The sequence below is a fragment of the Protomyctophum bolini genome (genome assembly GCF_963924005.1).
Source record: "Protomyctophum bolini genome assembly, chromosome: 20".
NCBI classification, from domain to species: domain Eukaryota; kingdom Metazoa; phylum Chordata; class Actinopteri; order Myctophiformes; family Myctophidae; genus Protomyctophum; species Protomyctophum bolini.
In genome coordinates this window covers 39,347,747-39,419,835 of record NC_137881.1, presented here as the reverse complement: position 1 = coordinate 39,419,835, position 72,089 = coordinate 39,347,747, and the positions used below count along the sequence as shown (strand labels likewise).

The following is a 72,089-nucleotide window of genomic DNA, read 5'->3' as shown; positions in this document are numbered from 1 at the left end:
GCCCAGTCAATTATTATGTTTTTTTATTTTCATTGTTCCGTTGACATTCTGTTCCATTTCGGCCCATAGTAAAAAGTAAGTTTTCCCCTGAGGATATGATATAGTCACATGTCACATGACCTTTCACTCACCAATGGGATGTAGTTGATGGATATTTTGGTTTGGTGAGTAAAGCGATCATGTCCATGTTTCATCATCATACTCCCGTCCAAAAGGGGCCGCTGTAACTCACTGTTTGATAACCTCTGAACTCACTTCACATTCCTCATGTGAAGTGACACGTCAACTTAGTGGTCCTCCCCTGCCATAGGGGTCGCCAATATTCCATTTTATTAGCCTATGAACCCCAGACGAATCGTTTCCTAGGTCCGAAATATTGTTTTGTTTCATGTCGTATATAATGTATCCCGGACTTCGGTCCGGGGGAGACTTTTCAAGATGCTGTTTCTGTAAATCCATTCCTCTCCCCGGAAAATATCAATGGCGAATATATCCCTTTGAAAAGCATTCGCTGACTGGCTGTGTCTCTCTCTGTTCATTGTGTTACGTCATTCTTCTTGTAAGTAATTATACTCTTTTCCTCAAGTATTGCCTTTACCCTAAAGTATTTATCTGTAAAAGGTTCATTTATATAAGATTATAGTTTATCAGTTCAACCTTACTACATTAAATATAAAGTTTAAATATCCAATGGTGCGTAAAGGATTTACAACCCTTTACCACATATCTATAGTAATTAGACTTCAGTACTTTTACCCGAGTACATTACCGGCATCTCCTCCACTGGAGTCTAAAGATTTATTACCACCTAGTTCGGAGTTTATCTGGCTGTAGGTTGTAATTCAGAACCCGGTATGCCGTATGCTTCCCAAAGCAGCCTAGTCAGCCTGCTCCTCCGAACATTAAAAACAGCCCATAAGGCTATTGGACATTAATTAGTTACAATGTCTATTTTGGGGGACAAACCCCCAAAATTAGTTATCAATCATGATGAGAAGCAGCTTTTTGGTGCCATAATAAAAAAATCTGACTTTTCGGTTTCAAATGGGGCAATGGAGGGAATTGCAACCAAGTAAGTTAGAGGTTGGATACAGCCATGGCATGAACATGCCAAACCAGCCAATAAATGAGCCCATGCTACCAACACATTGTCTTTGGTTTGTGTATGAAATATGCATAAGTGCCAGGGCGTACTATACGCCATAGTGAGATATGGATCAAGTGAAAACATTAATAATCATCACTCATCAGTGTGCTTTAGGCACATTTGTCACAATTCTCACATCTTTGGAGGAATATGAGGCACACAGAATAATGACGCAATTGAGGTGCTGAGGCAGTCTGTCAGCAGACATGACATGAGAATCCAACTTCTCTAGTTTTAAGTACTGTATGCTCTTGCTCTGCGCTCCATTATTTGCGCTATGAGACTGCATAATGCCTGGGCCAGATCCACTACAAGAGCATAGGTCCATAACTCCATGACCATGTAGGAACACATTCGCCTAGTTTCCCCTACTTATAGGCTATATAACAATTAAACAGATTTATTTTTAAGCATCTGAGACACAACTTTAGCACTAATTTTTAGGCATACGTTTTCGGGACCCGATAAAAGTGTAGCACGATATAGCACAACTGTCAGCCAACATTACAGAGGACATCGCCACATTAAAGATTCTATTAACTAATCGTGGAATAATGGCCACACAAAGAACAAGCCATGCAAATTAAGCTTATAAAGAGATGATGATAGAGATCACTCCATAATTACCAAAGATCAACGCCCGTTTGTTCAGCTGGGGGAAAGCTAGACACGTCCAAAACGTAAACACAGCAGACAGCACACATAGCTCTTCCAAACAGAATGCAGATATGAAACGTTAAATTGACCGACAAACTTTAAAGTCAACCTTCACCGGGATTCTGCATTAAAGCCTGCTAAATGTGTCCTGATATATCAGCAGCACAACGTTATGAAACGTAACTGGGAACTAACCAGTTTAGAATGATGTACATTGTACAATGTAGCCTACCGGTAATCTGTGTTTTCAAGTTAACCGTGGTGTAGTAACGGCTCACCTGTCTGAGTTGTCGCCCTTCCTGATGATGATGTGACGTCGCTGCGCGTTCACGGTACAAACGTTGACTTTCTAATCTAAATGATGAAGGGTCGGGTGCGCGCGTGTGCGTGCGTCCGTATACTTGCAGTTTTGTGTATTAACGCGAAAAACACGTCAACCAATATATTATATTAATCATATTAATTAGCAAAATGCTCATTTAAACCCGCATAATTGGGGGGAAATTAAAACAAATAATCATCATAGGCTATTTTAATAGTCCCTTTGTATTCCAATGCTCTGCATTTAGTTATAGTTATGTTAACTTTTATGAACTAAATACAAATACATTGGACTTAAAAAAAAGAGGCAATTGTAATACTAGTAATTAGCTGAAATCAATAATATATCAGTATTCTGATATTACCTGCGGGTCGCATTAAGACCCCCTTTCCACCGGGTGGTTCAGTTCTTTTTTGTTCTTAGTCCATGAGCCAGAGCTCCACAATTGGTGGGAAAAACTAGACCTATATTAAATTGTTTATAGGATCAATACAAGTACATTCATACATGATAACCCTTCCACAGTAGTAGCTTTTTCATATTTTCTATTATTTTTCATAGTTTCCTACATAATGCCTCATTTGCATTCCCATTGGGAACCAACCAGTGGAAAAGGGGCCTAAGTGCTGACCATGATCTATTCATTCTACTGTATAGATGCCTCACACTTACACTAAACACTTCACTTCAGCCCTATACATTTACCAGCCATTTGAAAATAGCAGATCTACAAGCTCACAATGACTCAAAGGTGCTATAATATAAGTGGATGCCTGAAGAATATGGTGCATGTGGTGCATATGTAATGCATGTGATGACAGCAGGAGGTATTTCCTCTTCATTTTGTGGAAAAGTCAAATCTAAGAATTGTGTAGGCCTACAGTCAATTGTGTATTGTTGTTTTGTTTGGTTCTCTGTCTGTCTGTCGGTTGTTCATTGTTTTTTATGTAAATCATCCCATTGTCCTTTTAATATTGCGCCTTTGTTGTTTGTTGTTCATACAAATTATAATAGTATGAAACACTCGCAGGGTGTCGCTGTCTCATGTCAAGACACCACCACTAGAGGGAGCCCAAACACAGCGGATATATTTACAAACCTCCAAACTTACAAACCTCCAAACTAAACCACTGTTGTGTTCACAGCAGCTGCCTGCCACAGAGTATGACAGTCCATGCATACTGTAATACTGATAAAAGTGAACAAAAGAGAAGAACAGTAAAAAAAAAAAAGTAAAACATAAAACTAATAATAATCTAACTATAAATTAACCAAGTATCTGTGTAAATTAACCAAGACACACGCGTTCCACACCCCCACAGGGAGTGCAGTGCCCGGTGGCAAGTCGGTCGGGCCTACGGTTGGTTAGAAGTAGAACCGACTCTCTGACAGGGCCCCTGCCCAGGGCTCCATATATGGAGCTGGCCTGTTCTGACATCATTCTGACGTCTGCATAGACTCCATATTTGGGCATGCCTGACAAAGAACTCCATATGGGCATAAAAGGGACACAGACATAATATCTGGGTGGGTCATGCATTTCCAACTTGCATCATTCCAAGTAGGCCAGTGCCCAACGGACACCACTGTAGAGCAGAGGCGGAAAGTTCTTATAACGGCAGGGGGTTCAAGCAGCCACGCCCCCCCCCCCCCCCCCCCCCCCAGCGGTGGAAAAAAAACGAGTTTTGTTTTTTCGAACAAAAGCCACCTTATTAGCATTTGAATGCGGCATGCGCGGCGGCCCAACACCTATCTTGTAGGTATGTGACTACGTGCATGACAACATGACCACTGGGGAGGGGAAATTTCAGTGGACAGTCAGTGGGTGCATCATTTACTGCAGTGCATATAGATATATTTTGCCAAAATGCAGTGGGTTCAGTCGCGCCTTTGCCAAAATGCCAGGGGGTTCAATCGCGCCTCTGAACCCACGGAGTTTCCGCCACTGCTGTAGAGTCTCCAGCACCACTCTTATAACGAGTAAGACGCGCGAACGCGGGAAGCGAACGCAGATCGTAAATAACAATAACAATTAGAATAAATTACGAATTAGTGAGAACTGTGTAGTACTTAATTAGTGAAAACAGGGAGCAGCCATCACACTCATGTCACCATGACTCATGCGTTCGTGTGTCTGTGCCCTTTGTGCCCATATATGGAGCTGAGTGATTTTTGATGCAACACACTCCATATTTGGACGTAGCTCCATTATGGGCACAAAGGGGACACACACGCACGCACACACAGACACACAGACATGATCTGCTAGGTCTCATAGTAAGTGCTCACTCCATTCGCAATAAGAGTAGGGCCTAGTGCCTATTCTATGTGGTGCCTTCCTATTGCACAATGTGCCAATAGGAAGAAAAAATAGCCTAATCCAAACTATAAATCTATTTTATTTCAACAACAGCGGGGATTAGAATGTTTTAAACAATCTTGGTTGTTCAAAAAGATGAACCCAAAGAAAAAAAAGCACATCCAACACTTAAATTAGTATATTTATATAAGCCATATATAATATAAGCCATTGACTGTTAGCAATGAAAACAGATGATTAAACCCCAATAACAATACAAATCAACAGTACTTGTCCCATTACTTTACATGTGTCTTTAATTCACTGCAAGTTTAGGATTCCCTCTGTTATTTCGGCACAATTTGTGCTCCCGTGGGCACAGCCAGTCACCAGCCACCAGTCAGCCACCTCGCTCACAGGATTGCAATCCTCCATCCTGTCACAATTCTGGTTTTCTAGTAGGCTACCAGTAAGACGCGCAAACGCGGGAAGCGAACGCAGCTGAGACCCTGCAGATCATGTCTGTCTGTCTGTCTGTCTGTCTGTCTGTCTGTCTGTCTGTCTGTCTGTCCCGCTGTTACTGTATATGTGGACCTGGCCCCTTTTGTGCCCATATATGGAGCTGAGTGGACCTGGCCCCTTTTGTGCTCATATATGGAGCTGAGTGATTGCTGATGCAACACACTCCATATTTGGATAAATGTGGACCTGGCCCCTTTTGTGCCCATATATGGAGCTGAGTGATTGCTGATGCAACACACTCCATATTTGGATAGCGGGACAGACACACACACACACAGACAGACAGACAGACAGATATGATCTGCTAGGTCTCATAATAAGTGCTCACTGCGTTCGCAACATAAGACTGTAAAAAATATGGACAAAGCGTTCCGCGGGTCTAACGTGAACGTAAAATGAAGCCCGTCAGTCCTTGCAATGGAAGTCGCCATCTTTCTAGATCCGTTTTGGCCCAGCTCAGGCCAGCTGGCCCATTGGCTGGCCCAGACAACGAGGCGGGACTTCCCCTTTCTTCTTCGTTGGTTTTTATTTTGACTCGAGTGGGTGGGGGATCCCGTTCATAGACTGTAACGGTAGCCACGCCCCTCAGAACATGCGTGGCTTTATGGTCATTGTTTTTATAAATGGGACCATAATTTTCCAAAAAGAATATTATGACATTAAACTAGTGACTGGAAGCAAAAAGTATTCATGACCATGTTTATTAAGGTAATACAGTCTAGGTGAAGTTGGGCCAAAATACATCAGACTTCTATGGGGCTATGGGTTTTTCTGGGTCCAGTGACAGCGCCACAACAGGCCATTATATGAACTTTCATTTCCTTAGTGGCTTCACAAAATATCTCTCTGACTGCCCCCCTGGTTCGCAATCACCGCGTTGCTCAGCAGTGTGTCCTCCCTCTAGGTTATTTTAATTAGTCTAAACAATATAGACAATATGGTAGAGCATAAACCTGTATTTGGGATACATATTGACTCTCATATGATATGACAAAATATAATACGGTATCAAAGGCTACATTTGTGCATAAACAAGAAGGTTATACTGGCCTACTGGTTGCAGTAGGGCGCTTACAATTTACATAGCTAAATGTATGATCTTTAATATTTAATCAATGTTTTTTCATTGTGGAGGTGGATCAATGTGAAACATGATCACACTAGTCTAGTCTAGACTCAGGATCGTTCAGCTAAACTACAAACATGTGTAATTACTTTCGTATAGATTAAAGATTAGTCAACATGTTCTTTCTTGGTGGGTTTTGGGTGCAATTGAACTTTCTGTTCTGATCCCTGTGTTGATGCATTGATGCACCCTGGCCAGTGGCCACGGCCTAGTCCGCACGCGTAGGTCTGGAAATAGACGATCTACAAGCCCACAGCGCCTCGAGGAAAGTGACGCGCTGCGGGCTTGTAGATTTTCTGTTTCCCGACCGTTAGGTTAAACATAAGATCCACAACATACAATCCCATAGTTCCAGAGAAGGAAGCTGCCGTGATTGGCTAAGTTGGGTTGTCCGCCTTGCCTCCGATTGGCTAAGAGCTTGTTGCCTTGACAACTAACCCAACTCTATGCAAGTAACTCATAGCTCATATGACGCCAGTCTACTGGCTACTGTTGAAAGTTGTCATAAGTAGGAATTGTAAGTAACGGCCTACAGAAATAATAAGACCCATCATCATCCACTACCATAGCATAGGTGAGTTCAGTCAATGTTTATTGTTCTCATTTGAAACAAAAGCATACATGTTATTCCTCCTTGTACACAGTTGTTTTTCTTTTTTCCCTCAATAATGCATTTTATTTGTATTTCACTTTTCATTCACAAGGAATCCCAGAGTGATGGTAAAAACACTTAATCAATCATAGAAGATTAGCTCAATAAAGTCTCATACAACAAGCATGCATGATGCATCAATCGGTTGTGCACGCGTGAGTCAGGCCTAAGATGATTCATTGAATGATTTGACTTATTTGCAAAAAGGGTCCCAAATGAAGCTAGTTTTTACCAGTGGGGGTCAATCAATCTGTATCTGTAGGACTGCAGGGCTGCAGCCTGGCTATCAGAAATGACTTTGAACAAACTTTAGTTAAACTTGCAGAGTGACAGATTACTTTACCTGGGTTACATTTTCTGATAGTGCTGACTGCAGACATGACATAATAATCCCATCTAGTGTTTCATTAGCGCGACGGAACAGAGTTTGTTGTGCTGATCACAGGCAGCGTGCCATGAACACACACTGAAGCAAGGTGGCAAAGATAACCAGGAGGTGACAGTGATGTCACTGTTATGCAACACGGAAGTATTATGGACTTGAAGCTGTTTATAAACCAGCCAGTCAGTGACATCACTGTCTAATCCTTGGTGTTACTCTTCCTGCGACCGATAGCCCCTGAAACCAGGCTTTCACCGCCGTCTGTCGTCTTCTTGTTTAGAGGCAAATCAGGCAAGGAATATCTACAAAAGCTTGGGTAAGTATAATTTACTGAACGATAGTTGCAGGGCATCAAACAACGTGTGTTACAAGTAGGCACCTCCGGGCACTTGAGTATGACATTATCATTAATGTGTTCACCAGACCAATGACATTACACCACAGTCTCGTCCTGACTCTTTTTACCAGCTGCTTGGAAAGCAGTCTGGTCAATTAGCTTGTAAAACTTGCGACCTGAGATCATTTTCTGCTCTGCTGTTGCCAAGCCTGCATATTTCCAGTCTAACGTGGATTCATTCACATGCAGTTGCTTTGCTTGCCTGGTTTGGTTTTTGTATTTACTTTACACTTTATTTAGATTACACAGGGGAGGCAACAGATAGGTCTCCTCCCCGTCTCCTCTCCTCCTCCTGCAGCAGGAGCAGGTGTAGAAGTGGCACAATGGGTAAGAGATTGACTGCGTGTAAACCAGGTTCAGAAAAGGAGCTCAATGTGTGTATGAAAACCAATGAAATAAGGGAGGCAGAAACTGGAGTGAAAAGGTAACTGAAATATTATTATTATTATCAAAAACAACTTTGAACATTTATAGAAAATAAACCAAAAAATGGGGGTCCAGGTTTAGTTCCTAGCTAGGGGAAATTCAGTCTTTCTCCAGGGGGGGGGGGGGGGGAGAATTGAGTTACCACATTTGTGGAGGGAGGGGGGCGTCGAGGTCCGGGTCGGCTCGCCAGGTCCAGGTACCAGAACCATCCAAATGGGTTTCCTTTTAAGGACACAAAAAACCTGACCTGCAAGGCCAGGTGTCTACATCAGTCTTTTGTTCAGAAAAGTCATTGTTGTACAACTTTAAATAACTATAAAATTTGTAACGAGTTCGATGTGATCAGTATCAAATTTTTAATCATTTATCTAATAAGTCTATATCTTTACATGCATGTTTAGAAAATAAAATTCAAAGTTTTTTATAATATATATAATTATATAACATGATATATATATATATATATATATATATATATATATATATATAATAATATAATAAATCAAAATTCAAGGTGTTTTATAATATATATAAATATATAACATAACATATATATATTATAATAGAATACACCAATATTAATTATTAAACAAAAAGTTCAAACATAACTCGAATGCTTTCAAAATAAACAAACAGTTAACCAGTTGATCCAAGTTAAAGTTAATGACACCAAGCCTATATGACTCACCGAAGAGTATCCAAAGATTTGTCACAGTGAACCTGCTGCTTCTGTCAAACATTTCGGCCATCTTGCATAGGTGGGAGTGTAAGACCTGATGTCACTTTTATACTGCCTTGATTGACAGTTGACATGGGTTGCCATTCGCGGGTTGCCATGTTGGCTGGGTTACACAGGCACCACACCAGGTGCAGTCAGTGTTAGTGTGTGTGTGTGTGTGTGTGTGTGTGTGTGTGTGTGTGTGTGTGTGTGTGTGTGTGTCCCAATAAAATATTTCCGTTTTCTCATGCCCCCCATTTAAAGCAATATTGAGTATTCATATAGGCTACCAGGCGTTCTCAACCTGTGGTTCCCCACACTTTTATAATACCTCAAAGGCTCTAAAAGAAAACATACCATTACTGCATCTAAAGTAATCGGCAAAACCAAAACTGGTCAATCATTGTCCAGATTACTAAATGATAAAGATAGAGGCAACAATTGTGAAAATAGCCGATCTACAAGTTCACAACGAGCTTGCAGATTGGCTATTTTCACTATGTATCTGTGGAACCATTATGTTGCTTGTCTGGGTGTGCAGGTCCCCAGTTCAAATATGATTACTTTGGGGGGTCACAGCCTGAAAAGTTTGAGAACCACTGATATAGACTAACTGAATATTCCCACCTTGATAGAAAAGATGTTGGAACTTGCGTAACCTTATGTAACTATTCATTGATTCACTCGTATACCAAAATCCATTTGGGGAAAAAAAAATCACACCTGTGTGAAGTGAGGATCGCACCGTCGCTCACTTCACATCTAACGTTTGGATAGTTGGTGTCAAGGTGACGTAATGTTTGCTCAGTAGTTGCTGATGTCTGCTCAGGATGTTTGAGTTTGCTCAGACCGAAAAAAAAATGGAGGGAACATTGCCCACAACCTCTACCCGCGGACCCCCACGCAGGCTACCGCGGGACTTCATTAGACCTGCCAAGCCTGTCAAAACTACCAACACCCTGCGTGCGGAGCGATGCCAATCATGCGATATTTGATGGTTTGTAGAATGGGCGACCTGAGCGTGTACAAATACAACCAAATGGACCCATAGGTCCTCATTTATCAACCGTGCGTACGCCAAAATATGGGTGCACGCCGAAATTACCGACATTTTCGGCATTTACCATTTCCGCCAAAGCTTGAAATTGAACTTGAGTAGGACAAAAAGTCACGTCTGGTCGGACTCGGGAGCTGTCGTACGCTTTGTCCTCCTGTTTTTCTGTCGTAGAACAGCGAAGCAGCATTGTTTGACCAGCTGAGAGGCTGTCACAGGCATCTAAACATATATTTTCACTCCTAAAATCTATAAAACTAATAATACATGTGAAAAAAATATATTTTGTAAAGGCATGTCATATGAAATTGGTAGGATATTTCCAAGTGGGCAAAAAAAACAATGTTGCAAGTCATATAAGCCATTTAAACAGTGTTTTGCATGGGCGCATACCGGTAGCCCCCCCCCCCCCCCCCCACTACAATAGTTAACTTCCATGACATGGATCGAGAGGCATTTGCATAGCTGCAGCTATAGCTCTTTTCGCAGATAAGTAAGCCTAGTGGGACCGAGGCTATGCAGCTATAGTCAAGTCTACCAACCAACACCAACGGGTATGGCTACTGCAATCTACAGCCATGTCTTTCTTGCGCTACGTCTCGTCCTTTTAATTAAGGATAAACCCGACGCGTCGCTCGAATGCCAATTGTGCCGTGCCGGCGTGCCAGCCAGCGCAAGTGCAGGGGAGTCGAGGGGACCGCATCGGAGAAAGGCTAACCCAGCCAGCCCACCAGTGCCAGTGCCATGTACATGAGGCTGCAGGTTTAGGCAGCACATTCATATAATTGACACTGCCCAGCCACTCGCGAGGCAATCTAAATAGATCGTCATAAACGTGCATGGTCACGGTTTAGAGACAGACAGGACAGGAGGGAGGAGATGCACCTAAAACAGCAGCGTGTGTGCGCACCTATTTAATTATTTAATTCATATGGTTCACAGGTTCAGGTTTTCGTTCACTAATATATTTTGTTGTATATTAAATGAATGAAGACTTTAATAATTTAGGCTACAACAGTAGCCTACAACTAACAACACACAGCAGTCGCGTAGCGTGGATCAAATGATTGACTGGGCAAATTAGCATGGGGGGGGGGTTCTTTATATATTTAAGATACAATAACGCACCAGTTGGGCTTGCAAGTTGCGTGTGCGTGAATTTATGCAAATCAATTAATTACCAGCTGCTGTTTTATATCTCCAGAATTGTGCTATTGTATGACATGTATATACAGTATCTGTATCTGTTTGTGTGTGTGTGTGTGTGTGTGTGTGTGTGTGTGTGTGTGTGTGTGTGTGTGTAAACAACAACAGGATCTGTCCAGGTGACTATGTAAATGTAGCCTAGTACAAAATGGAACCAAAGGACCCTAGAACAAACTATGAGACTGTCCAAATGGACTGTTATAGGCTCATTTGGTTGTCCTTATTGGCTTCTAGGAGAAAAACAAGACACTTCACTAATGTCATGTCCTTTCAAAAACTACACAATTACTGCTGCAAACTACTACCTCTGTCGATAACTGCACTGGGTACATATATATGCCCATATGATGACCACAGACATGGTCTAAAAGTGTGCAAAATTATATTTTTCTGAAAAACCCACGTTTCTCTGTCAGTGGTTTTATTTAATGTCAACACATTAAATACACACACACACACACACACACACACACACATAAACAGACACAGATATATACATGTCATATAATATCTCTTGATTTGCATCAATTCTTGATTTCTCTTCTTCTTCCCCCTTCATGGGCCCCTTGGGGGCGCTGGGCCCCGGTGCATCGCACCGGTTGCACCGTCGGTTATGCCACTGTTTTTTACAGTTAGACCCACTCTGTTGAACCATCATAACTACAGTTAGACCCACTCTGTTGAACCATCAATGCTAGTAATTTACGATTTTGTAACCCATTTTTCACCCCTGTGTCGATCATCTAATGTGATCCTGGGCTCTACACACCCTCCACCAACCTAGTCCCCATATATGGGGGACAAGGGGAGAGCAACAGACTTGAACTCATGCTTCCTTCATGCCTGAGTGTCCATGTTGCTCCTTTACACCTGACGGGGGAGTTTCCCTGGTTGGACGTAGCGCGTGGAAGGAACACGTTATTCCAACCAGTTCCTTTCCCCTCCATCAGGCGCCCCGGCTGGCCAGGGGGAGGCAGTCAATGCTAGTTTTGAATTGGAATACTACAGTAGCCTATTGTTTTGCTAGTTTTGAATTTGAATCCTGAAAAGAAAAAGTTTGATTAAATTTTCATTTCTGTTTTTTCTTTTCCTGTGGGCCACTGCCACATTAAGTCATGGTGGGGGCCACATGGGGCCCCAGGGCCGCATTAAGTGATGTTGGGGGCCGCATGGGCCGCATTCAGTTGCCCATGGCTACATAGTAAAATGTTCTCGTGTTTGTCACAGTCAGATATTGCATAATTAAATATAAAGTGTCCGTCTCCTTTCAGGTCTACTCGGAACTCCCCAGACCTGTGGTCCTCTGCACTCCTGTCCAGACCTGTGGCCCTCTGCTCTCCTGCCCACTCCTGTCCAGACCTGTGGCCCTCTGCTCTCCTGCCCACTCCTGTCCAGACCTGTGGCCCTCTGCTCTCCTGCCCACTCCTGTCCAGACCTGTGGCCCTCTGCTCTCCTGCCCACTCCTGTCCAGACCTGTGGCCCTCTGCTCTCCTGCCCAGAGCTGTGGTCCATCATGGCCTCGGTCAGTGACGTCCCGTCCTATTCCTTCCACTGCTCCATCTGTCTGGCCTTTACCGTGATTAAAAGCGCGATTAAAACCGTGACAATTCCATGTGGGCACAGTTTCTGTGAGGTGTGCATCGCCTCGAAGGTGAGATGCCCCGTGTGTCGAAGCCTCTGCGATCCACCAGACAGACCACTGGATGATCTCTGCGCCAACAACAACGCCGCCACCATGTTCTCTGGGACGGCCGCCGTGCGCAGGAGATCGTCCGACAGACGGAGCAGACCATCCTCGGTCAGTGACGGTTCGCATGGAGACGCGGTCCGCCCGTTGAAGGAGGAGGAGGTTCCCCGTGACGTCTGTCCTCCTGAACGCACAGCGACCGCAAGTTGCAACAACCGGAAGCGCAAGGACCGGAAGTGCAAGGCAGGGGTGCATGGAGACGCAGTCCGCCCGTTGAAGGAGGAGGAGGTTCCCCGTGACGTCTGTCCTCCTGAACGCACAGCGACCGCAAGTTGCAACAACCGGAAGCGCAAGGACCGGAAGCGCAAAGCAGGGGTGCATGGAGACGCGGTCCGCCCGTTGAAGGAGGAGGAGGTTCCCCGTGACGTCTGTCCTCCTGAACGCACAGCGACCGCAAGTTGCAACAACCGGAAGCGCAAGGACCGGAAGCGCAAAGCAGGGGTGCATGGAGACGCGGTCCGCCCGTTGAAGGAGGAGGAGGTTCCCCGTGACGTCTGTCCTCCTGAACGCACAGCGACCGCAAGTTGCAACAACCGGAAGCGCAAGGTACGGGTGCATGGAGACGCGGTCCGCCCGTTGAAGGAGGAGGAGGTTCCCCGTGAAGTCTGTCCTCCTGAACGCACAGAGACCGCAAGTTGCAACAACCGGAAGCGCAAGGCAGGGGTGCATGGAGACGCGGTCCGCCCGTTGAAGGAGGAGGAGGTTCCCTGTGACGTCTGTCCTCCTGAACGCACAGCGACCGCAAGTTGCAACAACCGGAAGCGCAAGGCAGGGGTGCATGGAGACGCGGTCCGCCCGTTGAAGGAGGAGGAGGTTCCCTGTGACGTCTGTCCTCCTGAACGCACAGCGACCGCAAGTTGCAACAACCGGAAGCGCAAGGCAGGGGTGCATGGAGACGCGGTCCGCCCGTTGAAGGAGGAGGAGGTTCCCCGTGACGTCTGTCCTCCTGAACGCACAGCGACCGCAAGTTGCAACAACCGGAAGCGCAAGGTAGGGGTGTGGGCGACTGATTTTGAAAAATCTGTGGCAGGTCATCCTCGGTCTAGTGTAAATGCGTGTATCATTTCACGGAAATTGCACACTGTTTGTGATTTGAGGCATTTTGTTCGAAACGGACAAATTCTGTGAGTTTTGGAAGCCAATCTTAGCCAATCAGGATGGAAGATGGCAAATGGTGCAGATCTGTGTTGATCACATGACTATGGAGATAGTGTATACCGATAGTGTATACCGAATTGAGTTATTTACAGAAATGTGTTTTGCCTAAATCGGCCTATATGATGATATGATGTGATGATATGATATGATGGCGCTATAACAGGCCGTTGAGGAATATTTGGGGCAGAGGTTTGTCATTGGCATCCAGGGAGTGTGTGTGTAACGTTTGGCATGGATCGGGCCAATGGTGCCGGAGATTAGCTGATAACGGAAGGACGGACGGACACACGCACGCACTCACAGACTGAGTGCAAAACATACTCTCTCCCCATGCATTTGGCCTGGTGGAGACAATAATGAGTATTTTGTTGTAAATTGTCTCTTACTCCTTTTTCTTGTAGTTTTTGTTTGCAGGTGGCTGTACTGTCAAGTAACTTGAAATTTAACAATAAAAACCGCATGAAAACATATTGTGATAATGTCATGCATCGTGATTAACCTGACTCCGCCAGATTGCGGCAGTACTGAGTTCACAAGTTCCCTCCTCCTGCCTGGATCTGGGATCTCTCAGGCAGAAACGATGAACCCAGAAGCAGCGGGACAAAAATCTGATATCTCCATAATAATTTTGAGTTGTAGTCTTGTTAGGTTGTGTTTACATTGCGCTGTGGCACAGCTTCAATGTCATACTGTAAGTCTCGCGTTGATCCCGCCTCTAGCGGCCCCATACAGCCGCGTATCGCTCCGGCCAGAATTCTACCGGTCCGGAGTGCATCGTTCTGTCTGAGAGATCCCAGACTCACCCAGCTGGCAGAATGCAAATGTTGTCCTGCTGGACAAATTATTGTGATATTATATCGCTCAACTCTATCTGTCTTGAGTGTCTGAAGCACAAGGTAATGTGTTTTTAACACAGCCCTTTCATTCTTTCAAAATGGCGACCCAGGGTGCCCACTTTTAGACCCACTTTTTGGAGAAAAAAAATTACACTACATTCGGTAACTCCTAGGACGTCTTCAGCTTTAAGTAAGGCCACCTACTACACAAGCTGAATCGCTCCTATGCCACCAAAATGTGGAACGCCCTACCAACAGTCATTAAGACATGCGCATCCCTTGACTCCTTCAAAACCGCTCTCAAAGGGTACCTAGGACGGTTGCAATTCGAAACTGGCCCCCGTAAAATCTGAATCCCACCCCTTTTCCCCCTCCCCATATGTTTTTTTCCCCTTTTTTACCTCTATGATGATTTCCTGTTTATGGCTATATAGAAGTGTTTATTTTGTACGTCTCTAAATGTTATGATGAATTGAACATGGTGGACCCTATTTTAAACAAGTGTAATGCTTGTCAGTGGTTCTCAAACATTTTCATGTAAAGGACCCCCAAAAATATATGTAATTGGCTGCCGACCCCCATCTGAAAATATGTTGTTCCAGGGACCCCCCAGAAGCAAAGATTTGAGTTAAAAACGTTCACTCTGAAAGATTATATTCAAACATTTTCATGATTTTTCAAAAATAGCAGACCTACAAGCTATGAGCTTGTAGATCTGCTATTTGGTATAGCTAAAGTACAACATAATGCTTAAAACACCAAAAGAGGTTCCCGCCCCAAAATGGGTTAATACATTCTTCAATCAATCAATCAGACGCTTTGACACCAAACTAAACTTGAACAACAACAATTCTTTCTCGTCTTTCTCCCTTTCTCCCCAAATCCTGGCGGCATGCAGGGCCACGGTGCCCTGATGGTGATGATCGCGGAGCGTCAGAACCGAGTCCGTCGGCTCCTAAGGTTCGTGCACCAGACCAACGGCTACGCTGCGAAGGACAAGGAGAGTGCCGTCAGAGTGTTCGACGCCCTGGCGGCGGCCGCCCGGAGCCACCGCGACGCGCTCGTCGAGGAGATCGAAGAGAGGCGGCGAGCGGCCCAGGAGCAAGCCCAGCGATCCACGCACTGGCTGGTGGCCGACATCGCCGTGCTCCAGGTAGTAAGAGAAACCTATGCAAATCTGGCAACTAAATCGTTACCAAGAAATGTCTTCACCGATGTGTTTCTAAAGGTGTCTAATAACATGTACTAAAAGTTTGAAATTCAACTCCCTTCAAAAGTCAAAATTTCATCATTCTTGTTAATGGACCACTTCACCACTTTTCAACCTATCTTCATATAATAGGTCCTCACTAATAATCATGAAAAAATGGCACGATGTTTTTCTACTCAGTCTGTGTCTCATAGGAGGGCTGTGGGCAGTTTAGAAACCGTCTTCCAGTGACATCATCATTAGGCAGATTTATTTTTAAACAAGATTATTTTATAAAAAGGTTTAGATTTTCATTATCGTGAGAACGATGGCTTCCATTTTCGCATTGCAACTTTTCAGGACTAGAAAGCCTGCAGTTTCTATTAGCTTGTATTCCCTATCGATGATGTCACTGGAAGACGGTTTCTGAACTGCCCACAGCCCTTCTATGAGACACAGACCGAGTAGAAAATAATTGCGTCATTTTTTTCATGATTATTAGTGAGGACCTATTATATGAAGATAGGTTGAAAAGTGGTGAAGTGGTCCTTTAAGTAGCATGTGAAACTAGGGGGTTTTCATGATTCTGAATCCATTCCAAGCATTCGTTTTGCACAAAAATACTCATTGGTCTAAATTCGGCAATATCCACTTGACCAAATGAGCTGACCTCTTCACATTTGTGATGGATGTTTTCCATCACAGTGTGGAGTGTTTTTTTTGTGCAAAACTAATGCTTGGAATGGATTCAGAATCATGAAAACCCCCTAGTTTCATATGGCACATGGTACTTTAAGAATGATGACTTTTTTGCTTTATATAGGATGTTAACGGTATGGTCACATATGCTAATAACTGAAATTTCCTACGGGAGTTGAATTTCAATCTTTTAGTACATTTAGAAACAGTTCCCAGATTGGTCAAATACCTGATGATAAAATGCCCTTAATACTAAGGAGAGAATCGACGAGATGGAGCAGTCGCTGGACACCAAGGAGCAGGGGCGCTGGAAGGTATTTATACCAGGGGGGGCTGAAGGGTGGGAGGGAAATCACGGCCGAGCGTAGCGAGGCCGTGCGAAAAATGTCGGGTCTTATTCGGGTATAATTGGCCTAATAATGACTTTTTTAAGACCTAGTTAACAGAGTTAATCATAATAACAGTATGTGACTCTTATTGTGTTGTTGTTTGGGTTAGATTTCTTTAAACCTGGTGCAGGTGAAAGTAAAACTACAATAAGGTTTTTGCTGTCTTGTCATGTTGTGTCTATCTGTCAACTCACTCGCTGTGCATTCTGCATTCAGCACGCTCTGATAGCCATGTCAAAAACTTCTCCTCTCCACCAGCAGGGGGTGCTGGAGCACCCTCCGCACCCCCCTTCCAGCGCTGATGAGGAGTACCACCGGCTCCTCCAGACGTTCATGGAGCTGAGGAGGACCCCGGCGGCGCCTAAGCGCCTGGGGATAGTTCTGACGGCTGTCGCCGGGCTGGAGGAGACGCTGCATTGCAAGATGGAGGCGGTTCCCCCGAGCAAAGCCAACCTTGGCGCCAGCTTGGCAGCTTGGCAGAAAAAGCGCCGAGAAAAGCGTGCTCGGGCAAAGCGTGCTCGGCGGGAATGGGAATGGAGTGCGGGCCTGGTGCGGGAGAAGTGTGAAGCCTGAAACTATGCCGACGACCTGTACACTTGGTTGCATGCTGAAAATAGCTGATCTACAAGCTCACAACGTGTCGCAGCGTGACGTGTTGTGAGCTTGTAGATCGGCTATTTTCAGTGGCCACCACCACGACCCCTCTCTTCCCGAGCACGAGGCCCGAGAGGTTCGGGGTGTTGGTGGACTATCTGCGACGCGAGGTCTGTTTCTATGACGTCGGCGCCATGGCTCTGCTGCAGTGTTTCACGCAGTGCGAATTCGTGGAGCCGCTCTACCCCATGCTGTGGAGCAACTGTGACGACGTTCCTCTCGTTATTGTCTCGCCCTGGGCCGTCACGATTGCACGTTTCGGTTGACTGATTTGATTGTTGTCGCACATAATTGCGACCGGCGGCGTGCACAGACATTTAGAGGGGCAGGTGCTCAAGTGAAAAAGGGCACCTTGTACAATAATATATTAGAAGCTACAATATTAATAATAATATAGCTACTATATTAGAACATATTGGAACAAGCTGATATGCATATGTTTAATTTTTCTGGATTTTTTTTTTAAGACCCCGAGACATTGAGGTAAGGCAAAATGAGAGTGCTTAGTTAAACTTAATAAATGCTTTATATGTTGATCCTGGAGATCCACTGCTTGCTATTTGTGCTCATCTGTGCTGGCCAGAAGTCACTGGAGACAGAGTTGAGAGAGAGTGATAATGGAGAGGTTGGGGCAGTGCTTAATATCAAGATCAGCATTGTTTACTGAGGTGTTGATTGTACTGCCATGTCAAAGTCAACAGGCCAATATTCACCTTATTTTGATTTGGACGGTTGCATTTGACCCCCATTTCCATCAGTACCTTAGCCTTTATCCATACACTTCTTTGCCGATCAAATGGTAAAAACAAAAAGGATAGGTTTAGGGATAAGACGAAGATGGTGCCCCTAGACTCTTAATAGCGGTTGTTCCTTGTTCTAGAAAGAGATTGGGTGTATACAGTAGTTTGACTGTAGTGATTGGGGGAGACTGTTTCGTTGTGCTAAGTAGTGTTGCAGGTTTGGCCGTGGTTGGACGGTAGAGAAATGAACGGAAAGCAGGTTTAAACTACAGGAGCCCTGTAGTGGGCATCATGTCATTATGAACATCCGGGCGAACATTCCGCGATTATGGATCTTTCGGATACTTCTATTGTCACTGTTGATGTACAGCAAAGCACACAGAGATGTAGTGGTTAAATGTTTGTGAGAGATGGCAGGAGGTTTGAGAAGGAAAAGTGTACAGAAAGTGTAAGAAGAAAATGGGTGATGTGTCCAGTGCTGGATGTTGAGTGTTAATCCTAATCTATTTAGTTATTCAAATGCCGCACGATACTTGAGCAGCACACGCCACAACACGTTCCCGGGTGTCTGCCATTGTCTGATACCTTGTGAGGGAGAGGGTTTAGTGCACAGTTTGTGTGCATGGTATTAATGCGCGGGTTGACCCCGCAATTCGTGGATAAGTCAGACATTTTCTTTCTTTTTATTTTTGTCGCGACAGGTTGGGGACAGTCAAATTCATTCATTACCACCCCTCCCCAAGTTTAGCATCACTAGTGCACTGGAGTTTTACCCATCGTTTTCTCCGGTATCAATCTAACCATTGATTATAAGAAGAGAAAGAAAAGTGGTTGTTTGCGGGGGAAGGTGCTCGGATCAATCTAAATGCACCTTTAAACACTCCTTAAGAATAGAAAGGGGATGGTAGTTGAGGAGATTCAGGTGGGGTGTTAGGGTTATGTTATGTTTTTGGTTTTCTCTTAAGTTATTATTTCTTTTTTGTTCTGTGTGCTGGATTCCCAATTGGGGTGATATTGTATTGTAAGCTATCATGGGCAAACCTACAAAGCCAAGTCACGTATAGACTTAAGGCAAATTAATATTTTGTCATAAGACCATGGCGCTATAGACAAAAATCACACTTTTTCTTTTGGGTGTGGAGGGGGCGGTCAAAAACGCTTGTTGAAAGCGTTGCGTGAAGAAGTATAAATTAAGCTTTATTTTTTTATTGCATTCATTCATTTAACCTTACTTGAATTTTTGGTTTGCCTAATCCATAGCCAACCTTTGTGATGATTCTTTTAAAGAATTACATTCTGTGTCCTAAATATTACTTTCTCGTTCTTGTTTTGCTTGTTTATGTAAGATGTTCTCCAAACTGAATAAAAAAATAAAAAAGCAATGCCTCAATTCCATTATCTAGTCATGGGCAGGGGTTGAAAACTTCTCTTCAATATATAACCAAATTTACCATGAGAGAATACTCGGTTTGACATTTATGACAGAAATGTTCTTTATTATTATTTTCAGATTTTTCTCGCATGTTTAGTGGTGCAAAAAGCCAAAAACATTTTGTATTAGAAAAAAACTCGCCTGCTTTAAACATTAACATTGTTGATGCTTTTAAAGGTTTGTTTTTGTGAATAATTTGAAAGATATAATTCCAAAGTGTTTATATTATAGACATCTTCCTCTTGTTGCTATTAAGCTTTTCTTTTTCTAGTCTTCCACAAAGATTACGTTGCCTTATTGTGATTCACTTGAGTGTGCTGCTATATTATGACATTTTGAAAATGTAACGTTCTCCTTGCTTTTCTGCCTTGTGCGTACTGGAGGGCAAGTAAGAGGTTTGGTCTGGGACTGGAAGCACTTGTGTTTGCAGACCTTTTTTGAATAGCATGTTTATTCTCAATTCTTGTCTGTTATATTCCTATTATCTGATATTCTTGCTGCTTCCTGTGTTGTTTGTGTACCTCGGGTTCCTTGGACAGAAAGAGCGAGATTCCATCTTGCATTACCTCATCATAACTGGGCAGTTTTTGTTTTTTTCTTCTGGGGGGCGGGGGGGTGGGGTTCATCTCTTGACTCTGAATTTGTTGGACGGGTTACGTTAATTTCCTGGACGAGAGGCATGATGGCACCTCTTTGAATCCACTAAACGGATTCAAGTGATCACTCACATTGGTGACTACCGGTATTCTACAAATTATTTTTTCCCCCATGTCTCATTTGGTGCTAAATCAGAGAAGGTGACAGTGTATATAGTTTGTATTTCAAAGACAGAAAACATCTATATTATTGGTTTTCTTTTCCTATAGAATTTCCCCCTTCTTTCTTTTGAATTTGACATGTTTAAGATGAGTGCCTTGGACTAAGTGAACTATTTGTCCCCCTTTCTTTTACCTTAGTGTTCAATACATTGGCTAAAGATCTTTGTGTGGCATTTTCCTTCTCTACAGTAAATAACCTTAAAACCAATTTAGACCTGAGGACGATTCTTAAAAAATGTCTACTAAATCCTAAAAGTTTTCTGAAAAACCTATGTTTTTATGTCCGTGGTACTCAACCTTTTTCATGTCAAGGACCCCCAGAATTATCTGAATTTGGCCGCAGACCCCCATCTGAAAATATGTAGTTCCATGGACCCTCCCATGAAGCAAATATTTGAGTTAAAAACGGTCGCTATGAAAGAATATATATTCAAAGATTTGCGCCACATTTTCATGATTTTTCAAAAAATAGCAGACCTACAAGTTCATAGTGTGGCACTCGGTGCCCTGCTATGAGCTTGTAGATCTGCTATTTTTCAACAGCTAAAGCCTAACATAATGCTTAATACACCAAAAGGGGTTCCCCCCCCAAAAAAATGGGTTAATAATGACCACCGCTAGCTGTGTGTGTCCAGGCACAGCGGCTTGCCTGCATGCCAGGCATGGTGAGCCTCGCAGAACAAATTTCAACATCACATTTTATGCGACCTGTGACTAGTAGTTTGTGTTAAAGTAACACAAAAGCTCTATAATCACCTTTTAAAACGTGGTGTTATATTGACTATCGAAGTCAAACATTCTAGTATCATGACATCTTTGACATTATGGTTTTATGCAAATCCATGTTATTCCTGCAGTAGTATACTACATGTCTGGAAATAAAACACTGCACTGCAGCTGACCTGAGCTTTGTTCAATGTTCTCCCTGAAATAAACACTAGTAATAAAGGAAGATTAGCAACATGTCTGGCCAATCGGTTGGTCTATTCACACAAATTCTATTAAACTGAATGAAATGGTTTTACATGACTTACTCCAAGATTTTCTTAGTGATGTAGTGTTCTCTGTATTATATATGTGGAACTTATGACTAATTAATAGCAGTGTGATGATGGTGTAAGTAGCCAGAGACTGCAGCTATACTACTTGATGTGTGAATCACTGCATTGCCACATTTTCTTTGAGATTATATGGAATCTCCCACAGGGAAATTCACAATGTATTGGTGGCAAAGAAAGAAGTCAATTTGCAGCACGTGTCCACCAGGGGGAGACAAGCGAACATCACATATTACACCCAATTTAAACACTCCCTCTCTCTGCTTAATTTATATTGCCATGATAGCTTTTAAAGCCATTTACATTACAATAAAACAATAGTTTATGTGTATAATGTAATTCTTGAGGACTTTATATTTAGAAACCATCAGTATTGATATTCTCCATTTCAGTGTATTCTCATTGACTTTTCTGTGTCCTGTAAACATGCTGTATTGCATTTGAGTGGAGGTTTGTGTATGAGAACATTAGCACTTCTAATGAAGTGTAATTGAAATGGACAAAACCACCTACAAGCACTCACATTAAGGCTAGAATTGAAACGCAGTTTACAGGTAGAAGTCACACCATCAACGATATTGCAAATACAGTAGAAGGGGCGGCCTATATTTTAGCTGCATATTGTTATAAACAAAATCATAGGCCTATAATAATGCCAAGTTGACTTGGAGTTGACAAAACACAAGCACTGTCTGGTGTGAAAACGAAATCTTAGAATAAAGCTTAACAGAATACCTCTTAATTCCCTCAGTTACTTAAAATCAGAAAGCTTAAAGGGATACAATGCAGTGTTTTCAAATGTGCATTCCTGATTAAGCAAGTAATCACTGAAGTATCATCAGATCATACACTTCACAATATCCAAAATGCAGTCTCATATGTTGGCACCGTGCAGAAAGTAGAAATCTCTGTACTGGTCCTGAGTGGTGTACTTCACCCCATGTATGATATATTTTCTCTATTATTAAGGTTATTTTTGCAGTCAGTTTGGTGGTGGGGAAGGGCCGAGGCAGGGTCGCGAGACATGGCCAAAGCATTTCCGGGGGTCCCCAGCCAAAAATGTTGAGAACCCCTGCTGTACCGTACCGTACCATACTGTACTGTACCATATTTTACTGTACGATACTGTACTGTGCCATACTGTAGTGTTCCATACTGTACTGTTTTTAATTAGTGCACTAGAACAGACTATATTCACATCAATATGTCTGGGTCCCCCTATACTCACTCAGGGTTGACGTGTCAACGGTGTCACACAGTGACGGGAGGGGCACCAAAATGTGGTGTTTTGATTGGTTAATGGGGGCAAACTTTTCACTTTTGTGTATGTTCACATGACCTGATGAAGATCAAATGGATCGAAACGTCAGTATTTCAATAAAGAACATCTTTCTTATACCTGTGGTGTGTGGGCTCCATCCAATACCACACTGTACCATACCATACTCTACCGTACTGCACCATAGTGTACTGTATAGCATACTGTACCGTACTGCGCTGTACGGTACTGTGCCATATATTGTATGATAGCCTACTGTAGCATGTAGGCTATCATACTGTAATGTGCTAAATTAAATGAAGCCTAAGGTCGTGTATAATAAGCAGACATATGGCAACACTGCTAGAGACACTGAGAATGGACCAATTGTTCCAAAAATGTGTACCCTCTAGTTTGCACTTTGCACACACACACACACACACACACACACACACACACGCGCACACGCACACACACAGGCCTCCATCACCTCACTCTTCGGCCGGGTCCTCAAAATGGACTCCACAAAGAAGATTGTGAAAAAGCTGGCAGGCCGGGCTACAGGTACAGCATCTTGGGCCACTGACGTTGGCAATAACAACGGGCATGTCATCATGTCTGTGCTCACAGCAAAAGAAGGCTGGGGTTTGATGATGATGGCAGAGGGTCTTGTGGGGCGGTATAAGGATGCTGGGATGCCACCCCCAGAGATCCTATGTGGACCGTGACTGCTGTGGCAACTCTCACCTCTTCAAGCTCTTTAAGAACTGGCCAGGCATGAAGATCCGGTTGGATGTATGGCACTTCATGCGGAGGATTTCCAGTTTCCACTGCATGCTTCACAGAGTCCCATCCTCTCTACAGGAGCTTCATGGCCCGGCTCAGCCACTGCGTCTTTGAGTGGGATGCGACTGACTTGGACCGACTCAGGAAAGCCAAACGTGCAGAGCTTGAAGCAGCCAACTAGCGATTTAGCTTTTTTTTTCCAAGACTATTTAAATATAGGCTATAGTATACAAAAACTCAGATTTAAGATGTGTTTAAAGATAGATAGCAGCTCTGTTTACATGTGCAGTAAGTAGTTACAGACAGTAGCCTGCACGCACGCACGCTCGCACACACGCATGCACACACAAGCACACACACACACACACACACACACACACACACACACACACCCACACACACACACACACACACACACACACGTACACACAGCCTCTCTCTCTCTTCCCAAATAGTCGTTATTTATTGGCATACATCATTCGCCACGGTAAAAGTTGAAACTGCAATAAAAAAAAAAAATAATGGTATACAATTGAAAGGGAATAAAGACTTGTGTAAAAAGTTGTAAAGTTGTAACTATATAGAGAAATCGATCTTACAAAAATTATAGGAATTGTGCATTTGGGGGAGGGGGGGGGGGGTTGGCTGCTGAGATCAGAGCTGGCCTGCTGAGAACCGCCCACCGTCAGAAAGGACAGCGATTTGGACGAAACCCTATGTACCTCAACCTCACTAATCTTGGCTACTTTGCACTCTGTTGTGCACGCACGCACGCACAAACACACACACACACACACACACACACACACACACACACACGCAGAGTTACTTCTTACTTGTGTTTTTGAGTGGTGCAGCCACTCCAATGTCCGTATCGATGTCCCTTTATGTATAGTATGTTTAGGTTTACCAACAGTGGCGTTTTCGAGCTTCACACTGTGCATAGGTGCATGATGGGAAGCTGAGTTTTAGTGTAACAGTACAGAACAGACTACCAGACGCAATAGCATTTGTAAGAGCCAAAGTGGTTAAAATGTGCAATTCATATTTTTCTTGTTTTCATCTTGTTATGATTATTGTTTTCATTATTGTTTTCAATGCTTATATAACTGTTTCGCAGTTATAGTAAAGAGCGCCCCCTAAAGTTTGATTTAATGCTTTATGATGCGCAGCTGAGGAGGGGAATTTAGTTTGTTATGCAAGATGAGGAAAAGAGGGATTTGGAGATGCTAGTTTGACTCGTGGAACTCGACAGTTTTGACCGCAATTATCGGGTGTTTTTCTCTTGTAATTTGGAACCTGTATCGTCAGACAACATTACAAAAGACATTTCTGTGTTTGTGCAAGCAAAGGACTACTTTTTATTTCGTTTTTGTGTGCATTTCCTGTAGGCTACTGCAATTTCTTTCACTAAACTCCACTGCCAACATAATCGCTGCCTCGGAGTCTGTGTCTGTGAGTAGCCTACTGTGGTCCACTTTCTGCCCTTGGATATACTAATACAGTGTGCCCCACCTGTGCATTACGTGTCATCTCAAAACCTGTGTCAAACTGGCGAATGTGGCTATTAGAAATCTTGGAACATTATTGTTTGGAAACAAATGCCACTTCAGCATTTGTTCACCACCAAGGGTCCCTGTTGCACCACTCACTTCAGAGTGTGTGTGTGTGTGTGTGTGTGCGTGCACTGTGCAGCTGCCGCAGCAGACAGGATGAAGATGGCTCTGTGGCTGGTTGGGACCTCCCTGCTGCTTTTCTCTGCACCTCTCTGTGCTCTCCACACAACTGGTAAACAAAAAATCACACTGATGTGAAGTGAGCGGTGTCTTTGAGTTTGGGGGTGGGGGGGGATGCCACATGACGTTACAGGGTGGGTTAGACATAGACAACTCCACACTTTGGAGCGGATAGCACCGCTCAAAAACTAATATTGTAGATGGTTATTATCGTTCTCTTCTCATCGAAGTGATATTACTTCATAACTGTTCATGCTATTGTCTGTGTACAGAGTCTGATGATGTCAGGTTGGTGGGAGGCGCCAGCCGCTGTACTGGTTTAGTGGAGGTGAGACATGTCAACAACACGACACAGAGAGAATGGAGACCAGTGGTTCCTTTCTCTGACTGGACCCACGCGTCGTCTTCTGTCGTGTGTAGACAACTGGGCTGTGGCTCTGCCGTTTACACAGAAGAGAGACGTGGGTCTGCAGGTGAATCTGCATGGTGGATCACGTCTCTCTGTGTCGGATCTGAATCTTCACTGAGGGAGTGTGGACCAATACGGCCTTACTGGAGTTCTCCTACCTCCCTCAGACTGGGGCTGATCTGTTCAGGTAACAATCGATGACTTCAACAATGATAACACTAATTCTAATCTATAGTGTCTGTCTGTCTGTCTGTCTGTCTGTCTGTCTGTCTGTCTGTCACTCCCGCGTGAGTGTGTGGTGATTCTATCTTTTCTTTGCTTTTCTGTCTTGTGTTTTTGACCAGTTTGTTGATTACTTTTGATGAAGCAATAGATTATTTTGTATTAAGAGGTCTAAAAGTCCGTACATGTTCTCTCTCTCTCTCTCTCTCTCTCTCTCTCTCTCCCTTCCTCCCTCCCCAGAGTCATTGAGGTTGGTGAATGGGCGTGGTTTGTGTTCAGGCAGAGTGGAGGTAAAGTCTGATCAGTCGTGGGTCTCGGTGTGTGACGGTAATTTTGACTAACAGGATGCAGAAGTAGTCTGTAGGGAGCTTGGCTGTGGGGCTTCAGTCCTCCCGGAGGCGTTCTATGGTGAAGTGAAGGCTCCAATGTGGACCAAAGAGTTCCAGTGTGAAGGCAACGAGTCTGCTCTCCAGGACTGTAGAACCTCAGACTCAACCAGAAACATCACCTGCTCACCTGACAAGACTGTTGGACTCACCTGCTCAGGTAAAAGACAACCTACACTATAGGTTTGATTATCAGTTTACAGTCAAAGTGATTTGACCTTTTTAAGCAACTTAAATTAAGGATTTAAGCAGTTAAGTTAAATCCTATATTTAGTTCACTGTATTCCCAAGGGTTCTATACTGTAAGGAACACTACAGTTCTTAATGCTTACTCTATTGTCTGTGTACAGAGCCTGGTGATGTCAGGTTGGTGGGGGGAGCCAGCCAATGTACTGGTAGACTGGAGATGAAACACCAGAGAGAATGGAGACCAGTGAATCCTTTTTCTACCTGGAACCACGAGGCATCATCTGTCGCGTGCAGACAACTAGACTGTGGCTCTGCTGTTTCTACAAAAACGAATAGACGTGGTCCTACGGATCGACCGACATGGTTTATTAAATCTAACTGCGTTGGATCTGAATCTTTACTGAAGGAGTGTGGACCAATGTGGACTGTTACTTCCTCCTACAGTATGGCGCTGATCTGTTCAGGTAACGCACACTGTCTGTCTGTCTGTCTCTGTCTGTCTCAATGCACATTGAATGAATGAACATTCGATACATGAATGTGAATTCAATCACCTGAACATGGTCTCATGTAAACACGCAGGATTTAGCTAGAAGCTCATTTCCATCCGTTTCCCCAACACACAAAAAACACCACAATAACAACATGACGAAAACACAGAGACCATAAAAGTGTTCTAGTTTAAAACTAAAAACCTGCGTACCTTCCAATTAAAGTTTAATACCTAAACGAGTATACCCTACCTAGTTTAAACCCAACTGAAACCTTATGTAACCGGTGTAATCTGTCTCTCTCTGCGTTGTGTTGAATCATGGACAGACGGACCCAGAACTCTTTGGAAACCAGCTTTATTCTGACAATGAATAATGACAAACACGTCTCCACGTTAGTTCTTAGTGCAACAACAACTCCTCTCTCTCGTTCCAAGACGGAAGTACAGAAGCCTGCTTAGCTAGCGCGACAGTAACAAACAACAACAACAAATAATAGAACGTAACATACCTGACAATGAATAATGACAAACACGTCTCCACGTTAGTTCTTAGTGCAACAACAACTCCTCTCTCTAAACAGGGTTAAACAAACACTGTATAAATCAATTTGCAAGTACAATGCTTATCATGTTATACAGAGCATTCAACAAAGACACCCACCTCGTTCCAAGACGGAAGTACAGAAGGAAGAGGTGGAGGTGTCGCAGGACAATTATACAGGGGGCAAAAGGAGGAGACTTAAAGGAGCTGTGACCTTTAATGCACTATGTATTCCTATACACATGAACCATGGAGAATTAAGTCAGGTAGAAGCACTTATTTGTATCATATTTTGTGTAATTATATAATACTGTTACATTTACATACCTATACCTATCCTAAGTTTAATACCAGTGGTTCTCAAACATGTTCATGTCAAGGACCCACAAATTGATACATAATACATCTGAAAATATCTTGTACCAGGTACCCCCATCTGAAAATATCTTGTACCAGGTACCCCCATCTGAAAATATCTTGTACCAGGGACTCCCATATGAACATATGTTTTACCAGGGAACATTATTATGTTGTACCACTAGGGACCAGCAGAAGCAAATATTTCTGTTGAAAATGAGTGTTAAAACAAAGCATTCAAAGATTTTCCCTAATGTTAAAGATTGCTGGACAATAGCAGATCTACAACAATCTCATATAGCATGGCACCAAGTATAAAGGGCTACTTTGGGGGTCATGTGGGCATTTAAAATACATCTGGTATCTGCACCAGAGTACTCAAACATGCCTGTAACATAGCCTGATGTTGTTCATGAATAATAGCCTGTTTCCAGACGGAATAATTACACATGAGTGAGTCAGGAAATAAGACAACAAAACACTTCTGAGGTGCCCACATTTCCCTAGTGCCCACCATGTTGTGTGCGTGCGTGCAGTTCACGTATTGTCCACAGTATCATAGTTTGAGAGAATTTATGTTATTCATGAGTAGGCCTAGTGTCCAGTATTTTATTACTTTGACCAAATCTGGTGCAATGTTTAACGGCACATTATTCAAAGCATTAATTGTCATTGTTCATTCCTAGCGAGCAATACACTCTCACCTCCAATTATAAATCCTGCACGTCAGTCACGTTAGAGTACGACGTATACGTCTTTACGCCTCCACAGGCCACCCCTCGCTATCAGCCAATCCACCGGGAGAAGTTGTCGAGGGCAGCAAAGTGACTCTGACCTGCAGCAGGGACGTCGCCAACTCACCGGTAGACACCTACACCTGGTACAAAGACGGCGGACCTATCTCCACTGGTCCTCAGCTGGTGAAGGACAATGTGTCCCCGGCAGACTCTGGGCTAGATTTTGAAGGTGCGTTTTACCTATTACAGTAATATGAGCTGGGGGCGTGAGGTATGTCATATTGCAATTTTAAGCATGTTAAGAAGCGCTTTCGACACCCCGTGGAGTGCGCAAAACGGCCTTGAATTAGTCATGGGAGTGTTTAAGGCGTGTTTGAGAGTTACCCAATCAACATGTCCGTACTATTTTCTTTACCAGTCAGCTGATGTCACATACGGAATGCGCACTTTGGGGATCGTTATTATTACATTTCTTCAGGCTGGCACCATAGAAGACATGACATATGACTTTGTCACATTTGGGTTAATTATTCCTATTGCACTGCATGCTGTCACCTTTATGCCTCAAAATAAGTTGTTTCTATTGAGAAACACCAGTAAAATTATATTTTAATTTAAATTATAATTATATTATATTTGAAATGAGTAATGAGTTGAATGCCTGGTGCGTATGCCCGTGATGCGGTATGGTCCCGTGATGGTATGGTCTTCGCTCGTAGCATTTTATTGAAGAAGACTTGACTCGAGTGTGATACAGCGTATGAAAGCAAACTTCCCAAGGATTATGGATATGTTTTTGTTTTTTTTTAAGGTTGAGAAATGAAAGAATTATGGCCGTTTCTAATCTCAACATTTTAATAAAAAGACGCAATGAAAAGACGTTGTTGCCATGTCTCAGAGAAACAAGTAAATAGGTCTATAAAAATAATCCCAAAATAAGCGCATATAACAGGGGTCTGTAACCTATTTTAAATGAAGTGCCATGTTTTTATTTTCTAGATAGTGAGTCTGCTATATCCAGATTAATTTTAATGACACCACATTAAAATAAAAAACATATTTTGATTGTCCACAAATATTCCATCTTTTTAAATATTTTCTTGCACATTGTTATAATGATCATTATATATCCGCCTGCAGTCAGAGTTCATAGTTTTAATGAATGAATGTGATTCATTGTGAGCTGGTAGATCTGCTATTTTCAAAAGTAAAATTTTAATTACATTTTTGTATTAGCCGTCCTTAGTTGGGCAAATGCATTCATCTGGGGATCCTTGACATGGGAATGTGCTGTGTGAGGATCACTGGTTTAAACAACATTAGGAGAAACCTTTAGAAACAAGAAAAGCAACCACAACTACCAATATTTACAAGCAACTTTACAGAAAAAGAAGCCGCTTATAATAAACAGACTTGGCAACACTACAGCAGCGTCCCAGAGCCGCTCAAGTGTAAAATCAAACGGTGCTTTATATTTTCTTTTTGCGTTTATGAGGTGCCTAGACCCACGTCTAATCGTTATGCGCAGGTCAAGGGGCTTAATAGCAAATTGCGCAAAGCGAAAATAATTAACATATGGACACTCCCACAATGCTAAAATATTCAGCAACGTCGTATTCCATATGTGTGTGCGTTCAACACGGGACGATAAGGCTTTCATAATACGATTGTGCGCAGAGCGAGGCCAATTTATGTATTACCACATGGTAAAACGCACCTTCAAAATCCAGCCCTCTGGCTGGTACTACTGTCAGGGGACCAACAGACATGGATCACGCAGATCATCAGCACACCAGCTACAGGTTCAGTGTAAGTGAACTTAAAGGAGAATTTTGGGCTAGAAGGCTTTCCTACCTTTATTTGTAGTCGTTACATCTCCACCAAAGTGGTCCTGCAGGTGTTATTTTGTGCAAAAACACATTATTGGCTATTTCCCCTATACCATAAGCCCTCAATTGGGCGTTGGGTTTTAGTGCCAATTCGCTCATTTCCATCGCTCAAAAATATTTGTTTTTGTATATATCCTCTCTTCATAATGTACATAGTATCCCAAGCGGCACACTTTACTACTTATTTCGATGGAAATGAGCGAATTAGCACTAAAACCCAACGCCCCAATGAGAGCTTATGATAGTGGAAATAGCCAATAATGTATTTGTATAATGTACCTAACAACTACAAATAAAGGTAAGAAAGCCTTCTAGCCCAAAATTCTCCTTTAACTTGTTACGTTATTTGTTTTCTCCGTTTTTGAGCGCCTCCTATGCGCAGCTTTGTGTGTCTGTGTGTCCGTAGTAGTTCTAAATTGCAGTATTGGTACTTTTACTTAAGTAAAACAATTGAGTACTCTTTCCACCACTGAAAGTGCGTGTTTCTCCAACAGATGGTCCCAAGGATGTCCTTTTGGACGTACATCCACCAGCAGCTCGTGTTTCCAATGGAGGCTCGGTCACTTTCCGCTGCCGCAGCAGTGGGTCACCAACGCAGAGTTACGTCATTTATAAAGACAAAACTATAGTGGCAGAGAATCAGTATTTTACCATCTCTAACGTCCAGCCCAGTGACAGTGGGACGTACTACTGTCAGGCAAAGAACAACATCGCCACAGCCAGTTCACCGGGAGTCACTGTTGATGCACACTGTGAGTTTTTAGTTTCATTGTGAGTTTTTAATTGTATTATTAATTCATATTGTTTACACAGTGGTTCCAAAACTTTTTCATGTCAAGGACCCCCAAAATGATTGGCGGACCCCCCATTAGAAAATAATTATGCCAAGGACCATAAGAGAAGTTTTTACGGTTCTAAAGCCCCCGGTTTGACCTGATTTAGGCTATGGCCCCTTAATTAGTTAATGGCATTTCTATCTCAGGGACCCTAATACATATTGTAAAATCAAACTTACCGTAAATCCTCTTTTAGGAACCCGGGCTATTATTTGTCTCAACCGATTCCGATACCAGGGTTTTATTGGAAGGAGGCAGCTATAAGAAGGAGGAATTTTATTTCTAATTTTCAAACTGATCATAATGAACAAATCACATTTTGGGTCAGTTAGAACACAGTAAAATGTATTGGGCTCATGTAGCCTATTGAAACCAAGTCCTCATGAAATATTGAACAGTGCAGTTGCAGGTGCTCAATGGTCATTTTAACTGCCTATGGTAAATACCATAATAACATCAACACATCAATTTAACTTGAATAACCAATGTCATTTGAAGCTATATGATTCCCTGCTATGTCATTTGAAGCTATATGATTCCCTGCTTTCATATGACATGAAACAAATAAAAATACAATGGCAGTCCCTCAGTCAAATCTGGTCACATTCACAAATATACCGGTATATAACTTCAACTGAGATAGACTACCACAGTACTGTGGTAAAGGCCTACAGTTAAGCTACTGACAAGTTCAGATGCAAATAATAACATAAAAATAAAATGTATGATAGGCTATTTCATATACCGGTAATATCAAATCAGAACAGTGCAACACTGCAGTGCTTCATTCAACGGGAGGGAGGGAGGGAGGGAGAGAGAGAGAGAGAGAGAGAGAGAGAGAGAGAGAGAGAGAGAGAGACACACGTGTTAGAGAGAGCGTCTCTATCTAACGCACGCGCGCGCGCGCGCGCGCGCGCGCGTGAGAGAGAGAGAGAGAGAGAGACGTGTTAGAGAGAACGTCTGAGAGAGAGAGGGAGAGAGAAAGAAAGACGTGTTAGAGAGAGCGTCTCTCTAGAGAGAGACGTAGAGAACGTCTGAGAGAGAGAGACTTGTTGCTAACGGGGTCCCGTAAGCAACAAGCTAACAGCATACCGGTGGTACTTCGTTCCATAAAATGAGAGATCCAAAAGGCGCATGGGGCTGCGCCAGGCTGCAAAACCCCCCATGCGCTCATCGATCTGCCGTTTATAGAACCAACGTTCGTTGCATGAAGGGCAGATCTGTGGGGGCTCTCTCCCGAAGTTATTAACTTTGTTGTTGTATTGTGTGCGAGCCGAGCACCGCGGCCACGGCATCTGGACAGTGGACGCTGACGTGACAGGCAGGCACAGCCAGCCAGAGCAGCGAAAGTAACAGATATACGGCACTTGAAAAAAAAAAAAACACTAAAAACCCCGGCTCATAAAAGGAGGCCGGAATTTATTTACTTAATTCAAAGCCATCACCGGTGATTAATAGGGGCCCGGTAATTAATAGAAAGGAGGCGTTTACTGGAGGATTTACGGTAATTGAACTCTGAGAGTGTACAAATGGAACCAAATAGACCCGTTAGGGTCCATTTGTACACTCTCTGAGTTACAGACCCATCCTAACTATCATTTAGCTGGGGACCCTCCTGGAACTCCCTCAAGGACCCCTAGGGGTCCCCGGACCCCACTTTGGGAACCACTGGTTTACAAACTGTTCAGGTCGTGGCCCAAAAGAGAGACGTTTGCAGATCTACAAGCGCCGTGTTGCGAGCTTGGAGATCAGCTTTTTCACTACTTCTTAATGGGATATTTCACTATCAAAAATATATTTTGGTCATATTATCATCTACTCTGGCTTATGTGAACACCCCGGAACGTTTTTAAAGTCAATTCACAAATGTAACTTTTAAGCGAAAGTTTAAAAATAGAAGTGAAAATAGAACATCTACAAGCTCGTAGATGCTATGCTATTCACTATCTTACACCAGTTTGGGTCCCGCTGGGAGACATTTCTCTTTTGGGTCATGTACTAAAATGTTTGGGAACCACTGGTGTAACTGCAGTAGAGCATCTAGAAACCTTCTGCAAAAAAACACTCCTCACATCATGTTGTCAATAAGTTGTGTGTCATACTGTTTTGTTGCTTATCTCTTGCGTTGCAGTCTTGAGTACTGCGGAGAAGCCTATCAGCATAACAGGCCATGTTGGGGGCAAAGTGTATTTCCGGTGCGCAAACTGGGATGTCTGGACCAACACTATGGACTCTCCAAAGTACCTCTGTAGAAGTCCATGTGGTAAAGAAGACACTATCAAGGCAGAGTCTGGTGAAACTGTAGTAAGCGATAGAATCAGTTTGAGAAACGCAGGAAAATCATTATTATTGGTATCCATCACTGAACTCAGGATGTCAGACTCTGGAACCTACATATGTGGACTGGAGAGAGAGAGTATCTGGCTGGCTGATTCATACATAGAAGTGCATCTTCATGTTCAAGATGGTAAGTCTCTGCTTCAATATATGAGTGAACTGTGCATCATGTTTACACTGCAAGTTACACTATTGCCTAATTACTGTTCTGTTTCACATTCTCTTGAAAGGACTACATTGTCAAAAATAGGTATAGTTGACCCACAAAATGGACTTTGTTACTCATCCCATAGAGACACAAAGAGTCTCCTTTGTGTCTCCATAGGGAACCACCGCTGGTCATTAAATGATTGGCTTAGGAAACCGACAAAAATATTTCCACAGGCTTTTAATCAATTTTTAAAATCTGCTATTTTCACTATTTCTAAACTTATTTGAACATTTCCCATGTTGGTATTTATGCTGGAAGTGGTTTGTTGTACAACATAAAAACATGCCTTGATCATTCCTCCTTTGGTCTCAAACATGCTTCCACGTACTAGCTGTTGCACTCAACCTCATTAATCTGATCATTGTTCCCTTCAGCTCTCCAGGTTCAACCAACACTCCACACAGCAGGTAGTCAAACATGAACAAACAACTACACATCATTGTAAGCTAAAACAACAATTTCTTCTCATCAAAGTAATATTCCATTTTTTATTACGTATGCTATTGTCTCTGTACAGAGCCTGGCGATGTCAGGTTGGTGGGAGGAAGCAGTAACTGTGCTGGTCAAGTGGAAATGAAACACCAGGGCGATTGGAGACCAGCGGCTGATTTGACATCTAGCTGGAACCTGACGTCGTCATCTGTGGTGTGTAAACAGCTGGGCTGTGGCTCTGCTCTTCACACAACGTGGAGGTCCAGTTCTGGACGTCAACCTGTATGGTGGATTACATCTTCCTGCGTTGGATCTGAATCTGCACTGGAGAAGTGTGTAACAAGGCAGGCTGGTAGCTCTGGGGACAGACTGGAGGTGATCTGTTCAGGTAACAAAACAATAACTTCAACACAACACTGACACCGATATATACTGTCTATACTGTCATTTTGTCCGTATGTCCGTCCTGTATCTTTCCATGGATTGTCACCTTGTAGTTGTGGAAAGGCTTGTGTGTTCCAATGAACCTGAGAGTGATGCCGGTAGGGTCACCCATGGTGTTACGGTTGAAGGGGAGGTCCAAGACTATAAGCCTGATCCAAACACTGTGACTGGGGGCACACAGGCTCTGAAAGGTATCCGGAGAACTCGCCAGTTTACCAACTCGCCGCGATTTAGTGCATTTCAGTTTTACTTCACCTTCATTACTTGCGCAAGCAGAGCGCGCAAGTACTAGTTTCGCCCAGAACTATGTTCAATGCATATGCACCGTCCCAGCAAATGACGTAATGACTACTTGTGCCTGATACGGCAGTGGTGCCAGATTACTGTATACATAGGAGCAATACCTTTAATCCTCCCGACACTAAAACATAATATCGTCATTACGTCACCATCGAAAACCAATTACACTCTGGCATTGGGTACTTTAATCCATATCTTTATTACGTCATCATTGAGAGCTAGTTATACCATTTATACCCTGACGTCATATGCTGGGACGGTGCATACACATCAAAAGTGGCGCAATGTAACCACAGTATACCGCTAATCAACTTACAAATTACATATACATATACACAGAGGCATTTAGTATTAATATCACTATAGTCCAATATTAAGTCAATTTAAAGCAATAAATAATTAAATAATCATACTGTATACGTGATAACATATTTTATTTCAGTTTATATATACCTTCTTTTTTTCATCGGATATCGATGATTTATTTTTCTTTGGTAGAAACTTGTACCATACTTCATAATAGGCCTACTACTTTTTTACATGCATAAAGTAGGTAGGTAGCAAATAGCTAAACCTAATAATTCAACATTTCAAACGTTCCTTCACAGAGAAGCGGAGATTTGACAGTTTGTAGCGGTCGACAGTACTTGCGCGCTCTGCTTGCGCACTATAGGCCATATGGCCTACTAGTGTGCAACAAGCAAGTAGGCACTCGACTAGAGTGCAGTTCTAGTTTAAATTGCATTGAATTGAGAGAGAGAAACACTTATATGTCCGTATAGGTGCCCTTTGAGAGCGGTAACCAGCTGTTTGAAAACCAGGAAGAGACGCCTGCTCTAGACGCCTCTTGCCACGACAGTGTGCCTCCATGCACCCTTAGACAAATATAACCTTCTTGCAAGTTCTTGGTTCTTAAATCACCTGTCTTGTTACAGATCAGCTGTTTCAGCCAAACACCTGTCTTGTTACAGATCTGCCGTTTCAGCCAATCACCTGTCTTGTTACAGATCAGCTGTTTCAGCCAACCACCTGTCTTAGTTGTTACAGATCCGCTGTTTCAGCCAACCACCTGTCTCGTTACAGATCTGTTTAAGCCAGTCATCAGCCTCTCCCCTTCCACGAAGGGGGTTTCCGAGGGCCAGCAGCAGGGGCAGCAGCAGGTGATGGAGGGTTCCAGCTTCACCATCAGCTGCTCCGTCCAGCCACAGCACCCCGGAGGCTCCTTCCAGCTCACTGGACCCAACCACACCCAGCCAGCCGTCAATCACTCTGCCAACTTCCTGTTTTCTGCAGCAGACCACACCCACCAAGGGACCTACAGCTGTATTTATCACGTCAATGTTTTCGATCGTAACGTCTTCTCTGAGAGCGACTTCCTCCATCTCACTGTCACAGGTGAGGTGACCTGAATGAAACTCTTCACACTGTCCAACTCATGGAAGTGACATCACCATGTTTGTTTTTGAGGGGCACTAGCCCCTCCTACATCCAGCTTTTGGTTACCGTCCACACATTTAGTCTTAAACAAACTTGACAATGAATGGAGAATTTTACGTCATAGTGTCAAGTGTCTGAGCATTGAGCAAATCATTAGGCTGTCCCGATTCGCCTAATCCACGATTCAATTCAACTTTCGATGTTAAGGGCACGATTCGATACGATTTTTGATACGATTCAATGGATATTTTTTAAAACCTCCTATTTTCAGCACAGAGTGCTGTATGATCATTAATTTAAGTCAATGTTTTGAATTGTAAAGAAAAACACATTATTGTTAAGCTCAACTCTAAGTAACTAAATAAAATAAAAAGTAAATAATATGACTGGGACTCGATTAAAAATGATAATCTAATTAGAGGCCTTATAATTAATTAATCTCAATTAATCACATTTTAATCGCATATCAATATGCAATATAACTGTGAGATTTTTTTTCCCAAATGTGTTTATTTGTTTATTGACTGGATCCCCATTAGCTGACGCCGTGGCGACAGCTAATCTTCCTGGGGTCAATATGAAATACATACAAAAAAATACATACGGTAATTACAAATACATTCAACAGTTAAATACATGAAAATACATAATTACAATTTATTCTATAAATTTTAAATGCAACGTAATGAGAATAACATTATGGTCAAGTGGTCAGCTGTAGCAAGTGTTCCTTTAAAAAGCATAGCAAAGCATAGTATTCCAGTGAATCAATGAATAGGGACTACAAAAGATTAAGCAATATAACATTGTTTTTGAGGAGCGGCTGGGCGCTATACCCACTAGATTTTGTTTATGCCTCTAGTTGTTTTTGAGGGGCGCTAGCTAGTAACTCCTATACTAGCCATGACTTGTTCAGTCCTGTTTCAGGGCTACTCCTATACTTGGAGTCGGTACTTAGGACTAACATTATAGCCCCACTAAAGGAGCTCACTCCGGCGCTCTAATGTAGCAGCTTCACGCAGAGGTTCCATGGGCTGGACTGTCATTAGCCTCCACGCTCGGCTGCCTCATGTCTTGCACTGAACACAGCTTTGCGCTGCGGTCCTCGTCGCAATGTGATACATGTCGAAGCAGCCGTAGCGTGGAGACCAGCGCCAGTCCAGACGCCAGGCAGTCTCAGATATGGAACCTTTCACTCCGCTATTGTACACAGCCATACTATATAAACAGCGATATAAACGGCTTCTTCCTTTGGGTGAATTTGGGTGTGTTGTGCTCTGTGTGTTCTGTGTGTGTTCTCTGATGATGCCACCGCAATCAGGCAATGAGCTAGTACTGGCTGGGTTGTGCACCGGCATTATAAGTCCGACAGGCCGAAACTGGTCCTGTGGGAAACGCTCCGGGGTGAATAAACGGACGGCCGTGCGCATGCAATGAAATATCGCGAGGCGGCTGGTGATTTCGATACACTGTATCGAACGTCAATTTTGATTTGATTTGTATATGAATCGAGAATCGTGACAGCCTTTTACGTCATGATGATGTACGATGATGGGAGCGCCCCTCACTTCACAAGGGTGTTATTTTGTGTTTGTTCACAGCAACCCATTGCTTGTCGTGTGTTCAAATAATATCCCTTTAAAAAGTGTATTCTGTTGTCTCTGTACAGAGTCTGTTGTCAGGTTGGTGGAAGGAACCAGTCACTGTACTGGTAAACTTGAAGTGAAATACCAGGGAAACTGGAGACTGGCGGTTCCGCTGGCGCCTCTGGTTAGCTCTGGCTGGAACCAGAAGTCATCATCTGTGGTGTGTCAACAGCTAGGCTGTGGCTCTGCTGTTCACACAAAATGGGGTCCCCATGGTGGTTCTACACGTCAACCTGTATGGTGGATTACATCTTCCTGCGCTGGATCTGAATCTGCACTGGAGGAGTGCGTAACGATGCAGGCTGGTAGCTCTGGGGACAGACTGGAGTTGATCTGTTCAGGTAACAAAATAATGACTTCCACAATGACAGTAATCCATACCCTCTCATATAGAGTACCGTACATTCCGGACTATAAGCCGTTACTTTTTTCCCATGCTTTGAACCCTGCGGCCTATACAACGGTGCGGCTAATCTATGGATTTTTACAGCTAACAGCCACTAGGGGACCTTCTAAATATATATCTATGGCTTATAGTCCAGTGCGGCTTGTATATGTACACATTTGTTTTTTTCCCTAAATGTAGCTGGTGCGGTTTATATTCAGGGGTGCTTTAGTCCGGAAATTCCACTCATCTAGACTGAGGTTTGCACATGCTAAGTGTAAACAGGAACTGCGATGATGGAGTGTTCCAGCAGAGGTGCTAGAACGCTAGAAAGCTCAAACCTTGTGATGTGAGATCCAGAACAGTTGAGAATTAAACAGCATTCACCCTTATATTTTCAAATGTTTTATATCATCCACAGCACTTGAATGAACAGTATATCCATGTTCCTTTGTCATGTCACAAAAAAAAAAGTTTAACACATACTAAATCAAAGCGAGCATCAAAATAACATGGAAATTCCACAAAAGAAAAATATACAAAAACATTCACATTTAGTAAATTGACTTGTCCTTTGTCTTTCAGTCTGTTATACACAACGTTTTTTTTCCACACAGTTATGAAATTGATATACTTTTAAAATAAAAACAAAATCAACATTATACTATTCTCTTAATTTTTATATCCTTTTTATTGTTTCAGTTCAGGGTCAGCAACTCTCATGCACCTCTAGCACCTCTGCTGGAACACTCCATCGCAGTTCCTGTTTACACTGAGCATGTGCAAACCTCCCGCAGGAGACCGGGCCACACCTCCGTGCACCTTCCTCTTTCATTTTCCTAGGTTTGTGCCTAGGAACATTAAGAAGGAACATGCAAGAGGGAGTGTTCCAGCAGAGATGCTAGAGGTGCATGAAAGTTGCTGACCCTGAACTGAAATAATAAAAAGAATATAAAAAAAGAGAATGGTACAATGTTGATTTGTATATTAAAAAGTATATACATTTCACAACATAAAAAAGATTGTGTATATAACAGACTGAAAGACAAGGACAAGTAAATTAACTAAATGTTAATGTTTTTGTATATTTTTCTTTTGGGATATTTTGGTCATATTATCATCTACTCTGGTTTATGTGAACACCCCGGACAGTCTTAAAGTAAATTCACAAATGTAACTTTTAAGCGAACGTGATGGTGAAAATAGCAGATCTACAAGCTCGTAGATCTGCTATTCACTATTTTACACCAGTTTGGGTCCCGCGGGGAGACATGACATTTCTCTTTTGGGTCACGTGCTAAAAGGTTTGGGAACCACTGGTGTAACTGCAGTAGAGCATCTAGAAACCTTCTGCAAAAATACACTCCTCACATCATGTTGTCAATAAGTTGTGTGTCATACTGATGAGCTGTTTCGTTGCTTATCTCTTGCGTTGCAGTCTTGAGTACTGCGGAGAAGCCTATCAGCATAACAGGCCATGTTGGGGGAAAAGTGTCTTTCCGGTGCTCAAAATGGAAAGTCTTGACCGACACTATGTACTCTCCAAAGTACCTCTGTAGAAGTCCATGTGGCAACTATGAAGACATTATCAAGGCAGAGTTTCGTGAAACTGTAGTAAGCGATAGAATCAGTTTGACCAACGCAGGAATATACTTATTGGCATCCATCACCGAACTCAGGAGGTCAGACTCTGGAACCTACTTGTGTGGACTGGAGAGAGCATTGATGATGGATTCATACATAGAAGTGCATCTTGATGTTCAAGATGGTAAGTCTCTGCTTTAATATACTGTACGAATGAACTGTGCATCATGTTTACACTGCAAGTTAAAATATTGCTTAATTACTGTTCTGTATTCCATTCTCTTGAAAGGACTACATTGTTGATGTGTCAAAAATAGGGATTGACCCACAAAATTGACTTCCCATAGGGGACACAAAGAGTCTCCTTTGTGTCTCCATAGGGAACCACCGCTGGTCATCAAATTATTGGCTTAGGAAACCGACAAAAATATAAATAAATGTCCATGAATTCAAGTTCCCATGGGCTGATTAATCAATAATAAGAAAGTCTGCTATTTTCACTATTTCTAAACTTATTTGAACATTTCCCATGTTGGTATTTATACTGGAAGTGGTTTGTGGTACAACATAAAAACATGCCTTGATCATTCCTCCTTTGGTCTCAAACATGCTTCCACGTACTAGCTGTTGCACTCAACCTCATTAATCTGATCATTGTTCCCTTCAGCTCTCCAGGTTCAACCAACACTCCACACAGCAGGTAGTCAAACATGAACAAACAACTACACATCATTGTAAGCTAAAACAACAACAATTTCTTCTCATCAAAGTAATATTACATGTTTTATTACGTATGCTATTGTCTCTGTACAGAGCCTGGCGATGTCAGGTTGGTGGGAGGAAGCAGTAACTGTGCTGGTCAAGTGGAAATGAAACACCAGGGCGATTGGAGACCAGCGGCTGATTTGACATCTAGCTGGAACCTGACGTCGTCATCTGTGGTGTGTAAACAGCTGGGCTGTGGCTCTGCTCTTCACACAACGTGGAGGTCCAGTTCTGGACGTCAACCTGTATGGTGGATTACATCTTCCTGCGTTGGATCTGAATCTGCACTGGAGAAGTGTGTAACGATGCAGGCTGGTAGTTCTGGGGACAGACTGGAGGTGATCTGTTCAGGTAAAAAAAACAATAACAACACAACACACTGAGACTGATAGGCTATATACTGTCTATACTGTAATTTTGTCTGTCTGTCTGTCTGTCTGTCTGTCTGTCCGTCCTGTATCTTTCCATGGATTGTCACCTTGTAGTTGTGGAAAGGCTTGTATGTTCCAATGAACCTGAGAGTGATGCCGGTAGGGTCACCCATGGTGTTAAGGTTGGAGCGGAGGTCCAAGACTAAGGCCTCACTCTCACTGTTGCAACATGCATACAACATTTGTCTTGTGCCTTGTCCGTGTTTAATGGCCGCCCCCCAATGCATGTCCAATGGAAGTCACATGGTTTGACAGAACATTTTTGTTTGATGTGGGGGAGGGGAGCACAACACAGTCATCGAACAAATGTTTTGTCAAACCACGTGACTTCCATTGGAAATGCATTGGGGCGGTTATTAAACATGGACAAGACACGAGACAAATGTTGCATGCATGTTGCAACAGTGTGAGTGAGGCCTAAGCATGATCCAAATACGGGGCCTGGGAGCACACAAGCTCTGAAACATGGTGACACTGGCAGCCCCCTGCTGGCCGCCCCCTGTAACCAATGTGACACATGTAGATCGGCAAATTTCAAATGGCTGCTGAAATGTAAATTATATTAGGGCTGAAGTGGTTACTGTATGTTTTGTAATAATACAAACAAAAATCTACAAAGTAACTAGTAACATTGTAGTGGAGTAAACGTATAATATTTCTGAGATGTAGTGGCGTAGAAGTAAAACTACAAAAAATAGTTGTAGCCTACGTATAGAGTTAAATGCACTTTACACCTAACACTAACCAGCTGTTTGAAAACCAGGAAGAGACGCCTGCTCTAGACGCCTCTTGCCACGACAGTGTGCCTCCATGCACCCTTGAACAAATATAACCTTCTTGATTCGTGAATCACCTCTGTCTTGTTACAGATCCGCTGTTTCAGCCAATCACCTGTTTTGTCACCGATCTGCCGTTTCAGCCAATCACCTGTCTTGTTACAGATCCGCTGTTTCAGCCAATCACCTGTCTTGTTACAGATCCGCTGTTTCAGCCAATCACCTGTCTTGTTACAGATCCGCTGTTTCAGCCAACCACCTGTCTCGTTACAGATCTGTTTAAGCCAGTCATCAGCCTCTCCCCCTCCATGAAGAGGGTTTCCGAGGGCCAGCAGCAGGGGCAGCAGCAGGTGATGGAGGGTTCTAGCTTCACCATCAGCTGCTCCGTCAAGCCACAGCACCCCGGAGGCTCCTTCCAGCTCACTGGAGCCAACCACACCCAGCCAGCCGTCAATCACTCTGCCAACTTCCTGTTTGCTGCAGCAGACCACACCCACCAAGGGACCTACAGCTGTGTTTATCACGTCAATGTTTTCGATCGTAACGTCTCCTCTGAGAGCGACTTCCTCCATCTCACTGTCACAGGTGAGGTGACCTGAATGAAACTCTTCACACTGTCCAACTCATGGAAGTGACATCACCATGACAACCACCATGTTTGTTTTTGAGGGGCACTAGCCCTTCCTACATCCAGCTTTTGGTTACCGTCCACAAATTTCGTCTTAAACACATATTAAATTCCCATTGACAATGAATGGAGAATTTTACTTCATAGTGTCAAGTGTCTGAGCATTGAGCAAATAGGCATAGTGTCTATTTTACGTCATAATGATGTACGATGATAAGAGCGCCCCTCACTTCACACGGGTGTGATTTTGTGATTGTTCACAGCAAGCCATTGCTTGTCGTACATTAGTATGTGTGTTCAAATAATATTCCTTTAAAATGTTTATTCTGTTGTCTCTGTACAGAGTCTGTTGTCAGGTTGGTGGAAGGAACCAGTGACTGTACTGGTAAACTTGAAGTGAAATACCAGGGAGACTGGAGACCAGTGGCGGTTCCGCTGGCGCTTCTGCTTAGGTCTGGCTGGAACCAGAAGTCATCATCTGTGGTGTGTCAACAGCTAGGCTGTGGCTCTGCTGTTTACACAAAATGGGGTCCTGGTGGTTCTACACGTCAACCTGTATGGTGGATTACATCTTCCTGCGCTGGATCTGAATCTGCACTGGAGGAGTGTGTAACGATGCAGGCTGGTAGCTCTGGGGACAGACTGGAGGTGATCTGTTCAGGTAAAAAAAAAAAAAAAAAGACTTCAACAATGTTACCGTCTCATATAGAGTATGCACATGCGTCACTTGCCCCCCTCATCTAGACTGAGTGGCAAGACATCGAGCAGCAAGACATTGGAGTTTGGATGTGCTCGTTGGAAATCACTCAGCGGTCCTGCGTAGCACCTGTTTCTAACTGGCACATAATGCAGGAAGCAGCAGGACGTTGCGCTCTGGAAAACAAGCGCTTCCAAACTCTTACACTTTGAAAAGTAATTTCTCGACAGAAAGTATCTCATAAAATGTACTGCGTTGGATTTTGGGGAAACGTTGACGTCCAAAGACACAGCCTTCTGGACTGCCAGGATGGGCACTATTCTCTTTGAGGGAGTTGCCCTTCCTGGTTTGTGCCTATAGGAACATTAAGAAGGAACATGCATGGGGGCGTGAGGCGGTCTCCTGTGGGCAAGTTTTTTATTCCTAAAATATAGCTCAGGAAAGCAGCGCTCGTTTTACCCCGCCGAGCCCTGCCCTACTATTAGTAGCCACGGAAAGCGCCGCCATCCTTCTAATACAAACACAAAACCCCTTTCTGCCAGATGCCTCGCTAGCCTAGTGGACTACTATGCTGACTTGCAATCCATGCTTCACGTGTTCAAATCCCCCTTTTTCAACAACTGCTGACTTTTTTCCCCCGCTGGACAATATAATAGTTTTTGGATTGTGGTTGCTGAGGGATACGATAATAGTTTTTGGATTAAGGTTGGTGAGGGATACGATAATACTAATAGTTGCTTGCGGTTATGTTTAGGTTAGAGTTAGAGATAGGGTTAGTACTAGAAAAGAAACTCACGAACTGTGACGATAAGAGTGTTCCAGCAGAGGTGCTAGAGGTGCATGAGAGTTGCTGACCCTGAAGTGAAATAGTAAAAAGAATATATAATAATATATAATATAATAATCACACGTTATGAGCTTTCTATCTAGCACCTCTGCTGTTCCGGCGGAGACCGTGCCATGCGCCCGTGCATGTTCCTTCTCAATAATAATATAATAATAATAAACTTTATTTATAAAGCGCTTTTCGAAAACAATGTTTACAAAGTGTCAAGGGATAACCAACAGCAATCAAATGAAATGCATAACATTGACAGAATAAGACAATAATATAACCAAAAGCATATTATACATACATGGACATGAGAAAATGAGCAACAAGATACATTTAAGAAAAAGGCTTTAGTGTACAAATATGTTTTCAGATGTGACTTGAAAGTTGACACTGAGTTAGCTAGCCTTAAAGCCAGAGGTAGGTCATTCCAGAGTCTGGGTGCCAGAGTCTTAATGTTCCTAGGTTTGTGCACTGAAGGTCTGTGTGACCAAATCACAAAATGCGAGCCAACCTGTTAATTTACAACAAGCTATTGCTCGCCAGCTATTTTCATTTCATGTTGAGCTCTGATGGAAATTACTCAGCAGTTACTCATTCCCATCCTGGGGCAAATAAATAGCAGTGAAGAAGAGGAGAAACGATCGAAGGACATGCTTCCCCTGTATTTCAACAGATAAACCACAAATACAACCAACCAGCTGTTGTTACACTGAAGCTCATGTAGTTTGTCATGTCTCTCCACAGGTCTCCAGGCACACGACACCACAGGTCGGTCGGTCTGTCTGTCTGTCTGTCTGTCTGTATGTCTGTCTGTCTGTCTGTCTGCCTGCCTGCCTGCCTGCCTGCCTGCCTGCACAGAGTTATTTGGAATGAGATAGTCTTGCTTTTGGCTTTGTGTATTTTTAAAAGTAAACCAACTCAAATGTAATGTCTCACCTTATCCAGAGGTGGAGCCCTTCCTCATCTTAGCCAACCAGGGCAACCTGATGATGAGCAGCCTGGACGGCTCCAGCTCCACAGTGTTGATAACCACTGGACATCACAACAGATTCTATGTAGGCCTAATCCTATACCGTATTCTACACTGCTTTTTGACATGCTGGAATGTATTCCAGTCTGAGACTAACACAACTGCTGTGGTGTGATAGGACTTCGAGGCTGCTTGGGCTCTGGACTTTGACTATCAGCAGCAGATGATCTACTGGATAGGTCTGTCGAAGCAGCATGACGGGTCGATCCTTGCCATGCACATCACCGGCAGTGACATCCAGGTCAGTGTGACAATGACAACATTGGGCCTAACGCACTAGCCTGTAGTGGTGCTGTATAGTGACCTTTTGTTTTCATAACCCATTAATCAACGAAAATTGTGAAATTACACTCGACTGACTGAGAGAGAGAGAGAGCTGACGGCCCCTCGTTCCTGTGTGAGTCGTAATAATTATTTGGAATTAACTGTATAAAACGTATAGCCTACACATTATGTGACTTGCCATAGCTACCTGTCTCGGACCGGTTCACTTCACTCGTTTGGTTTGTGTGCGCACTGTGCAGCAGTGGCTCTGAAGCTCTCCGCTCGAGACGAATGAATAGTCATGCAGTGCTCAGTGTAGTTTAGATTGTTGTACCTGTACAGCACACCCAAACTGGCCGCTGTACATGCTCACAACGTGATGTCGTGCTGCGACGCGTTGTGAGCTAGTATAGATCTGCTATGATTCTGTGTGCCTGCACATGGCACCACGCTCAATTTAGTGCAGATGCGCTCATTATTGCGCTGATGATGCAGCATTCATGGACCAGTTGCAGGCGGTCTAATGATGATTTAGAGTTTTAGAGGTGAAAAGGGAATTACAGACGGTAATACAGACGTGAAATGCATGGATGGTAATTTCTACCTCCGGCTATGCAACAACTGATCTAAGTTTGGCGATATTGCGAAGGTGATTAAAAACAGGCACTGCACACAGAGTTAACATGCTTATCCAGGATCATATGGGTGCAGGCTTTAGTTCCGACATACTATTGATCCGAAACCTCAATCCTAACCTAACCCTAACCGCAAGCACGGGAGCAGAGCATGTCGGACCAACGCTTTTTCGCATCGCATCGCATGTCCCCCCGCTTCGGAAAAGCGTGCGCACCCCGATCATATAGCCTGATCTAAAACAATTCCAAGGTTTCTGGGGTCGGATAAAATGTTTGTGGTCGGCAACATCTGCAGCAACCTTGTCTGGGGCAACTTTTCTCTGCATTTAATTGCCGATTCTGCATTTGATGGCCGATAGACATTCATGGAAAGGCTTGAATGAGCAGTAAAGCTAATGTCGTCGCCATAACAGTGATAAGAGATACTGCTGGTTTTTATAGGTCCTGGTTGGCTTTTAGCTGGTTTTTATAGGTCCTACGGGAAGCAAATGGATATTAAATGAGTTGCTTTAGCAGACAGTTTGAGGGTCCAATGGAGTTAAGAGGTTTTGTCCGAAGCGCTTTTTACTACTTTCCATTGGTTAATTTTTTTTTTTTAACCAACACACAGACGTAAAGGGTGTTCAATAGCACTCATGATGTATGCAAAAAAATGATTTAGTCGGTTTCCTCCCCGACGATTATGTAATAATGAAGATATATATTCATGAGTGCATGTATGGTTCATTGACAGGTCATTTTCGACCACGTGCGTGGCATCTCGGGTCTGGCTGTTGACTGGGTGGGAGGTAACCTCTACCTGTGTGGCTTGGGTGTCATACGCGTGGCCAAACTAAACGGGTCGTACCCAAGAGTCCTGGTCAACACTCATGCCCTGATCAACTCCAACCCATACGCCATAGCTGTGGATGTACGCCACGGGTAAGAACAAGATCATCATGAACCTCACACTGAATTCATCAAGCATCCTGTGAAACACCACGGACACAGGGAAACTGAATAAACACTGTTATTTCAATGGTAGTGGATGGAGAGAAAGGATTTTTGTCAAACCACACAACGGCAACCAATGGGTGCGAAGAGGGGCAGAACCAGGTTTGTTTCCCTGCCCAGATCCCTGTTTTTGAGTGGTGCAACCACTCCAAGGAACAGCAATGTCCGTGTTCACCTACCTATGTGTTGTTTCACCTACAGTGTATGTGTCCGCCAGTATGTGATGTTAATGAGCACCAGTATGACTATTAATACCAGTAGGGGTGCTGTTGTGCCAGAAACAGAGAGAGAGAGAGAGAGAGATAGTGCTGCACGTGCTGCACTGTTGCCTGCTAATGACAGAGAGAGAGAGGGCAAGGGAGGGGGGGAGGGGAGTTGCACCACTCAGTTCACACGGGTGTGATTTTTTTCTACAGTGATAGAGTGATGGGGATTTCATTCATTCATTCATTCATTTTAGTTGGTATGAACTCTTCAATATTGTATGTCCACTATAGTCATTATTGTACATTAGTATGTGCATTAGTTGTGAATAGTGACCCCTGACACAGTGTCTCCCTGACAGATACTTGTACTGGTCAGACATAAATAACAACAACATAGGGAGGATGGGGATGGACGGCACCGACACGACGGTCATCGTGCAGGATAAGCTCTCCTGGCCAGGCTCCCTGACGTTAGACTACGTCAATGATCGCATCTACTGGACCAATGGGAGGACACGCATTGAGTGTGCCAACCTGGATGGAACCGACAGACACACAGGTCTGTCTTGCACCCACGCATGCACGCACACACAGATTTTAATACATCCCGTTACTGCATTTTACTGCACTGTGAATCTTTTGGTTCTGTATGTGCGTCTGTATAGTTGTCGAGGGTCAGCACAACATCATGGCTATTACTGTGTTTGAGGATCACATCTACTGGACACAGAGGGCGCCATCGACGCAGTTGGAGGCCAGCTCCATCGACAGAGCCAACAAGACTCATGGCATCGACAGGACCAGACTCATCGACATCCACCACCCGTCCTTAACATACGACATCCGCATCTACCACCCCAACAGACAACCTGAGGGTCTGTATACCGCCTGCTGTAACACTCTCATTATTACTCTACGTGCTGTATTTAATGTAATGTAATTGTATTATTTGATATGTTATGAAAAGTGTGGACGCCGCTTGCTTCCATTTTTAGGCCGCAATTCCCCACCGCGAAATAGCAGGTCTTGGTCTAACATGTCACAATGTAACGTATACTGTGGTGAAGTTGTAGATCGGCTATATGCTATTTCAGCGCCATTTGTTTTTCAACCCCACCCACCAAAATAATAATAATATATAAATACATAATTAATAATAATAATAATTCTGCCACACTAATAGACAGCGCAAAACCCCATCCTTTGTCCGCCTTCTCCTACCAAACCACACCGTTTGTACACATCTCACCATGCACAACACCAACAGCATGCCTGTCCAGACATCAACCACTACTTTGCATCCATGCAACTGTCATATTTACAGTACAATACCCATTTATATGGAAACACATTCTTGCGCAAGACCACCAGCCTACGTCAAAATCGTCATCACTTTGCCCAGTTACGCCAACTCCGTTCACTTCATGGGGCCAGTCCAATGGCGCATTGTAGTCTGCGGCCTTCACAGTGACACGCGCGTTACATGAACCACGCGACCGGGATGATTTCCGACCCCTCAATGTCCAACCTCGCTGCCTCTGCTCCACACCAGCTCATCCTAAGTCAGCCCCCTCCCCCTCTGGCTGCTGTGCCGGACAGGCAAGCTCTCCACCTCACCATCGACAAACACCACGTCGTGTAATGGCCCCTACACACTATAGGAGTTTTAAAGTTGTCGGCGAGTCATCAGATCGTTGTGCATTTCACACTGCAGGAGTCTCTTTTTTTATTATCGGCTGGCATTATATTTTTGTGGCTTTCACACTAAACGATTGATCGCTGACCAGGGATCACACACTGCAAGAGTTCACCAAGATGTGATCCAGACCCGATACATGTGTTTTTTTATTCCAATTAATTTTGACATGCACGTGCAGGATGCCGTGATACAAACGCGAGACCCACACAGGGCGCATCTCTCGCTCTCTCTCTACGAGTGTGTGTGTCTACGATGGCCAGCCAGCCACACACACACCACCTCTCATCTCATTTATTTCCCAGTCCCACCACGTATTCAAAGTAACCTGTGTGTGTGTGTGTGTGTGTGTGTGTGTGTGTGTGTGTGTGTGTGAGTGTGAATGTGCGCGCAACAACAGATAATAATAATTAATAACCCATCCGTTTCTACACAATACTGGGTTTACAAACAAAGCTGCAACATGAAGTGTCTGTCAACTCCCGCAATTTCCTTCTTCCCATATTACGCTGCAACGTAACTGGGATGAGCCGAAATTCTATTAATAATAATAATAATAATAATAAGGAAAGAAAGACTGGTGTGCCTTATGATGTTGAGTCTTGATGTCTTGGGTTACAACAGGTTTAAAAAGCACTGTTGTAACATATTTGGTGTGTGTTCTCATTATTCCTTCCATGTGTGCATGTTTTCTTTACCCATGCAGTGTCTGGTCATCCATGTCAGACCAACAATGGAGGCTGCAGTCACCTGTGTCTGCTCTCACCTGGAGGGGGCTACAAGTGTTCCTGTCGCACAGACTCCTATTTGACAGCTGACAACAAGCAGTGCATGACCTACTAACTGCACTGCCAGCCAGGTGATTCACCTCAGCCTCACTTGTGTTACGCTGTCTGACTTTATAGTCCGGGAGCTGTGGGGGTGAACGTGGTTTCGTCAGTAAATGTAAAGTGATTCTTGTAGCTTGAGGTCACCTATAAGAATTCAAGAGGGTGCCCAATGATATACTGTATAGCCTAGTACTACTACTATGGCGAGAGCCTTGTCCAGTAGTGTATACCAGAGTACAATTTTGGGTAATGTCTCCCTTTACATGTTGTTTTGAACCCATACCGTATTTCAATGGGCCCTACACTGTAATGTTGAGTGACTCACATCACATTTCTCATTCCTTCTATGGTCTCTGTAGGTGATCTGATGTTTAAGGACTGTGATGTTTAAGGACCCCAGTGTGAAAATCTACTAGTCCTCTTAATTCAATATCTTCTCTCTTGTAGCCATTTTGTCCACAGTTTGGGACACAATTGGTTGAGAGATATACAGTATATACTCTGGCCCTGTTCGGCTTCCCTGCCAGTAGGTTTGTTTGGGACTTCCCAACGATATCTCCTTTAAAACCAAAAACAAAATGTAACAAAATGTAAAAGAAAAAAAAAGTAATAAGTAACTTACCATGAAAACTTATAATGAAATGGGATTAACTGCTACCTATTTGTGTCCTGTACTGGATCCCTGATCTCTTAGACTAGTGTTGTGCGTATTAATTTTATCTATTTTGTAGGGCTATATCTTGTTATTTGGGATTCATTATGCAAACTTGTTATGCGTGTATACTATTGCCTTATGTTGGAGAAATGGTTACATGTTGATTGGTATGAGCTCAGGTGGTTCTAGTCACCGCTCATTAGCCTATCACAGAGCTCAGGTGGTTCTAGTCACCGCTCATTAGCCTATCACAGAGCTCAGGTGGTTCTAGTCACCGCTCATTAGCCTATCACAGAGCTCAGGTGGTTCTAGTCACCACTCATTAGCCTATCACAGTGGAAGCTGTAGTATTCCTGAAGAAGAGTAGAAACCAGTGTTGCAGACTGTAAGAGTACAGCTACACGACTCTGGGTGTTTTTTGAAACGCACATTTCTATGTGCGTTTGGGCCTTTCAGCCAGACGCAAACGGCGTTTTCGGCCACTCAAACGGAGGTTTTTGGCAACGGATAAATAAGTGGAGATTTTCGAAAAGATCCGGATGGTGGAGCTGTGTAGTCATGCAAAACGGAGTTTTTGAGGAAGGATGACGTCACCTCCCTAGTCGCGCATATTCGTTTTGTTGCTTTTAACACTGAGCATGCGCATCAGTTCATGGGTTGAAAAACGAACAACTTCCGGGGTGAACGCGAGGTTACAATAGAAACGACAACAAACACGATGGCAGCTAGCGCCACCCACCGTCCTCACCATCTAATACATGTAACTCAAACCCGATTCTGCCAGCTGCCTCGCTAGCCTAGTGGACTACTACGCAGACTTGAAATGTTTGCTTTTCTTCGCTTCGCTGGTTCGCGCCCCGCTGCCTCCGTTGTTTTTACAACCGCAGACTTTTTAATAGTTTTTGGATTAAGGTTGGTGAAGGATGCGTTGCTCCCCTGCTTGCGGTTATGTATGCAAGCAGGGGAGCAACACATCCTTCACCAACCTTAATCCAGTCTTTTTAATGCAACCTTAATCCAAAAACTATTAAAAAGTCTGCAGCTGTAAAAACAGTGGCGGCAGTGGGGCGCGAACCAGAAAAGCAAAGCATAATTACAAGTGTGCGTAGTAGTCCAGTAGGCTAGCAAGGCAGCTGGGAAAACTGGGTATGTGTTTATATTAGAACGTGAGTTATAAAGTTGCTCACTAGACGGAGCCCTGTCTGCACGTACTACCGGGTTACGTGGGGGATTTCTCCAAGAAAACCAGCTCACCGCGCATGCTCAGAACATTTTTCTATTGCGTTACATATTTCTTATCGCCACCTACTGGCATGGCATGCTTGTTGGAGTCAAAAATGATCGTTTTGGGTTGTATGTGTGGACACAGATATCTTTGTCATATGGGCCCCTGCCCATACGACAACGGAGTACGAAAATATCCGTTTTATTAAAGATTGAGTACGTATAGCCCAGGCCTAAGTGCTGTCATTAAAATGCTTACTATAAAATACTAAAATTGCTCAAATACAAAAATTCATGGTCAAAAGTTCATAAAGCATAATTCATAATAATGTCATGAATGACTCATGATACACAATACACAAGTGGTTCATTATTGATTTTATATGAGGTTAAAAATGTAAAAACATGACGTGATAACTTTCTGAGGCAGAACAAAGTTCCCTATCTGTCAGTAGCTAGCTACACCATGATTGATTGATTGATTGATGCATGATTGTATCGGCATTGCACACAGGTGGTGCAAACATTTTTGTCTCACTCACTCGGATTCTGGTGTAACTAAGGAGGCTCTGTACACTTGCACTTGTTACATCGCACTGCCAAAGTTATTTAAACACGTCTGAATGCCAAGGACAGACGGTCAAAGACATTCTAAAGGGTGGTTACTGGTTACATACTTGTATGCAACTCAAGAGGAATGAAGAACCTCTTTTACACAACAAGCGGCCAACGAGGTATAGGCCTATATCTCTCTTTGTTGTGTGCATCATGCATTTCTACATGTAATTGTACTTTTGTATTTTAATTTGTTTGATCAATATTATGTACTGTTATGTAATTTGTTGATTATCGTTTATTATTTTGTGTGAACATACAGTTCTCACGGCATGGTGGAACAACTGAGGGATGAGAAGAATGCCCGAATAAATGTCAGTTTATGAAGAACCTGATGTGTCGTCAATGTTGTGAGAAGAGGTACAGGACTGTTATTTTCTCCTTGTATTGCCATTTGTCCAGCACCCATGGGCTATAGAGCAGGGGTTAGTACGTGTCGTACGAAGCCAACTCTTGTCGTGACAAATCATGACAACACACACAATATTTTGGACCAAACAAATAATTACAAAGAAGAAAAACAACAAAAAAAAGTGTTGTAACCTGCCGTTGTGCAATGTTGTTTAGACAGTTAGGTTCATTGTTTACCTTATATCCAAAAGTCCAAATACAACATGTTTAGATAGCATAGGCAGAGAGGCCAATAGTTCTTATAAGAACAGTGAGTCAACAGTCTGTCTTGAGAGACTAGTATAGATATATAGGCATGCATTGCCATTGCAGGACACATTGAGAGAGAGAGGGAGACACACACACGCACGCAGAGAGAGAGCAGTATAAGGCGACAAGAAGGGATACTGCTCTTGTCTTAAAGGTGAGATATTTTCCATTTAAAATTACACATCACAGGTTTACAGGAGTAAAGTTCTATCGCTTTAGTTAAGAGAAAGGGAAGGGAGAGAGACCAATCAAAGACACAATGATGTACATAATTACACATAGTAGCTATATGTGTTACTCTGTTTAATAATAATAATAATAAATAATTATTATTATCATTATAGACTATAGAGTGATTTGTTATTCTGCCTCATTCTGGCATAGACGCCTGTTTGATTTGTAGGCCAGTCAATCTAAGCTAAACACTTCAAAAGAAACCGCAATAGTAATTGTTCAAGGTTTTTTTATGATCCTTATAGGGTCATCCAAATAACATTCAAAATGGCATATTAAAAACGGCCACATGCCATCTTCACAAATGTGATGAGGATGAGGTCATGTTGGGCAAGTGGCTATATGGCCGAATTTAGCTCAAGGATTGTTTTTCGTGCAAAATGAATGCTTGCAATGGATTCAGAATCATGAATAACCCCTAGTTTGACATGTCACATGCTACTTTTAAAGCATCATTTAAATAAATAACCCCTAGTTTGACATGTGACATGTCACATTATGGCACAATTCAATTGGCTTTATCGACATGAGAAAAACATGCTTTCCACAAAGCAATACAATCAAAATCAATTGATTTGAAATGGTCAGAATATTCCATATATCTGTTTCTATGTACCGAGGTCACTCTGTGCAGAATACATACAATGATTAGTATAGTCTTTATTGTTCCATTTGATATCCTAACACAGCATCTAGCATGTACCTCAACCTCACTAATCTTGCTGTTGTGTTTGTTATAGGCTAGGTACTTTGCACTCTGTTGTGCACGCACGCACACACACACACACACACACGCAGAGTTACTTCTACTTGTGTTTTTGAGTGGTGCAGCCACTCCAATGTCCGTATATCGATGTCCCTGTATGTATGTGGTTTACCAACAGTGGCGCTTTCGAGCTTCACACTGCATAGGTGCATGATGGGAAGCTGAGTTTTAGTGTAACAGTACAGAACAGACTACCAGACGCAATAGCATTTGTAAGAGCCAAAGTGGTTAAAATGTGCAATTCATATTTTTCTTGTTTTCATTATTGTCTTATTATTGCATTTAAGTATAATGTTGGTGAGCAGCTTTCAATGCTTATATAACTGTTTCGCAGTTAGTAAAGAGCGCCCCCTGAAGTTTGAATTAATGCTTTATGATGCGCAGCTGAGGAGGGGAATTATTTTGTTATGCAAGATGAGGAAAAGAGGGATTTGGAGACGTATAGTTTGACTCGTGGAACTCGACAGTTTTGACCGCAATTATCATCAGACAACATTACAAAAGACATTTCTGTACAGTGTTTGTGCAAGAAAATGACTACTTTTTATTTCGTTTTTGTGTGCATTTCCTGTACTGCAATTTCTTTCACTAAACTCCACTGCCAACATAATCGCTGCCTCGGAGTCTGTGTCTGTGAGTACTGTGGTCCAGTTTCTGCCCTTGGATATAGCCTACAAATACAGTGTGCCCCACCTGTGCATTACGTGTCATCTCAAAACCTGTGTCAAACTGGCGAATGTGGCTATTAGAAATCTTGGAACATTATTGTTTGGAAACAAATGCCACTTCAGCATTTGTTCACCACCAAGGGTCCCTGTTAATATGATACATGATGTGCGTGCGTGTGCTTGTGTACGTGTGTGCATTGTGCAGCTGACGCAGCAGACAGGATGAAGATGGCTCTGTGGCTGGTTGGGACCTACCTGCTGCTTTTCTCTGCACCTCTCTGTGCTCTCCACACAACTGGTAAACAAAAAATCACACTGATGTGTCTTTGATGAGTTGAGGGGTGGGGGGGGGGGATGCCACATGACGTCACAGGGTGGGTTTATGGAGTCAGTTCAGTCTCAAAAGATTCACAGTAAATAACACAGATTTGTAACTCACAAGTTCAGATTTGCAACTCACGTGAGTGAATTTGTGTTTCACATTTGTGTTTTGTATCCACAAGTTCAGATTTGTGTTTTGTATCTGTGTTTTGTATCTGTGTTTCGCATCTGTGTTTTGTATTTGTGTTTTGTATTTGTGTTTTGTATTTGTGTTTTGTATCTGTAATTCGCATTTGTGTTTTGTATCCGTGTTTCGCATCTGTGTTTTGTATTTGCGTTTTGTATCTGTAATTTGCATCTGTGTTTTGTATCCGTGTTTCGCATCTGTGTTTGAAACACAAATACAAAACACAGATGTGAAACACGGATACAAAACACAGATGCAGATTACAGATACAAAACGCAAATACAAAACACAAATACAAAACACAGATGCGAAACACGGATACAAAACACAAATCTGAACTTGTGGATACAAAAGACAAATGTGAACCTGTGAGTTCACTCACGTGAGTTGCAAATCTGAACTTGTGAGTTACAAATCTGTGAGACCTTTGAGACTATTTTTGAGACTCTTCTGACGTTGGGCGTTAACGAACGTCATCATTGGCTGAGGGAATCTGTCAATCATTCTGATTGACAGATTCCTCCACAGGATAGGATTAGGATTCCTCCAATCCTATACATTGTGAGGGGGGGGGCTCCTTTTGCACTGCATCGATGCTTGGAAGAGCTTCAGTTAAAATTAATATTAATATTAAAATGAGGAGCATCTTCAATATTAAATATATAAAATATCAAATATTATAATATTCAATATTAAATATATATATATATATATATATATATATATATATAGTCTATATAACATTTTAATAGATTATTATTATAATTCACAATAGTGATATTCAAACTATTCAAATCATTAAGGTTATAGGGTTAATTTAATATATCATCCACTTGTGTTATCAATCTCTTAAAGGTGCTGTAAGAGAATCTTTCGCTTAATAACCCCAGGCTACATATTATTCTGGGGGAACATTAGCATTAATTAACATAAAATAGCCGATCTACAAGCTCACAATACAATAATGCATTGCGATGTGAGCTTGTAGATTGGCTATTTTGAGGCAAAGAAATCAGTAAAATACAGTAATAGTCTTGTAAAGAAGTGGTTCCCAATATGGGGTCCGGGGACCCCCATGGGTCATTGCAGTTTCAGGGGGTCCCCAGCTAAATGATATTTTGGAACCAAATGGACCCTTGCAGGTCTGTAACACTTAGAGTGTACAAATGGAACCAAATGGACCCGTTTGTTTCCATTTGGTTCCATTTGCACACTCTCAGAGTAAAATCAACATAGATTTTACAAAATAAATTGAGGGTCCCAGAGATAGAAATGCATAATGCATGTCAAACTGGGGGGTCCTTGAAATTAAACGGGTTGAGAATCACTGCTATAATCTTCTCTTATGGGGGTCCCGACCCTGGCATATCTTTTCAAATGGGGGTCCGCGGGCTAATAAGTGTCAAGTTTAAGTATAACCTTTCAGTTTTGTTAAAGCCTTCTGTTGGTACAGGGAATAAGGTAGTTTAGTTCTGGGGTACCCTGTACATGATATTGCATGTGGTTAATGTAATACAAAAAACAATCACACCCATGTGAAGTGAGGGGCACTCTTATTATCTTACAACATCGAGGAGGGAATTCGGTATAGCTATATGATTAGGTGATGTAATGATGATGTAAAACAAACATTAAAATCTCTTTGTTAATTGCATTTAATGTTTGTGTTAGGGACAAGCTGGTAAAATTTCCCTTCATTGTCAATGGTGTTTTTGAGGGGTGCTAGCCCCTCCTTTTATATATATATATATATATATATATATATATATATATATATATATATATATATATATATATAAATAAAATTGTTGCTAAAAAGCAACACTGGGTCTTAGAGGGTCAGACACAACAGTGTTGCTTTTTAGCAACAATTTTATTTTACAGGTTTAATGTTTGTTTTTAGTTCAATGTTTGTTTTAAAAATCACACCCGTGTGAAGTGAGGGGCGCTAATAATATAAAGTCTAACTCATGTTGATTATAGGTGATGTAATGGTGATGTAAAACAAACTGTCAAAACAAACATTAAATTCTCTTTAATGGCATGTAATGTTTGTTAGGGACAAGATGACGTAAATTTTGCTTTCATTGTCAATGGGGTTTTTAAAACAAACATTGAACTAAAACCAAACATTAAACCATAGGAGGGGCTAGCACCCCTCAAAAACGCCATGAAGGGACATTTTACCAGCTTGTCCCTAACACAAACATTAAATGTAATTAACAATGAAGAGATTTTCATTTTAATGTTTGTTTTACATCATTACATCACCTAATCATAGCTATACCGAATTCCCTCCTCGATGTTGTAAGATGATAAGAGACTTCACATGAGGGTCCCCGGACCCCATGAGGGTCCCCGGACCCCATATTGGGAACCACTTCTTTACAAGACTATTATTTTACTGATTTCTTTGCCAAAAAATAGCCGATCTACAAGCTCACATCGCAATGCATTATTGCATTGTGAGCTTGTAGATCGGCTATTTTATGTTAATTAATGCTAATGTTCCCCCAGAATATGTAGCCTGGGGTTATTAAGCGAAAGATTCTCTTACAGCACCTTTAAGAGATTGATAACACAAGTGGATGATATATTAAATTAACCCTATAACCTTAATGATTTGAATAGTTTGAATATCACTATTGTGAATTATAATAATAATCTATTAAAATGTTATATAGACTATATATATATATATATTTAATATTGAATATTATAATATTATAATATTATAATATTATAATATTTGATATTTTATATATTTAATATTGAAGATGCTCCTCATTTTAATATTAATATTAATTTTAACTGAAGCTCTTCCAAGCATCGATGCAGTGCAAAAGGAGCCCCCCCCCTCACAATGTAAGGAGCCATAGGATTGGCTGAAGGCGGACCGATCTGATTGGCCGAGGAATCTGTCAATCAGAATGATTGACAGATTCCCTCAGCCAATGATGATGTTCGTTAACGCCCAACGTCAGAAGAGTCTCAAAAATAGTCTCAAAGGTCTCACAGATTTGTAACTCACAAGTTCAGATTTGCAACTCACGTGAGTGAACTCACAGGTTCACATTTGTCTTTTGTATCCACAAGTTCAGATTTGTGTTTTGTATCCGTGTTTCGCATCTGTGTTTTGTATTTGTGTTTTGTATTTGCGTTTTGTATCTGTAATCTGCATCTGTGTTTTGTATCCGTGTTTCACATCTGTGTTTTGTATTTGTGTTTCAAACACAGCTGCGAAACACGGATACAAAACAAAGATGCAAATTACAGATACAAAACGCAAATACAAAACACAGATGCGAAACACGGATACAAAACACAGATGCGAATTACAGATACAAAACACAAATACAAAACACAAATACTAAACACAAATACAAAACACATATGCGAAACACAGATACAAAACACAGATACAAAACACAAATCTGAACTTGTGGATACAAAACACAAATGTGAAACACAAATTCACTCACGTGAGTTGCAAATCTGAACTTGTGAGTTACAAATCTGTGTTATTTACTGTGAATCTTTTGAGACTGAACTGACTCCATATGGGTTAGACATAGACAACTCCACACTTTGGAGTGTATAGCACCGCTCAAAAACGAATATTGTAGATCGTTATCGTTCTCTTCTAATCAAAGTGATATTACTTCATAACTGTTCATGCTATTGTCTGTGTACAGAGTCTGATGATGTCAGGTTGGTGGGAGGCGCCAGCCGCTGTACTGGTTTAGTGGAGGTGAGACATGTCAACAACACGACACAGAGAGAATGGAGACCAGTGGTTCCTTTCTCTGACTGGACCCACGCGTCGTCTTCTGTCGTGTGTAGACAACTGGGCTGTGGCTCTGCCGTTTACACAGAAGAGAGACGTGGGTCTGCAGGTGAATCCGTATGGTGGGACACGTCTCTCTGTGTCGGATCTGAATCTTCACTGAGGGAGTGTGGACCAATACGGCCTTACTGGAGTTCTCCTACCCCCCTCAGACTGGGGCTGATCTGTTCAGGTAACAATCGATGACTCAACAATGATGACACTAATCTCTCTCTCTCTCTCTCTCTCTCTCCCTCCCCCTTCCTCCCTCCCCAGAGTCATTGAGGTTGGTGAATGGGAGTGGTTTGTGTTCAGGCAGAGTGGAGGTAAAGTCTGATCAGTCGTGGGTCTCGGTGTGTCAAGGTAATTTTGACCAACAGGATGCAGAAGTAGTCTGTAGGGAGCTTGGCTGTGGGGCTTCAGTCCTCCCGGAGGCGTTCTATGGTGAAGTGAAGGCTCCAATGTGGACCAAAGAGTTCCAGTGTGAAGGCAACGAGTCTGCTCTCCTGGACTGTATAACCTCAGACTCAACCAGAAACACCACCTGCTCACCTGACAAGACTGTTGAACTCACCTGCTCAGGTAAAAGACAACCTACACTATAGGTTTGATTATCAGTTTACAGTCAAAGTGATTTGACCTTTTTAAGCACTTAAGTTAAATCCTATATTTAGTTCACTGTATTCCCAAGGGTTCTATACTGTAAGGAACACTACAGTTCTTAATGCTTATTCTATTGTCTGTGTACAGAGCCTGGTGATGTCAGGTTGGTGGGGGGAGCCAGCCAATGTACTGGTAGACTGGAGATGAAACACCAGAGAGAATGGAGACCAGTGAATCCTTGGTCTTCCTGGAACCACGAGGCATCATCTGTCGTGTGCAGACAACTAGACTGTGGCTCTGCTGTTTCTACAAAAACAAATAGACGTGGTCCTACGGATCGACCGACATGGTTTATTAAATCTAACTGCGTTGGATCTGAATCTTTACTGAAGGAGTGTGGACCAATGTGGACTCGTACTTCCTCCTACAGTATGGCGCTGATCTGTTCAGGTAACGCACACTGTCTGTCTGTCTGTCTGTCTGTCTGTCTGTCTGTCTGTCTGTCTGTCTGTCTGTCTGTCTGTCTGTCTCAATGCACATGAATGAACATTCGATACATGAATGTGAATTCAATCACCTGAACATGGTCTCATGTAAACACGCAGGATTTAGCTAGAAGCTCATTTCCATCCGTTTCCCCAACACACAAAAAAAAACCACAATAACAACATGACGAAAACACAGTGACCATAAAAGTGTTCTAGTTTAAAACTAAAAACCTGCGTACCTTCCAATTAAAGTTTAATACGTAAACGAGTATACCCTACCTAGTTTAAACCCAACTGAAACCTTACATACCTATACCTATCCTAAGTCTAATACCTGTGGTTCTCAAACATGTTCATGTCAAGGACCCACAAATTGATACATAAATACATCTGAAAATATCTTGTACCAGGTACCCCCATCTGAAAATATCTTGTACCAGGTACCCCCATCTGAAAATATCTTGTACCAGGTACCCCCATCTGAAAATATCTTGTACCAGGTACCCCCATCTGAAAATATCTTGTACCAGGTACCCCCATCTGAAAATATCTTGTACCAGGTACCCCCATCTGAAAATATCTTGTACCAGGTACCCCCATCTGAAAATATCTTGTACCAGGTACCCCCATCTGAAAATATCTTGTACCAGGTACCCCCATCTGAAAATATCTTGTACCAGGTACCCCCATCTGAAAATATCTTGTACCAGGTACCCCCATCTGAAAATATCTTGTACCAGGTACCCCCATCTGAAAATATCTTGTACCAGGTACCCCCATCTGAAAATATCTTGTACCAGGTACCCCCATCTGAAAATATCTTGTACCAGGTACCCCCATCTGAAAATATCTTGTACCAGGTACCCCCATCTGAAAATATCTTGTACCAGGTACCCCCATCTGAAAATATCTTGTACCAGGTACCCCCATCTGAAAATATCTTGTACCAGGTACCCCCATCTGAAAATATCTTGTACAAGGGACTCCCATATGAACATATGTTTTACCAGGGAACATATGTTGTACCACCAGGGACCAGCAGAAGCAAATATTTGTGTGGAAAATGTGTGTTAAAGGCGCAGTGAAACGGAAATGGTGTACAACATGAAAATGGTGTTTCCACATGAAACACCGGTCTGAAGTTTCTGAACCAATCAGAGTGTCGCATCCCTTCAGGCGATGGGACGGTAGCTAGGGACGGTGGCTAATGCTATGCGCAACAGCGTGGTGTTGTTTGTTTATAAATCAGACGGTCGCCCAGCACAACCAGTTTACTGTTATGTGGCTTATTTCTACCCTATAATGTTTTCAGAAACATATTTTAGCGTGATGATTAAGTTGAAACCGAGTAATACACTGTCTGAATGTTATCTTGAATGGAAATAAAAACGGAGAAATCTGTAATCAGAAGCAGCTGTGTTGCATGGATGCGCAGACATGGGGAATTAAACATGTGAGCTTCATTTTTATTGGCTTTTATCGATGTGTACCTCTACACGTCATCACGCAGCACGTTTTCGTTTTAATAAATAAATAATACAATCGTTTTTATGGACCTTTGATATAAAAACACACAGAAATGAGAATTTTCCCATTGTTTTGGCATCCATTGTTAGGTATGCCCATATGATGACCACGGATATGGTCTAAAAGTGTGAAAAACTTATTTTTCATTTCACTGCGCCTTTAAAACAAAGCATTCAAAGATTTCCACTAATGTTAAAGATTGCTGGACAATAGCAGATCTACAACAATCTCATATAGCATGGCACCAAGTATAAAGGGCTACTTTGGGGGTCATGTGGGCATTTAAAATACATCTGGTATCTGCACCAGAGTACTCAAACATGCCTGTAACATAGCTTAATGTTAATAATAGCCTGTTTCCAGACGGAATAATTACACATAAGTGAGTCAGGAAATAAGACAACAAAACACTTCTGAGGTGCCCACATTTCCCTAGTGCCCACCATGTTGTGTGCGTGCGTGCAGTTCACGTATTGTCCACAGTGTCATAGTTTGAGAGAATGTATGTTATTCATGAGTAGGCCTATAGTGTCCAGTATTTTATTATTTTGACCAAATCTGGTGCAATGTTTAACGGCACATTATTCAAAGCATTAATTGTCATTGTTCATTCCTAGCGAGCAATACACTCTCACCTCCAATTATAAATCCTGCACGTCAGTCACGTTAGTGTACGACGTATACGTCTTTACGCCTCCACAGGCCACCCCTCGCTATCAGCCAATCCACCGGGAGAAGTTGTCGAGGGCAGCAAAGTGACTCTGACCTGCAGCAGGGACGTCGCCAACTCAACGGTAGACACCTACACCTGGTACAAAGACGGCGGACCTATCTCCACTGGTCCTCAGATGGTGAAGGACAATGTGTCCCCGGCAGACTCTGGCTGGTACTACTGTCAGGGGACCAACAGACATGGATCACGCAGATCATCAGCACACCAGCTACAGGTTCAGTGTAAGTGAACTTAAAGGAGAATTTTGGGCTAGAAGGCTTTCCTACCTTTATTTGTAGTCGTTACGTCCCCACCAAAGTGGTCCTGCAGGTGTTGTTTGAGATGAGAGCTTATGATAATGGAAATAGCCAATAATATATTTGTATAATGTATGGGGACCTAACAACTACAAATAAAGGTAAGAAAGCCTTCTAGCCCAAAATTCTCCTTTAACTTGTTAGGTTATTTGTTTTCTCCGTTTTTGAGCCCCTCCTATGCGCAGCTTTGTGTGTCTGTGTGTCCGTAGTAGTTCTAAATTGCAGTATTGGTACTTTTACTTAAGTAAAACAATTGAGTACTCTTTCCACCACTGAAAGTGCGTGTTTCTCCAACAGATGGTCCCAAGGATGTCGTTTTGGACGTACATCCACCAGCAGCTCGTGTTTCCAATGGAGGCTCGGTCACTTTCCACTGCCGCAGCAGTGGGTCACCAACGCAGAGTTACGTCATTTATAAAGACAAAACTATAGTGGCAGAGAATCAGTATTTTACCATCTCTAACGTCCAGCCCAGTGACAGTGGGACGTACTACTGTCAGGCAAAGAACAACATCGCCACAGCCAGTTCACCGGGAGTCACTGTTGATGCACACTGTGAGTTTTTTGTTTCATTGTGAGTTTTTAATTGTATTATTAATTCATATAGTTTACACAGTGGTTCCAAAACTGTTTCATGTCAAGGACCCCCAAAATGATTGGCGGACCCCCCATTAGAAAATAATTATGCCAAGGACCCCCATAAGAGAAGTTTTTACGGTTCTAAGGCCCCCGGTTTGACCTGATTTAGGCTATGGCCCCTTAGTTAATGGCATTTCTATCTCAGGGACCCTAATACATATTGTAAAATCAAACTTAATTGAACTCTGAGAGTGTACAAATGGAACCAAATAGACCCGTTAGGGTCCATTTGTACACTCTCTGAGTTACAGACCCATCCTAACTATCATTTAGCTGGGGACCCTCCTGGAACTCCCTCAAGGACCCCTAGGGGTCCCCGGACCCCACTTTGGGAACCACTGGTTTACAAACTGTTCAAGTCTTGGCCCAAAAGAGAGACGTTTGCAGATCTATAAGCGCCGTGTTGCGAGCTTGGAGATCAGCTTTTTCACTACTTCTTAATGGGATATTTCACTATCAAAAATATATTTTGGTCTGTGGCATGTCGCTAGGCAACACGCCGCCAGGTAAGCATGGGACCCGAGAGAGCCAGTGGGAAGCGGGCGGAGTGCAGCTGAGACCAGTTCCCACAGGTCATATTATCATCTACTCTGGCTTATGTGAACACCCCGGAACGTTTTTAAAGTCAATTCACAAATGTAACTTTTAAGCGAACGTGACGGTGAAAATAGCAGATCTACAAGCTCGTAGATGCTATGCTTTTCACTATCTTACACCAGTTTGGGTCCCGCTGGGAGACATTTCTCTTTTGGGTCATGTACTAAAATATTTGGGAACCACTGGTGTAACTGCAGTAGAGCATCTAGAAACCTTCTGCAAAAATACACTCCTCACATCATGTTGTCAATAAGTTGTGTGTCATACTGTTTTGTTGCTTATCTCTTGCGTTGCAGTCTTGAGTACTGCGGAGAAGCCTATCAGCATAACAGGCCATGTTGGGGGAAAAGTGTATTTCCGGTGCGCAAACTGGGATGTCTGGACCAACACTATGGACTCTCCAAAGTACCTCTGTAGAAGTCCATGTGGTAAAGAAGACACTATCAAGGCAGAGTCTGGTGAAACTGTAGTAAGCGATAGAATCAGTTTGAGAAACGCAGGAAAATCATTAGAACATCAGAGAGAGTTTCTGGCTGGCTGATTCATACATAGAAGTGCATCTTCATGTTCAAGATGGTAAGTCTCTGCTTCAATAATGAATGAACTGTGCATCATGTTTACACTGCAAGTTACACTATTGCCTAATTACTGTTCTGTTTTACATTCTCTTGAAAGGACTACATTGTCAAAAATAGGGATAGTTGACCCACAAAATGGACTTTGTTACTCATCCCATAGAGACACAAAGAGTCTCATTTGTGTCTCCATAGGGAACCACCGCTGGTCATTAAATTATTGGCTTAGGAAACCGACAAAAATATTTCCACAGGCTTTTAATCAATTTTTAAAATCTGCTATTTTCACTATTTCTAAACTTATTTGAACATTTCCCATGTTGGTATTTATACTGGAAGTGGTTTGTGGTACAACATAAAAACATGCCTTGATCATTCCTCCTTTGGTCTCAAACATGCTTCCACGTACTAGCTGTTGCACTCAACCTCATTAATCTGATCATTGTTCCCTTCAGCTCTCCAGGTTCAACCAACACTCCACACAGCAGGTAGTCAAACATGAACAAACAACTACACATCATTGTAAGCTAAAACAACAATTTCTTCTCATCAAAGTAATATTACATGTTTTATTACGTATGCTATTGTCTCTGTACAGAGCCTGGCGATGTCAGGTTGGTGGGAGGAAGCAGTAACTGTGCTGGTCAAGTGGAAATGAAACACCAGGGCGATTGGAGACCAGCGGCTGATTTGACATCTAGCTGGAACCTGACGTCGTCATCTGTGGTGTGTAAACAGCTGGGCTGTGGCTCTGCTCTTCACACAACGTGGAGGTCCAGTTCTGGACGTCAACCTGTATGGTGGATTACTTCTTGCGTTGGATCTGAATCTGCACTGGAGAAGTGTGTAACAAGGCAGGCTGGTAGCTCTGGGGACAGACTGGAGGTGATCTGTTCAGGTAACAAAACAATAACTTCAACACAACACTGACACCGATATATACTGTCTATACTGTCATTTTGTCCGTATGTCTGTAAATCCGTCCTGTATCTTTCCATGGATTGTCACCTTGTAGTTGTGGAAAGGCTTGTGTGTTCCAATGAACCTGAGAGTGATGCCGGTAGGGTCACCCATGGTGTTACGGTTGAAGGGGAGGACTATAAGCCTGATCCAAACACTGTGACTGGGGGCACACAGGCTCTGAAAGGTATCCGGAGAACTCGCCAGTTTACCAACTCGCCGCGATTTAGTGCATTTCAGTTTTACTTCACCTTCATTACTTGCGCAAGCAGAGCGCGCAAGTACTAGTTTCGCCCAGAACTATGTTCGATGCATATGCACCGTCCCAGCAAATGACGTAATGACTACTTGTGCCTGATACGGCAGTGGTGCCAGATTACTGTATACATAGGAGCAATACCTTTAATCCTCCCGACACTAAAACATAATATCGTCATTACGTCACCATCGAAAACCAATTACACTCTGGCATTGGGTACTTTAATCCATATCTTTATTACGTCATTGAGAGCTAGTTATACCAGTTATACCCTGACGTCATATGCTGGGACGGTGCATACGCATCAAAAGTGGCGCAAAGTAACCACAGTATACCGCTAATCAACTTAAAAAATACATATACACAGAGGCATTTAGTATTAATATCACTATAGTCCAATATTAAGTCAATTTAAAGCAATAAATAATTAAATAATTATACTGTATACGTGATAACATATTTAATTTCAGTTTATATACCTTTTTTTTTCATCAGATATCGATGTTTTTTTTTTATTTGGTAGAAACTTGTACCATACTTCATAATACTATTTTTTTTACATGCATAAAGTAGGTAGGTAGCAAATAGCTAAACCTAATAATTCAACATTTCAAACGTTCCTTCACAGAGAAGCGGAGATTTGACAGTTTGTAGCGGTCGACAGTACTTGCGCGCTCTGCTTGCGCACACTATAGGCCATATGGCCTGCTAGTGTGCAACAAGCAAGTAGGCACTCGACTAGAGTGCAGTTCTAGTTTAAATTGCATTGAATTGAGAGAGAGAAACACTTATACGTCCGTATAGGTGCCCTTTGAGACCAGCTGTTTGAAAACCAGGAAGAGACGCCTGCTCTAGACGCCTCTTGCCACGACAGTGTGCCTCCATGCACCCTTAGACAAATATAACCTTCTTGCAAGTTATTGGTTCTTAAATCACCTGTCTTGTTACAGATCAGCTGTTTCAGCCAAACACCTGTCTTGTTACAGATCTGCCGTTTCAGCCAATCACCTGTCTTGTTACAGATCAGCTGTTTCAGCCAACCACCTGTCTTAGTTGTTACAGATCCGCTGTTTCAGCCAACCACCTGTCTCGTTACAGATCTGTTTAAGCCAGTCATCAGCCTCTCCCCTTCCACGAAGGGGGTTTCCGAGGGCCGGTACACAGCCTCTCCACCACCAAGACTCCTGCAGTGCCTCCTCGTGGCCACACACGGATATGTGTCCTTGCGGACACCAAACTAAAATGCAGGGGATCTCGGAGCAGCAGTGGGCCCCAGAGGTGAGGTGTGCAGGCCCACCGGTGTGTGGACACGCCCTGGCACCTTACCAACCACTGCCCCAGTTATGGGTAAATAGCATGGGCAGGTGGAGCTCATAGCCGAGGCAACCCACCTAGGAGAAGGACACTCCGAATTAAAACCAGGACTGTGAGGAGTTGCGCCCCACAGTTCTTATATAGCATTGTAAAGTCAACCATGGAAAGTCTAGTCATTTCAAAACCTATACTTCCAGCGGCGGGAGTCCGCAGGAGCCTAGCAGCGGACCGTAGTGCTGGTCCTCCCCCGGGGGGACAACATGACGATTGGACCTTAAACCCGCAAGGGAGGGTTCAGTCCGAAAACAGCACACGGTCTAATGCAATCTTGCGTTGCAGGAAACCATTTATAATGGGAACCTTCAACGCATGCACGGTCAGAGAAGATGGGAGGTTGGAGGAGCTCACACACTGTGCAGAGAGCAGAGGAGTGGAGATCCTAGGAGTCCAGGAGCACAGAAGGGTGCACAATGAGATCACCATCAAACACTGCAGGGTTGAGAGTTACACCTTCGTCACCTCCTCGGCATGGAGGAACGAAGCCCAGGCAGCAACCGGAGGTGTGGGGCTGCTGTTGAGCCCTAGAGCACGTAAGACACTGCGGAAAACCCACCGATTCTCAGAGCGGATCCTCATCGCCGAGTTTAGTAGCAGTCCAGTAACAACCATCATGGCAGTGTATTCACCCACCAACGTGGCGTCAGTCGAGGAAGCGGAGAAGTTTTACAGGGACCTAGCAACGGCAGTCCGAAGCGTCCCGGCACACAATTTTCTTGCGATTCTGGGGGACTTTAACGCGAGACTCGGACGAACGGACGCGACATACACTTTCCATGAGGACACAAACCGGAATGGAGCGTACCTTGCCACACTACTCCAGGAACAAGAACTACTAGCTGCAAACACCATGTTCAGAAAAAGAATGGGCAAAAGATGGACCTTCCAGGACCGGCCCACCGGTATGAGACGTCAACTAGACTACATACTAGTGAGACGAAAATGGAGGAATTCCATCTTGAACGCGGAACCCTACAACACCTTTAACTCTGTGGGTTCTGACCACCGGGTGGTATCCATGAGAGTGCGACTTAGCCTCAGGGTCCCCAAGCCAAGCCCCAAGATCCGGCACGACTGGAAGGCATTCGCAGCCGACCCAGGCCTGCAAGCCAGGTACACGGAGGAGGTTAGGAGGCGCTTTGGGCAGCTGGACAAGGGAGCTGAGCCCAGCAGCGAATATGAGAGATTTGTTGTTGCGAATGAGGAGGCGACCAGGCTGTGCGTGCCAATGCTGGACAAAGCCAGAGTGTCCATGCGGTCCAGACATCCGGAGGTTGTAGCTGCACGCAGCAGGGTGGAGGAAGCACGGCTCAACTTTGAGCGCGAACCAACCGTGGAGAGACGTGTTGTACTGAATGAAGCCAAGCAGTTTCTCTTCAGTACATACGGTACGACTCCATAAAAGGAGTGGAACTGATGGAGAGCGTACAGAGAGTGCAGGCAGCGCATGGTGAACGGCAATATGGGGAGGCCTGGAAAGTCATCAATGAGATGACTGGGCGGAAAAGAGCTAAGGAGGGACAGGTGGAGGGACACAGCCCAGAGGACAGGGTGACTACCTGGTTTGGCCACTTCCAGGGGCTCCTGGGTACAGCAGAGGATGGAGTTGAGGAGGATGTGCCGGCAATCCTCCAGGGCCTGGACATCGAAGATGGTCCCTTTACGTCCAGTGAGCTTTCCAAGGCGAAATCCACAGTGAGGGAGGGCAAGAGTGCTGGGCCAGATGGCATACCCCCAGAGGTCCTAAAGAACTGTGACCTTGATGACCTCACCCTGGAGTTTTGCAACCTGTCACTAATGAACAACAAACAGCCTGAAATATGGTCTCTGTCCAACATCATTCCAGTGCCTAAAGCTGGGGACCTCTCAAAGCCAGACAACTACAGAGGCATCAGCCTGACTTGTATCACTGCAAAGATTTACAACAGAATGATACTAAACAGGATACGGCATGCCATCGACCCTCTCCTGAGAGAGAACCAAAATGGCTTCAGAGAGAGGAGAACTACCGTAGCACAGATCTTGGCACTGAGGAGAATGATTGAGGAGGTGAGGAAGGATAACTTGACTGCTGTACTCTGCTTCATCGACTTCAAAAAGGCGTTTGACTCGATTCACAGAGGCACAATGGTGAAGATCCTTAAGGCCTACGGTGTCCCTCCCAACTTGCTCCGGGCAATAGAGTCCATGTATGCGAGAACAAGGGCCAAGGTGGTGACCCCAGATGGTAACAGTGAGGAGTTTGATATCCGGGCCGGGGTAATGCAGGGGGATACCCTAGCCCCTTTCCTCTTCATCATAGTCCTGGACTATGCGCTCAGGAAAGCTATCAGTGGACGAGAGCAGGATCTTGGCTTCACCCTAACCCCAAGGAGGTCAAGACGACATCCCAAGGTAGTCCTGACAGATCTGGACTATGCGGATGACATCGGCCTGCTCTCCGACAGCGTGGAACAAGCTCAGGAACTCCTGAACAGTGTGGAGCTGGAGTGTGCCAAAGTTGGCCTTAGGCTAAATGCCAAGAAAACTGAGGTTATCACCTACAACATCTCACCGGAACATCCACCTCTCACAACAGCAGGAGGCACGGTGCTGAAGGAAGTCAAGGACTTTAAGTACCTCGGCTCATGGGTCAACTCAACCGAGCAAGATCTGAAAGTGAGGAAGGCACTTGCATGGAGGTCGCTGAATGGCATGAACAGTGTTTGGAACTCCAATCTCCCCCGACAAATCAAACTGAGCTTCTTCTACGCAACAGTGGAGTCTGTTCTCCTATACGGCAGTGAATGCTGGACCCTGAAGCCAACCCTGGAGAAGTCCCTTGACGGGTGCTACACCAGAATGCTGCGTGCAGTACTTAACATCAGCAAGACTGTACATGTCACTAACATGACTCTGTATGAGGGACTACCGAGGGTGAGCCAGAAAATAGCAGCCAGGAGAATGAGACTAGCAGGACACTGCCAAAGACATCAAGAACTGCCAGCCAGCAAACTGGTGCTCTGGGAACCAACACACGGCCATCGATCACGAGGACGCCCCGTGCTAACATACGTGGATATACTCAAGAGCGATGCAGGAGTGCAAAGTACCAACGAACTGGCCGGATGTATGGAGAACCGAGATGACTGGAAACGACGATGGAGGGCTCGTCTGAGGACGACCTAGAGAGAGCAGCAGGGGCAGCAGCAGGTGATGGAGGGTTCCAGCTTCACCATCAGCTGCTCCGTCCAGCCACAGCACCCCGGAGGCTCCTTCCAGCTCACTGGACCCAACCACACCCAGCCAGCCGTCAATCACTCTGCCAACTTCCTGTTTGCTGCAGCAGACCACACCCACCAAGGGACCTACAGCTGTGTTTATCACGTCAATGTTTTCGATCGTAACGTCTCCTCTAAGAGCGACTTCCTCCATCTCACTGTCACAGGTGAGGTGATGACCTGAATGAAACTCTTCACACTGTCCAACTCATGGAAGTGACATCACCATGACAACCACCATGTTTGTTTTTGAGGGGCACTAGCCCCTCCTACATCCAGCTTTTGGTTACCGTCCACACATTTAGTCTTAAACAAACTTCACAATGAATGGAGAATTTTACGTCATAGTGTCAAGTGTCTGAGCATTGAGCAAATCATTAGGCTGTCCCGATTCGCCTAATCCACGATTCAATTCAACTTTCGATGTTAAGGGCACGATTCGATACGATTTTTGATACGATTCAATGGATATTTTTTAAAACCTCCTATTTTCAGCACAGAGTGCTGTATGATCATTAATTTAAGCTAATGTTTTGAATTGTAAAGAAAAACACATTATTGTTAAGCTCAACTCTAAGTAACTAAATAAAATAAAAAGTAAATAATATGACTGGGACTCGATTAAAAATTATAATCTAATTAGAGGCCTTATAATTAATTGATCTCAATTAATCACATTTTAATCGCATATCAATATGCAATATAACAGTGAGATTTTTTTTTCCAAAGGTATTCCAGTGAATCAATGAATAGCGACTACAAAAGATTAAGCAATATAACATTGTTTTTGAGGAGCGGCTGGGCGCTATAGCCACTAGACAGACACTATGAGTTCATTTTATTGTGTGTTGTTTTTGTTTTCACCTCTGAAACTGATATAATGATTATTAACTGTTTTGTTTTTAATAGTTTACAAATTGAATTGAAAAAGGGATGTAGAAGTTTGATTCCAGGTTGCTCATGTGATCATATGACAACATGAGGTGTAAGCCTAAACAGGTTAAGTAAAAATACAAGTTTTAATATAAAGTAGGGATGATGTTATTTTAGCCTCCCTGGATTCTTAGAGACAGTATTGTGTTTTGATTTAGTTTTAATGCTAAAATGTAATGTTTGTAGGAGGTGTGTTTGTAAAGGACATGGTAGAAGGTCCTTAGATCTCTTTAGTTGATAAGTAAAGGCCCATAAATAAATAGGAGTTGGCATAAGAATGTGTGTCTGTTTTTCCCTCACTAAGCCATAGTGAGTTATTTGGCGCCAGCCATCTTCCAAAAATATCAAAGCATGGTAAAAAAAGCAAAAAAACAAACAAAGGTTACCTCCTCCTCAGGAACATACAGTATAAAACCCCTCAGGGCAGAGGGTTCAGGGTTCCAGTCTTCAGTCCGGAGGGGATAGGAGAGGTACCAGATCACAGAGGATGCTCTAAGCTTTTCAAAGAAAGTAGATAGCCCAGTTTTAGAAACTTAGTAGTAATTTGCCGAATATCTCCAGTTTTGCTAAACGACTTTATATTTTTCTTTATTTTTTGGATTATATCATTTTTGTGTGCAACTACAACTGTATAATAAATCTTCACATTTTTGGAAAATCAAC

The 72,089-nt window shown here is 43.1% G+C and overlaps 1 protein-coding gene, 1 long non-coding RNA gene and 1 pseudogene across 4 annotated transcripts; all 3 read left to right on the top strand.

Moving 5' to 3' along the window:
- The first annotated feature begins 24,876 nt into the window (after positions 1-24,876).
- On the top strand, positions 24,877-39,392 carry LOC308335373 (antigen WC1.1-like; annotated as a pseudogene). The gene is made up of 14 exons: positions 24,877-25,127; positions 25,368-25,460; positions 25,681-26,004; positions 26,280-26,585; positions 26,776-27,078; positions 28,777-28,971; positions 30,420-30,551; positions 31,126-31,383; positions 33,599-33,934; positions 34,390-34,422; positions 34,533-34,835; positions 36,275-36,586; positions 38,298-38,615; positions 39,367-39,392. The product of its transcript is annotated as an antigen WC1.1-like (transcript).
- A 728-nt stretch (positions 39,393-40,120) lies between these two features.
- Positions 40,121-55,075, top strand: LOC308335378 (uncharacterized protein). Of its 2 annotated transcripts, XR_013966001.1 has the most exons (14): positions 40,121-40,427; positions 40,911-40,943; positions 41,057-41,359; positions 42,489-42,800; positions 43,187-43,504; positions 45,120-45,143; positions 45,321-45,430; positions 45,524-45,646; positions 47,038-47,225; positions 47,863-48,062; positions 48,169-48,378; positions 49,906-50,058; positions 52,786-52,883; positions 55,057-55,075. XR_013966001.1 is itself a non-coding variant. In XM_080792395.1 (12 exons), the coding sequence occupies exons 1-12, from the start codon at positions 40,193-40,195 to the stop codon at positions 50,040-50,042; spliced, it is 2,193 nt and encodes a 730-aa protein (XP_080648521.1). In that variant the 5' UTR covers positions 40,121-40,192; the 3' UTR covers positions 50,043-51,615. The 2 variants fall into 2 exon arrangements, 1 of the variants encoding a protein (XP_080648521.1); XM_080792395.1 differs by lacking the exons at positions 52,786-52,883; positions 55,057-55,075 and having other exon boundaries at positions 49,906-51,615.
- Positions 55,076-64,423: 9,348 nt separating this feature from the next.
- On the top strand, positions 64,424-65,460 carry LOC308335426. Its single transcript, XR_013966003.1, has 3 exons — positions 64,424-64,644; positions 65,099-65,131; positions 65,242-65,460. It is a non-coding gene; the product is annotated as an uncharacterized lncRNA (long non-coding RNA).
- Positions 65,461-72,089: the final 6,629 nt, after the last annotated feature.

Excerpts from the sequence above, each read along its gene's own strand:
- LOC308335378 (XM_080792395.1), top strand. The coding sequence starts at position 40,193 with ATGTACTCTCCAAAGTACCTCTGTAGAAGTCCATGTGGCAACTATGAA. Across the intron at positions 45,647-47,037 it reads TCACCGGCAGTGACATCCAG|GTCATTTTCGACCACGTGCG; the intron begins GTCAGTGTGACA and ends GTTCATTGACAG. Across the intron at positions 47,226-47,862 it reads GCTGTGGATGTACGCCACGG|ATACTTGTACTGGTCAGACA; the intron begins GTAAGAACAAGA and ends TCTCCCTGACAG.